This window comes from Phoxinus phoxinus (genome assembly GCF_949152265.1).
Source record: "Phoxinus phoxinus genome assembly, chromosome: 1".
In the NCBI taxonomy this organism is placed as follows: Eukaryota; Metazoa; Chordata; class Actinopteri; order Cypriniformes; family Leuciscidae; genus Phoxinus; species Phoxinus phoxinus.
This window is the reverse complement of record NC_136876.1, coordinates 6,230,343-6,302,431: the sequence shown is the minus strand read 5'-3', so window position 1 is coordinate 6,302,431 and position 72,089 is coordinate 6,230,343. Positions and strand designations below refer to the sequence as shown.

At 39.7% G+C, this 72,089-nt stretch overlaps 3 protein-coding genes across 4 annotated transcripts in view; 1 reads left to right on the top strand and 2 right to left on the bottom strand.

Annotated features, from left to right (window-relative positions):
• LOC306999871 (uncharacterized protein) overlaps window positions 1–9,654 on the top strand; it is a 10,489-nt gene extending 835 nt beyond the window's left edge. Inside the window, exons 2-3 of the mRNA XM_079614961.1 lie at window positions 1–191; window positions 6,820–9,654. The exon at window positions 1–191 is cut by the window's left edge and continues 64 nt beyond it. Of these exons, the coding sequence (XP_079471087.1) occupies window positions 158–191; window positions 6,820–7,955 (1,170 nt within the window). The 5' untranslated portion in view covers window positions 1–157 and the 3' untranslated portion in view covers window positions 7,956–9,654. The remainder of the gene's footprint in view (window positions 192–6,819) is intronic.
• Window positions 9,655–17,418: 7,764 nt separating this feature from the next.
• Window positions 17,419–28,340, bottom strand: LOC306999851 (GTPase IMAP family member 6-like). Of its 2 annotated transcripts, none has more exons than XM_079614906.1 (3): window positions 28,151–28,340; window positions 23,412–24,155; window positions 17,419–21,406 (listed from the first exon to the last, which is right to left on the bottom strand). In XM_079614906.1, exons 1-3 carry the CDS (start codon window positions 28,269–28,271, stop codon window positions 20,652–20,654), a joined length of 1,620 nt encoding a protein of 539 aa, XP_079471032.1. In that variant the 5' UTR covers window positions 28,272–28,340; the 3' UTR covers window positions 17,419–20,651. The 2 variants fall into 2 exon arrangements, with proteins under 2 accessions (XP_079471032.1, XP_079471033.1); XM_079614907.1 differs by lacking the exon at window positions 28,151–28,340 and adding an exon at window positions 26,907–26,921.
• Window positions 28,341–42,500: 14,160 nt separating this feature from the next.
• Window positions 42,501–53,059, bottom strand: LOC306997185 (putative serine protease 45). The gene is made up of 7 exons (XM_079610338.1): window positions 52,949–53,059; window positions 49,512–49,532; window positions 49,358–49,413; window positions 49,059–49,308; window positions 48,703–48,983; window positions 48,452–48,582; window positions 42,501–42,927 (listed from the first exon to the last, which is right to left on the bottom strand). Exons 4-7 carry the CDS (start codon window positions 49,061–49,063, stop codon window positions 42,628–42,630), a joined length of 717 nt encoding a protein of 238 aa, XP_079466464.1. The 5' UTR covers window positions 49,064–49,308; window positions 49,358–49,413; window positions 49,512–49,532; window positions 52,949–53,059; the 3' UTR covers window positions 42,501–42,627.
• Window positions 53,060–72,089: the final 19,030 nt, after the last annotated feature.

Here is a 72,089-nt window from a genome sequence, read left to right as displayed (position 1 = left end):
TGAAGCTCCTCCAACAGTAATTCTCCAGTAAATACTGTAAATTCCCATCAGCTGCAAGTGAAGACGAGCATGAAAGCATCAGGAAGAGCTGAAATCTGCAGAGACTGAGTTTATTAAAGAGGACAGTGAGAACACGAGTGATCCAGAACCCTGCAGAATGAAACACACTGAAGATCCTGAAGAACAAAGAGGTTGGTGTTTATTCTTCATTCATTCATGATGCTGGAGAACATTCATGTTAGAAACATTCAAGCACTTCATCACTTTTAGATAAACAGTTCAACTATAAAACGGTGCAGCATGTTCTGGGTTTTCTTCAACAAATGGTCAGTAAAGGGAGATTTCCTTACTGCACGTTCCGATCAGCTGTTGATAGTAGGGAATAGGGATGGGCAAGAGCGATCGAGTACTCGATGCTCGTTCGTGACAGCGACGATTGATCATGAAAACAATGATCGCCCTGACTTTAAAAAAAGATATTCTTCTTTTTTCTGATTGGTTATTGCGGCATTTGTGCAGGTTCCTGAGGTCTGATTGGTTACCGTTAGAGAGCACGCCTTCAGACCGGCGAAATAAAGTGAAACTGGATTTAAAAAAATGCACTGCAGTGATGCCAAGAATTATTTTGATCATGAAATAAAGTTAAGTGCAAGATGTGCAGCGCCAATCTATATTACATAACATTATACTGAGAACACAATTGTAATATAATTTTGTAAATTCTCTGAGCTTTAGTTTTCAGCGCTGTTAAAGGAAGCTCGCTCACGTTACACATCAGACTCGCACGGTCAAGTTTATGTGCGCATTCGCGTCCTTTTGTGCAGATGTAAGTTGCAAGATTACTTTTATGTTGTCTATATCTGATTAATCACAAATACAAGACGTGTTTAATTTAGTTTAATAACCAGCTAGAAAAAAACTGCAGTTTACCGACCGTCAGTGTTGGGCAAGTTACTTTTAAAAAGTAATAAGTTACAGTTACTAGTTACTTCTTCCAAAAAGTAACTAAATTAGTTACTCAGTTACAAATTTTAAAAGTAACTAGTTACTTAATTCATTACATATTTAAAATAGCAATATCCTATACTATACCTAAACTAATACTGACAAACTATATATCATTTGAAAGCTTACAATCTCTAGTTTTCATATTTGGTGACTGATTTTCAAAATAAATTACAGAGGATCTGTAATTTATCAATTTGCAACAATAATATTTTCATACTCCTAAGGTGTTCAGTCCTTTATTTTGAAATAGTGATGAACATGAAAAATTATGAAAAAAATGGTAGAAACCTCAGTTTGTTTTCATGCCAAGAGTTCAAAAGATAGCATTTGTTCAATTATTTTAGAAAAAAAGGTCTGAAAATGTTTTAGAAATAAAGAAAAACCATATATGGAAATGGAGGCGCCCTTATATGGGCAGTAATGTCAACTAGTGAAAAAGTGTGGTACTGCGCCCAAACAAAATCTTACTGAAAGCTCATTTTTTGAGATATCAACCTAAAATTTAAAACACAACTTGTTCAGATTTTTGGCTTTGATTTTTGTGCAGTTTTAGAGTCACCAGGGCTTTGAAAAAATATATTTTATATAAAATATGAATAATTAAATTTTTTTATTTTTTTATTTTCTTAAACTCAAACTTCTATAACTTTTTTTCTGTTACACTTTCTCAGTTTATTTCACTTCTACAAAAATCTGCAAATTTTCTTCTTTAAAACAAGACCAATCTTACATCCATATTCCAAAGCATTCTTGAGTTACAAACATTTAAGTTCGGAAAGTGCATTTTCATGTATATTCAAAAAAAAGGGGCGTGACACTTAAAGGGTTAAGAAAGTAACTATTGCGTTACTTTCAAGTACAATTCAAGTACAATTCATTTTTAAATGCTCAAATGTGACCCCACCTCTACCCCTCTTTAACGGAACTTAAAATACATGTGCATGTTAAATTATTTATGATAAATCTGAATATTATAATGAAATGGACACTTAATACAATACATTATTAACAGAAACATGAAACATTGTACACACATAAAAAAAAAATGTTGCTGTGGGACAAAGTAAGACTAGCCTCAAAGTGAATCAAATGCCATGTAGGCTATGTAGATATTATGTTTATATAGTGGATCAATGCAAATAACACAATAGATGTTTTGGAACTTTTGATATTTATTGCCCCTCAACAGGCCACAACTGGGCAAAATTACTATACTTCCATTTAGAGAAGGCTACTTTTGGATTATTTGGGCTCGTCGCCATACCTGTCTCTCGTCGACTGACTGGCTTGTGTGTCCTGTCCTGTCCTGTCCGGCTATGCGTTATGATGGGTCGTTCGCAATTCATGAGCGTTAGTGATGATGGGTCGTTCGCGAATGAGCGTTAGTGATGATGGATTGACTCGTTCGTGAATGAGCTTTTGATGGGTCGTTCGCGATTCGTAAATTTATATTATAGTCAAAGTCATTTAAAGAGCCGCTTGTGAGCCAAAAGAGCTGGCTCTTTTTAGTGAGCTGAGTCAAAAGAGCCGAATGCCCATCACTACTATGCGTGCTTTCGAACACCCGCCCAACTCTACCTCTGATTGGCTTACAATGAAATTGACCAGGAAACTAACCAGGACTACTTTCTTGAAAAACTTCCAGCGGCCAGAACTCTGACCATGGAGGTTACCACAGAGTGGGTCAGTGTGTATGCACTATAGTGCTGGTAAGGATTGCATACAACTTCATGTCTTAAATGGGCGAACTAACCCTTTAACGCGCTCCGGCCGCCCATCCACACAAAACAGTGCCTGGTGTCTCGAGAACGCACTCCCTGAATTAGGTTCGAAGGTGCAAACGATTCCCCATTTTCTCTGCGTAAACCCATGAAAACGCAGACGACATGCACATGCGCATCACGTGTTCGGTCGTTAGGTCACGTCACGTGTTTGAATATATATGTGCGCTGGTATGTGGTCCTTCACAAATCAACTCTCAACAAACTACTTTTTATGCCTTAAAAATGTATAATACAGAAATTGTTGTCGCGTCTGCATAGCCACACGAACCGGAATTATCCCGACAACTTTTTATCTGTATAGATATAAAGGGAAGGAGGCCTTCACAAGGAAGAGACTAGTGGACACTTCAGGACTGCGGTGTCGTCGTGTCCAGGTGCTGGTCCTTCGTCAGATCTGGATACGGCCTGGATCCGGCGGACTGCGGTAAACCTCGGGATAAACAGAGAGACTAATATGAGCATAGAAGCCATCCTTCTTATAATGTACCAAGTACATCAGGATTTGCGGGAAGTGTTCCCGGTCCGGCTGATCTAAACTATGCAGCCTAACATTATAAGTCTATAATGTGTTATGTGAATGCTAGGCCGAAGAGATAGATTTGAACTGACAGAGTGTGTCTGCTTTCCGGACAATGTTAGGAAGACTGTTCCAGAGTTTTGGTGCTAAATAGGAAAAGGATCTACCGCCAGCAGTCGATTTTGATATTCTAGGTATTATTAACTGGCCGGAATTTTGAGATCTCAATAGACGTGAAGGACTATAATGCGTTAAGAGCTCGCTCAAGTACTGCGGAGCTGAAGGGTTCCTCAATAGGCGGCCCGCGGGCCAAATCTGGCCCGTGGGAGGAAAATGTTTGGCCCGCGCTTATTTCAAGATTGTCATGGTAAAATCGAAAATATGCCAAGTGTTAAGAAAAGAAAAGTGGACACAGAAAATAGACAATTCAAATCTGAATGGACTGAACAATTCTGTTTTATGACGGAAGGTAAATGCTGCAAGTTAAGTTGTAAGTTAGGCTAAAGCGCGTTTATGACACGCGTGGGTTATTTTTAGTTTCACTTTCTCTAGCAGCGCAATATCAAACATAGCCTAAATGTCCCTGTGGAGGATCAAATTCGCTCTTAAGACCATTTTACATCAAGTAGAAAACATGAAGATATCAGAAAAGAGATCGATGGTCTCTTTCCTGCTTGTGTCCCACATCCATCCCTCTCAAAGCTCTCACATGATAGGCTATATCACGCGTCTTTGTGTGGTAATATAAAACAAGTTTTTTTTTTTAAACAACCCCCCAACCACCGCCGGTAGTTGGCCCATTAACACCGAGGTGGTAAAAAAGACTGCCACCGTCACAGCCCTAAATATAATAAGATAACCTTGTTTGAAATACTATATTGACTGGGTTGCATTACTTAAAAGAGACTAAAATACAATTTTCAATTACTAAAACTAGACTAAATGTCATCAGTTTTCGTCAACTAAAACTTGACTAGACTAAAAAAAAGGAGTATGAACGTGACTAAAACTAACAAAAACTAAAATGACAGCTTGACACAAAGACTAAAACTAAAACTAAAACAGGCCGCCTCTCGCTGTCACTTCTTTCATTGAATGGTGAGTAGGCCTACATGCCAGTTAATACTTTTAGTTTGATCCAAGTAAGAACAATAAAATATTAATGCAGATAGGTCTAATAATTGAATCTGCTATTAGGGAAATTGATGAGAAGAGATCCAGTGTGGTGATGATCAGGATCAGTCGACTCATTCAGACATGGAGATCCAGAGTTGTTGTTTGTTCATTTGTTTTTAATATCCACAATGCAAAGTTCTTTTGTTTTCTGTATCTGAAAAATGCTCATAATTGCTTGAATAAAAAAGGCTAATGAGAAAAAGAAAATAATTAATAAACATAAATAAAATCAGAATAATTATATTGTGATTTGTGACTCTTTTAACAAAACAACAACAATAATAGCAGAGCAAACATTGAGGCCATAACATTGTGGTCGGTGGCCCTTGGCTTTTGTCGGCAGAATTTGGCCCTTGGTAAAAACTAATTTAGAAATCCTGAACTAAACCATTTAGTGCTTTGTAAGTAATTAGCAATATTAAAAAATGTATACCATGTTTAATAGGGAGCCAATGCAGTGACGGAACCGGGCTAATATGGTCATACTTCCTGGTTCTGGTAAGAACTCGAGCTGCTGCGTTTTGGACCAGCTGTAGTTTGTTTATTAAGCGTGCAGGGCAACCACCCAGTAGAGCATTACAATAATCTAGCCTTGAGGTCATGAACGCATTAACTAATTGTTCTGCATTATTCATTGAGAGCATATGGCGTAATTTAGATATATTTTTTAGAGGAAAAAATGCAGTTTTACAGATACTAGACACGTGACTTAGGGGTGGGCGATATCTCTATTTAAAATATATCGAGATTTTTTTTAAACACTAAATGGATTTTGACATATCGTATATATCGATATATTGATTATATTTAATTCTGATTTCGCCACTTTGCTTGTTTGCCTTCTCTGTGCTGTGCTAAAGGCGGCATGAAGAGGTAAAAAAACATATATAAGTCGCACTGGACTATAAATCGCATTTATTTAGAAATTTATTTCACAAAATCCAAGACCAAGAACAGACATTTAATCTAGAAAGGCAAGTTATTCAGCTCCACAATAGCACACAGACCAACAGGCTGAAGGTGTCCGGTGTGTTAATGTAACACAGGGTTTCCCACAGCACTTTGGAACTAAGGCGGCCGCCTAATAACACACGCCTGCCGCCTTAACTACGTCGTCAAAAACATGTATATGAGCGATATCCGCCGCGTTACTCTGTCCTGTTTAGAGCTTAGATTCTCTGATCTAGATTTGATGGCAGAGTGCCGAGTGCGGTAGCCTAATGCACTCACTATGTGTGTGTGGGCTGCGGGAGAATAAAACGATTAAATAGAAATATCTATGAATAAAACATAAAAACTAACGAATTGTTATTTGTCTGTTGCAGAAAAGCAACAAGAACAACTAAAACAAAAAGGAAACGATTTACAGGCCAGAGTTTCTATTTGTAACATGTTTGCAGCGTTAAGCGATGTAGCCAATCACAGACATGTGTTGATTTATTGAATGCAATGGCCAATCAGAAGCATTTAAGATAGAAACTCCTCACCGCTCAAAACTGACTTTTTGTTCCGTGCTGAATTCTGCATGCTGGCAAAATTAAATCCTCTGATTATAACAAACAAAGCGTAGACATTATGAAATATTCATTGTGCAGTCATCAATGATATTAACAGAGATGTGTGAGATCGCGATGTCAGCTTTTAGGAATTATTAATGGAGCGCACTTTGCTCGCATTCAGTCATGGCAAACCATGCACGCAGCCTGCTTGCTTTTATGTTAAATTAACACTGGTTTGTGAATGTTAATGCTTTAATAACAAATTTATTATTTTGTTTATTTAAAAAAATGTATCAGGAGCATTTATGCTGATGTGTATGGTGGCGACACGTAGGCTAACTGGAAGGTATTTCATGGAGGTACAGAAGAAAAAAAAAAACATTTCTGACAAACCCCACCACCTTAACTAACACATTTTCTGCGGGAAACCCTACACTGCCTACCTTGAGTTGAGTTGTTTTATTTTTGAATGAAAAGGCAATATGTATTATTTCTTCCTTTATTTTAGTTAAATTATTATTTTTGTATACAGGGATTTTTTTTTTTTTAATGTCGCAGAAGCACTTTGTTCCTACATGAGCTGCCTAACACTTTGCACTTCAATAAAAAAAAGACTTTGTGTATTTGGCATATTTGTTTTTGCAGTAGTTTTTGGGGGGTTATTTTTCCTGTAAAGATATCGAGATATATATTGTATATCGAGATATATTTTTTTTCTCCATATCGCCCAGCCCTAAGTTGTCTACTTTCTACCATTACATCAGGGGTCACTTTCATGTCCTTTCACTTTATATTTCTCTGAAAATGTAATTAATAATTTTTTCTTTCATGTCAGACCCGATGGAAGAGAGTGAGGAGAGTGAAGAACTGAGTGAAGTGGAGGAGGAGAGTGAAGAACTGAGAGAAGTGGAGGAGGAGAGTGAAGAACTGAGAGAAGTGAAGGAGGAGAGTGAAGAACTGAGAGAAGTGAAGGAGGAGAGTGAAGAACTGAGAGAAGTGAAGGAGGAGAGTGAAGAACTGAGTGAAGTGGAGGAGGAACATCATGTCAAACCTGGAGGAAAACCTTTGAGTCGCTCAAAGCCAAAAAAGACGATTTTAAAGAAAAGAAGAGCCAAGAAATCTTTGACCTGCACTCAGTGTGGAAACAGTTTCAGATCCAAAAAAAATATTAATGTTCACATGAGAGTTCATACTGGAGAGAAGCCATTCTCATGTGATCAATGTGGGAAGAGTTTCACACAAATATCACATCGTAATCAACACATGATGATCCACACCGGAGAGAAGCCGTTCTCATGTGATCAATGCGGCAAAACATTTCTTAGTTCATCACACCTGAAGAGACACCTGAGAGTTCACACGAAGGAGAAGCCACATTCATGTTCTGTGTGTGGAAAGAGTTTTTCACTGCTGCACACTTTACATAGACATGAGAAAATGCACACTGGTGTGAGAGAGTACATGTGCTTTGAGTGTGAGAAGACTTTTATTACAGCGAACAGTTTAAAACTGCACCAGAGAATTCACACTGGAGAAAAACCTTACAAGTGTTCACACTGTGACGAGAGATTCAGTCGGTCATCACATCTGAAAACACATGAGAGGATCCACACTGGAGAAAAACCTTACAAGTGTTCACACTGTGACAAGAGATTCAGTGTGTCATCACATCTGAAAAGACATGAGAGGATCCACACCGGAGAGAAGCCGTTCACATGTGATCAATGCGGCAAAACATTCTCTAGTTCATCAGACCTGAAGACACACCTCAGAGTTCATACTGGAGAGAAGCCATTCTCATGTGATCAATGTGGGAAGAGTTTCACACAAATAACACATCGTAATCAACATATGATGATCCACACCGGAGAGAAGCCGTTCTCATGTGATCAATGTGGCAAAACATTTCTTAGTGCATCACACCTGAAGATTCACCAGAGAATTCACACTGGAGAAAAACCTTACAAGTAGGGGTGTGCGATATCACGATTTTTGATCGTGGACGGTTAAATTGTCTCTAATGTCTCCAAATGTTTTTGAAGAAATATCGTAGTATCGTGTATTCTATCAGTTGCAGTTCTGGCGCCTCCGTCTCAACATACTGTACAGCGCGACGTATATTCACATCAAATGTTAACGCAGAGGAACGGGACACTGCAGTTCATTATTTGCATGGGCTTTAAAGCCTTGCCGGTTACACATTTCATTCGCTGCTGATGCGCTGTTCTAACATGCGCTAAAAGCCTGTCTAACAGCACCTGGTTACTGGACTGTTATCTTTTGAGTTTTATTGCGCTAATACTGTCAAATACACACACACACACAGTTTACATAAAGAAAACTGGTTATGTCTAAAGAAAATCTGCTTTTCAAATGCGTGTATATTAGACATGTTGCGTGCTGGTCTTAAAGAGACAGTAGCCTAATAGTAAACATGCTGCCGCTTGTCCTTAAAGGGATAGTTACCCAAAAATAAAAATGCTGTCATTATTTATTCACTCTCTAATGTCATTCCAAACCTGTATTAATTTATTTATTGTGCTGAACACAAAAGAAGATATTTTGAAGAATGTTTGTAACCAGACAGTTGCTGGTCCCCATTGACTTCCATAGTAGGAAAGAAAAATATATTATGGAAGTCACTGGGGACCAGCAACTGTTTGGTTAGCCACATTCTTCCAAATAACTTTTATTTTCAACAGAAGAAAGAAACTTATTTGGATTTAAAACAATTTGAGAGAGTAAATGATGACAATTTAAATGTTTGGGAGAACTATCCCTTTATCCCTCCTAGATCAGGGGGTGGGACTCACTCACGCTACAGGCCTATTACAGATCAGTGGGTGGGACTTCACTTTCTGAAACTAAAAGCAATATCCTCCATCTTGTTTGGAAGCTAAGCTAACAGGCGCTGTGGAGCCAGATGTGAAGTTACGACAATGGCGGAAGGTACTCAATATGAGGCTGATGGAGGATCAGGAGGCGCCGGCGGCTTCTGGAGCCGAGGGAGGAGCCCGGACTGGCTCGAGCTGGGGCGGACTAGTGGTGCCGGTGCGCATACGGACACAGAGATAGAGTCTGTCTGCTGCAAAGAATTTCAACGATGCTAATTTCTCCTGGACGATATCTCTGAATCAGACGAGGACACGGACATTTGTGTAGTGAACATCCTAGTTCCGCATCTGCTCTGACTGAACATCCCGGTACCATGCAATAATTCACCATTTCGGAAGAAATGCAAACGAGGAGTAATTCACTAATGAGTTCGCCAACTAACTAGAAATTTTGTCTGAAATGAATTTCAAGCCCTGGTTGTAGCTAGCCTTGTAGGCGGCAGAGTGATTTCTCTGATAGGCAGATACCTCAAAGGCGCTGTTCTGGATTAGTGGGAGTTGTCTTTCATACAAATGCGCCCTAAAGTTACTTTCTCTCTTTCCTCGGTCAAGGCGGCACCAAATTCGAAATTTATTTTACATTTCGACTACATATATGACCCATTTTCAATAAAGATTAATGTTTCCACGGGGGAAATGCTCCTTTAATAAGAATCAATGTATAATTTATACAGTGAAGTCTACATTGTTTTATTTTTATATTTGTTCATTTAATTACTTTCTTCAATGCTAAATACACTGAAAAAATAAAGCACTGTATATTTTATTTGTATATTAAGTTGTGTATGTGTAATTTTTCTTTTTTTCTTAATTTTTAATAACAAAGAAAAAAATGACAAAGATTTTTATCTCAACCACTTTGGCCTAAATGTCTGCCATTCTTTTTTATTTTATTACCTAAGGCTCTGTTTTTTAAATAGGGACATTAGTTTGGCTGTAATGCTCAGTCACTTGCAAAATAGTAAAACCAACATGAAAAAGAATTGTGATAAAATCGTGAATCGTTCGTGATATGATATTCTTGCCATATCGCCCACCCCTACTTACAAGTGTTCACACTGTGACAAGAGATTCAATCGTTAAAAATGTACCTTTTTTTTTCTGCCGGTGCGAGAGAGCTGCCTTTTTTAAGAGAGAGCTGCCATTTCTGTCGCATACGAGGAACATCACACGGCAAACGAAAGCAGAATGAAACCACGCTACTCGTTTGATCTGCGCAGCGCAAACAGTTTATCCGCTCGGAGCAATACTAGACAGCGGTTTACTCGTGAGCCGATCTCGATCACGCAACAACATTACTACACCGCGCTGGGAGATCCATCGAGAAAGCATTTTAAAGGGATAGTTCACCCAAAAAGGAAAATTAGCCCATGATTTACTCTCCCTCAACTCATCCTAGGTGTGTATGACATTCTTCTTTCAGTCGAAAGGAACACCCTAGCATATAGCAACGAGGACAGACAAGAAACGGAACACCCTAGCATATAGCAACGAGGACAGACAAGAAACAGAACAACCTAGCATATAGCAACGACGACAGACAAGAAACAGAACAACCTAGCATATAGCAACGAGGACAGACAAGAAACAGAACACCCTAGCATATAGCAACGAGGACAGACAAGAAACAGAACACCCTAGCATATAGCAACGAGGACAGACAAGAAACGGAACACCCTAGAATATAGCAACGATGACAGACAAGAAACAGAACAACCTAGCATATAGCAACGACGACAGACAAGAAACAGAACAACCTAGCATATAGCAACGAGGACAGACAAGAAACAGAACACCCTAGCATATAGCAACGAGGACAGACAAGAAACAGAACAACCTAGCATATAGCAACGAGGACAGACAAGAAACGGAACACCCTAGAATATAGCAACGATGACAGACAAGAAACAGAACAACCTAGCATATAGCAACGACGACAGACAAGAAACAGAACAACCTAGCATATAGCAACGACGACAGACAAGAAACAGAACAACCTAGCATATAGCAACGAGGACAGACAAGAAACGGAACACCCTAGAATATAGCAACGATGACAGACAAGAAACAGAACAACCTAGCATATAGCAACGACGACAGACAAGAAACCGAACAACCTAGTATATAGCAGCGACGACAGACAAGAAACAGAACATCCTAGCATATAGCAACGAGGACAGACAAGAAACAGAACAACCTAGCATATAGCAATGACGACAGACAAGAAACCGAACAACCTAGCATATAGCAGCGACGACAGACAAGAAACGGAACACCCTAGCATATAGCAGCGACGACAGACAAGAAACAGAACAACCTAGCATATAGCAACGAGGACAGACAAGAAACAGAACAACCTAGCATATAGCAACGACGACAGACAAGAAACCGAACAACCTAGCATATAGCAGCGATGACAGACAAGAAACAGAACAACCTAGCATATAGCAACGAGGACAGACAAGAAACAGAACAACCTAGCATATAGCAACGAGGACAGACAAGAAACAGAACACCCTAGCATATAGCAACAACGACAGACAAGTCAACACAGTAGTCACCAGGGGCCCGTTCTTCGTACGTTGCTTAAAACATCCGAGATCAAATGAGACATCCAAGATGATATGACCGGCCTAATCATGATCTGGCTAATTGGGTTCTTCGAACACACCTGCCGGTTATGATTAGTATAGCTGGATAGAGTTATCTGAGATAATTGCGCGTGCATGCGCTGGTTTAAAAGGGGATATGTATCGATAGTAGAAACATTGATCCGCAACGCTGCTATTGGCTGCTCACCGTGGCCAAAGAGCACGCACAGTTTTTCTCCGCAGTAGAGCAAAAGCTAGTCGAAGTTTATGCGGAATTTTAATGTTTAATGAAAACGCCAGGGAAGACATCAAAGTCTGTAAAAGCCAGGAGATGGGGCTGGCAAATAGTAGCAAACAAATTAAATTAAATAGTGGGGATCAGGTTAAATGTTTCTATCACTTGTTACAGTTTAATTTAATTTCATAATTACTTTGTTCATTGTAATGTTAGAGCCACCACCCACAAGAACATTGGAACAAGTAAAAGTGAAAATGGTAATCTTTACTAAGCTACTTATACTGTTCCTGGTCTCTTTTAAAAATACACCGTTAAATGATGTGCATGTGTTGTTCATGTGCAGCAACCAAGAAAAAGGCTATAAAAATTAATAAAAAACAGGTGGTCACTTACTCCCCGACAGAAGGGCTGGCCCTTGGGTTGAATGTGAATTGACCCTATTGTGGGGGGCATCTCTGGGGGACGCTCTTCCTTAGACCCACGGCAGGGACCAGTAGCAGCAACAGCTTCATTACTGGTAAATGAGCTTTTAATTATCTTAGTACACTGTAAAATAATTTGTTGCTGCATTAAATTAAGTAGACCTATTATCCAAATGGCTGGTCTAAAGCCTGAATTGCTTTACTTTATGAAAGTGATCACTGCATGTAGGCTAATGTAAAAATATCTCTCTAAAAGAACACACGGAGTACTATTGCTGACCTGCATAATATCTCTTATTGCAGGCAAAAGATGGCTTGATCACTGGCTTTTCTTTACAAAGAATAATTGAAATAAAAAAGGAACTAAGCATATTTGTCTTGTCTTTTATTAAACATTTAGTGAATTTAAAAAATGGTGTCCCACAATTCTGTCCCGTGCCGCTCTGCCACTAGGTCCGTCCAAGTGCACTGGTGGAGGTCATCATTAGGCTGGAGGTCATCATCAGGCTGCACCTCCACCACAGGGATCCTCTCCTTTCTGATGTGTAATGATGTGACACATGTAACAATAATGTCACAGTCCCTGTCAGGTGCAACCCTCAGACTTTTCAGACACTGAAATTTGCCCTTTAGTTGCCCATGGTCAATTTAAAACTGTGCCCTTGTCCTGGCTAGAGCTCCATTGTCCGGGTTGTGGGTCAGGGAATGGGGTCATAAAATACTGCCTGCAGGTATAGCCCCTGTGTCTCCAAGCATGTTGTAATCACCTACATAATGAAAAAAAATATAGTTATGTTAGGCTCAGAATACGTGTAGCCTATGTAATACAGTGTGCTTGATTTTTATATTTTCTGTTTCCATGTTCAAATAATGTGCTACATGTGACTATGTGACTGATATGGTATAGTGTCACACACCGCCAAGACATTTTAGTCAGTCAACTGCATACTTTTTGATTCCATTCCTTTTTTTAAATTTAATATAATAATATTACTAATATATGATATATTTAGAATTGTAATAGTAACTTACCTGCACATTTACACTGTTCACAAAATCCTCTTCATTGAGGCCTTGATGGGAACGTGTGTACAGTCTCTGGCACCATTCACGTTAGTGAAGCCTGACACAAAGGCTACTGTAAATCATACTTATTGGCTAAGTCATGATTGCATGATATTCATTAAAAAATATAATGTACCTGCATTGGCAAAAAATAAAATAAAAAATAAACAAATCTGCTTTACAACCTTGGGTCTGGAAAAACCATAAAACCCCCGAAAAAAAAGCTTGAGCACGAGGTAAACTTTGTGAATGGCACGACAGGCAGCACATTTTTACCAAGTTCACCGTATCACTCGCAAAGAATCTCAGGGAAATGCACACAGTTTGTGTTGTTGTTAAAGCCCGACTCCGACATTAAATGTGTTGTTACAACAAATTAATGATACAAATGACACTCACGAGTCACGAGAAAAACTATATCTCTCTAAAAGTACGCTATCGCGCTGCGCTAAAGGACTTCCCGGATCACCTCCGCTTATAAAGCCGGGATCTAATCCTGTTAACATGAAATAAGCCTGCTCGCGAGCAGGTTTAAGATTGCGCACCTGTTGCTATGACAGCAAGTCCAGGATGAGCGTCAAAGAACCAAACAATCCAAGATCATGCCAAATCGCCAACAATCAAATCCAGCTAAGTGAGTTAGCGACGTACGAAGAACGGACCCCCGGTTCAGAGAGGTTAAGAAACATGAGGAGGCGTTTGTTCAGTTCCTTCCTCGCTGCACTCAAGGGGAGGGGCCATCGGCCACCCAACCTCTTCCCGGTCCTTCAAGACCTAGGGAGGTGAAAAAGCAGAGTGTGGCGAGCCGCGCTACCCCTAGTAAAAATTGGAGCCAGGCTCGTCAAGCTCAGCAACCTCCCAACCAGACCTCAGGACAATCATCAACAGAAAGAAGAAGTCCTGATGGTCTGGCGCCCTGTGTGGTGGGGGTAGCCCCCCGCGGGACGGGTGCGTATTATACGGGTGCGCCCCTCCTCATTACCCCCACAAAACCTCTCCATCCCCGCCACCTCTGGTGCTTCGGGGGGCAGTGGTTTCCAGCGAAATGGTAGATGTTCCATTGCTTCCTGCTTTCATCCAGGACACGGAATATCTAACATCCCCTCAAATGGAAGTATTAAAGTTGATACCACTATCAGAAAGTCTGGCAGTATTAAGCAGAGTACAAATAGGATACAGAATCCAATTTATTCATCGTCCTCCGCGTTTCAACGACGTGGTCTCCACTTCCGTGAGACCGGAGCTGATGCATGTACTGTCACAAGAGCTACAAACTCTTCTTAGCAAAGAGGCCATAGAACATGTTCCTCTTCCAGAGAGGGAGTCGGGCTATTACAGCAGATACTTCCTGGTCCCCATGAAGGACGGGGGGTTGCGTCTGATCTTATAAGCCATACAGTCAAAGCACTCAAGTTCAAGATGTTAACCGTCAAGACGGTCGTGTCACAAATTCAACATCACGATTGGTTCGTCACGATCGATCTGAAGGACGCATATTTTCACATACAAATATTGCCCCCGAAAGGTTCGCTTTCGGGGGCGAAGCATACCAGTTTTGGGTTCTTCCATTGGGCCTAGCCTTATCACCCCGCACATACACAAAATTCATGGATGCAGGCTCTGGCTCCATTACAACTCCAGGGCATTCGCATTTTAAATTACATAGACGATTGGTTAATACTAGCACAATCGCAAGAGATGGCGCTTCAACACAGAGACATCGTATTAGCTCATCTAGTTTCTCTAGGGTTGAGACTCAACACCAAGAAAAGTGTTCTTTCTCCTTCCCAGAGAACGGGATCTCGGGATCGTTTGGGATTCGATCACGATGCGGGCACAATTGTCTCCCGCTCGAATCGAGATCATTCGGCTAACAATGAGCAAAGTCAGGCTAGGCCAAGATCTCACTGTTTGTCAGTACCAAAAAATGTTAGGTTTCATGGCCTCGGTCTGTGACGTTGTGACGCAAGCTATAAATAGATGAGCCGCAGGTGCATCGTCAGGATATTTTGTCTAAAGAGCAGTCCTGGGACATCATCAGCACGGCAATGCAGTGCTGCAATGCAGTGCAACGCGCGGCCAAGCTTCGCCAACGGGTCTAAGGGCTCACTCCACCAGAGTCGCCGCCTCCTCTGTCCCCTTGCAATTTGTTTGTGATGTGGCAGGCTGGTCCTCTCCGCTCACATTCATAAAATTTTATAGCTTGGATTTTCATGCCACTCTGGGCTCTCACGTCCTTGAGTCGACATCACAAGCTGATGTCTAGGGCTTTCTTGCGTTCTTGTGAGCACACCTACACAGCCGTAAGGAGTCCAGACACCTTCAAGCATGGCGGCGTGGGCATTCTCATTCCCAATGCGCTAAGCAGCGCAGCATCGATTGTAGCTTTTGAAAGGGAACGTTCTGGGTTACTTGACTGTAACCCTGTTCCCCGTAAAAGCGGAACGAGATGCTACGCTGCATTGCCGTGCTGATGATGTCGCAGGACTAGTCTTTAGACAAAATATCCTGACGATGCACCTGCGGCTCATCTATTTATAGCTTGCGTCACAACGTCACAGACCGAGGCTATATTACTTCCGGTCAATTCCATCGTGTTTACACACTATATTCACAGCAGGTCACGATTAAAGATGTTCCCAATGCACTAAGCAGCGCAGCATCTCGTTCCGCTTTTTCATGGAACAGGGTTACAGTCAAGTAACCTGGAACGCTTTAGTAGTGTGATCAGGGAGTGCTGGATGGGCAACAATTCATGACAAATCTTATAACATCACCTCATCAATATGGGTCTGTGATTCCACACCGCTTGCACTGATCTCCAATAAAAAAATATTAACTGATCCTGCTAAATGAATGTATAACTCCAGATAAGCACAAAAACATTACCTCACAATATTTTAACTGAAAAGCTCACTCTTCAAATGCAATAAGAAAAGAAACAAATTCATAAGAAACATTAGTTCTAGAGGTGGGTGATACATTGGATATTACTGGTGGTTATAATACTGATTATATTAATTAAATGTAAAGAAATTTCTTAGTGTTACAAGATCGGATCTTTGAATTTCATTCAGGAAATGTAATTTTAAGTAAGTAATTGATTTAGTTTAAAATTATTAAAAAAAATCTGAGCTCAATATAAGGTATACACGCCACCATTGGCCGGAGTGACTGCGGTCACACCCACTGAGTGGCAAAAAGACTAAACGGCAGTATTGGTTTTCAGTGTATATGCTGTGAAAAACACACAAAACATATCTAAACTGGGAAAGAGCTTTAAGGTTGACTGTACAACTGGATTTAACAATAAATCTGAGGTATATTTTTACAGACTGCAGAAAAATACAGAACAGAGAAGAAAATGGATCACTGCAAATGGATTGCTGCAATTCATAAAAATCCAGCTAACAGGTTTTTATTATAAGAATGTTCTCCATATATTCAGTGTTGGTTCTGGGAACGCGAAAAATTTCCAGTTTTCTAGATGTTATTTTCAGGTGAAACTCAAAGTTAGAATATCGTGAAATTGATTTCAGTCATTCAACTTAAAAGGTGAAGCTAATATATTATATGGACTCATTGCATGCAAAGTGAGATATTTAAAGCCTTAATTTGATATAATTTTGATGATTATGGCTTACAGCTTATGAAAACCTTTTCACAATATTCTAATTTTGAATTTGGGGTTTTCATAAGCTTTAAGTCATATTCATCATAATTATAACAAATAAAGACTTGAAATATCTCACTTAGCATGTATTGAGTCTATATAATATATTAGTTTCACCTTTTAATTGGAATTACTGAAATTAACTTTTGCACGGTATTCAAATTTTTCGAGTTTCATCTGTAAAATTCTATATTCTAGGAAAGTTGATTTGTAACATTCCAAGAACAAAAAAATTTCCAGGTTCCTTAATGTTACTAGAATGTTATTTAAAGGTTAGTGTGATGTTCCTGATCATTCAAACACCTGCTGCGAACAAGCACTGAAAGAAAGAGAAATAAGAACACAAACTACAACTGACTTCAGCCACAGCCTTAGATGAAATCAACTGAAGATAAAATAATACATCAAATCTCTGAAGATCTCAGCAGAGGAGGGTTAAACAAAAAGAGTTAAACCTCTGTTAATTCTCAATAAGAGTGTCTGTAGACGTCTGACAGAAATAAAGTAAATCTGGTTAGTAATAAGTGAAGCTGGTAATGCTGTTTGTGGAGTGTAATATAAGTTTTATCCTTTATTGTGTAAATATATTGCACATACATGTTCCCATATAAATGCGAATGTATGTTCAATTTCAATTTATTTATAAAGCACAAATAAACACAACTTCCATTGACCAAAGTGCTGTACAGAGAATAAAAAAAATAAATAAAACAGCAACAGGACAATTGTTTCAACATTTCAATTTACATACGACAGATCAAATAAAAATGTCTTTAACCTCACTTTAAAGATGCGCAGGGTTGGTGCAGCTCTGATTTCTGGAGGGAGGCTGTTCCAGAGTCTAGGAGCGGCACTAGAAAAAGCCCTGTCTCCTCTGGTCTTAAGTTTTGTTCTCGGAACCACCAGAAGGCCTAGGTTGGCAGACCTAAGAGCTCTTGATGGTTGGTGAACAGTCAATAGGTCCGTGAGGTATGATGGAGCCATCCCATTTAGTGACTTAAAACGAATAATAACACTTTAAAAGTGATTCTATGGCGCACTGGCAACCAGTGTAGTGCCTTAAGGACAGGAGTTATATGATCTCGTTTCCGAGTTCCTGTCAGTACTCTTGCAGCGGCATTCTGGACTATTTGAAGGCGGTTAATGGATGATTCACTGATCTCCACATAGAGCGAATTACAATAGTCTAGCCTTGTAGAGATAAAAGCATGTATAACTTTTTTGAAATTAAACACTGAGAGTATAGACTTAAGTTTTACCAGGGTTCGTAGCTGGTAGAAGCTTGTTTTTACCACTTGATTGACCTGTCTATCCAGCTTCAGGGCACTGTCCTGTACCACTCCCAGGTTTTTGACATGTGGCTTCACATATGGTGTCAAGGTACCAAAGTTCATATTTGTTGTATCATATAGACTGGAAGGTGTAAACACTATAACCTCAGTCTTTTCCTCATTCAAACTTAAAAAAATTTGCGACATCCATGCTTTCACATCCTCAAGGCAATCAGCCATCTCTCCTAGATTCTTTCCATGATTAAGAGGAAAATACATTTGTGTGTCGTCTGCATAGCAATGATAACTCAGGTCATATTTTTTGAAAATAGTACTCAAAGGAAGCATGTATAGAGAAAACAACATCGGAGCCAATGTGGAGCCTTGAGGAATTCCACATGTTAACTTTACTGATGTAGATCGGTAGTTACTAATGTTAACTGAAAAACTCATTTTAGTAAGATAAGACTGGAACCACTGTAAGACTGGGCCTCTAATGCCCACTATGTGTTCTAAACGAGATAGTAGGACATTGTGGTCAACCGTGTCAAATGTAGCACTTAAATCCAAGAGTATCAATACTACCGAATCTCCAGAATCAGTAGCCAGAAAAATGTCATTGAGCACTTTAACAAGCGCCGTTTCTGTCGAGTGAAATTTTTTAAAACCAGATTGAAATATATTTAAAAAATTGTTTTCGTTCAAAAAAGTTTCAAGTTGACATAGAACTACTTTATCTAAAATTTTTGTTAAAAATGGGAGATGTGAAATAGGTCTAAAATTTGATAGATTAGATGAGTCTAAATTTGGCTTCTTTAGTATGGGTTGCACTGACGCATGTTTTAAACGCTCAGGGACAACTCCCAGCTCAAGGCATTTATTTACAAAGTGTAGGAGTGTCGTACTCACTACATTGAACACTTTTTTCAATAGTCGTGCTGGGATAGTGTCTAGTGGTGATCCTGTAGGTTTTAGCTGCTTCACCGTGTCATTTAAAAAAGTCATAGTGATTGGTGTAAATTTACTGAGTCTGCCGGTGTAGTTTAACTGACCTGCAGGGTTACCAGTGGTCAATTGTGTATTATTTCTAATTCCAGCTATCTTGTCTGTGAAAAACTTACAGAACGGTTCACACATAGCTACTGACTCATTCGGGTAGATGGACACAACTGGATTTGTAACAGTATTGATAATATTAAAAAAAGCTCTTGGGTTATTATGGTTCTTATCTATAAGGGTAGATAAATAATTTGCTTTGGTCACTTTCAACTCTTTTTGATATTTTAAAAGAGAGTCTGTAAGCATCTCATAAGAGATCTGTAGTTTGTCTTTTTTCCATTTCCTCTCGGCCCTTCTGCATATCTGTCTCAGGGCTCAGAGGTGGATTTTTGGTGTTTTATTCTCAGTGGCGCTATATGGTCTAAAATAGTACTGCAGATAGAATCAAATTTATCAAGTAGTTCATCCGGATTCAGTTCTGGTGAAGCAAATTCAGGATAATTAAAGAGCTCCTCAAAAGCTTCAGCAAAGGTAATAGAGGTGGCATCAGTGATTCTCCGTGTCTTCAAGCCAGTTTTACAAAGATTTATAGTGTTAAGTGCTAGAGGCATACTGAATGTGATGGGATTATGATCAGAGAAACTATGCTCGCATATCTCAATTTCACTCAGCAATATCCCATAAGACAGAATAAGATCAAGGGTGTGCCCCTTTATATGTGTAGGTCTTGTAACCAACTGCACCAAGTCAAAATCTTCTATTAAATTTATAAAATCTTTGACAAATAAGTTTTGGGGGCAACATATATGAATATTAAAATCTCCCATAATTAAAAATCTCTCAAAATTTGACATAATACCTCCTAAAAAGTCAGCAAAATCACTCAAAAAGTCTTTATGTGGTTTTGGGGGCCAATGGACCACAGCAACAGCAATAGGAGAATTAGAGTCCAGCGTAAGCAGCTGTAATTCGAAGCTGTTGTAAGCAGTTCTTTGTATAGCCCGACATTGAAAACAGTCTTTAAAAATTGTAGCCAAGCCGCCCCCCCTCTTCACAGAGCGGGGTGAATTTCGGTATTTACAATTGGGCGGTAGCAGCTCCGAAAACGGAGTTAAGTCTCCATTTGAAAGCCATGTTTCAGTGATAAATAGAAAATAGTTCACACACTCACAATTCACGGAATGAGTTACAACAGATTTCTTATTCCCAGCATACTTTGCTTCTGAATGTTAAGGGAGAGCAAATGTTAAAAATGAAGTGTTATTTAATGTGTTTTGCTCACTATTAATATAGGGGGGAGATTTGTTAGTTTTTAATGCTCTTATTTTTTTTATTTAAGATGTTTTCTGGTATGTGTGAGTTTTTGGGGTCATTGTGCCAGAACAGCTGATGCCGGAGCGAGGTGAGCGGCTGCTTATATGCTCCGGCAGTCAATTGAAAGATTAGATGGGTTCACTCCTCCTAAAATTACGTTGTGAACTTCACTATATTTTCTTTTCATGAGGGTATGGCCCTTATTTTCCTTTTGCTATTGCTATTGCTGCTAGTGCTACTGCTCCTAACCCTCCTACTACCGCCCCTACTCCTACCACCCCTCCTCCTATCACTGTTAGTGCTGTTTGCCCATAGTCTCTCAGTTTTTGGTTAAAAGCCTCTTGTTCAATCTTTCTCTGGGCTTCTTTAAATATATCATTAGTGTAGTGCTGTCCTCCATTGATCCTCACCATTTTATCAATCTTCTGCAGCAGTTCTGTGACCTGAGAGCGATTACTCATGTCTTCATTGTTGAATGAGTGAAATCTGCCACCGCACTCATCAACAAGAGCCTTGAGATCATTACTTTCACTGATATATTCATCTAATGAAAGCCCCTTCAGAAGATCAGTGTGAGTGAACAGAATGATGGTGTGATGAGAAGCTTTTTCTCCAAAGTTTTTCTGGATCCATTTAACTGTTTTCTTCTCTTCATCTGTGAATCTCACACCCAGTCTGATGACCAGCAGAAACACGTGAGGACCGGGAGCAGACATGTAGATGCACTTCACAATCTCTTTCTTCAGCTCTTCTTCACTCACTGACGTATCATATAGTCCTGGAGTGTCGATCACTGAGATGGTTTTATCCTCCTCCACTGCAGTCACATGTCTTTGACAGTGTCTCGTAACAGACTTAGGGGAAATGCCTTGATTAAACACAGATTTGCCGATGATGGTGTTTCCCGTTGAACTCTTTCCTGATCCAGTTTTACCCAACAGCACAATCCTCAGATCTGATAAAGAGAGAGGAATTTAAAATGTAATTTACACTTTAAGAATTACAATAACTTGCTCATTAGGGGCCCTTTACTCAGTGGGCCTCAAAATTAGATAAAATGACTAAAGTTTATTTTGTGTCCAAGATTTTAGAGAAGGCAGTCCTAGTGCAGTTACAAGCCTAGTTAGATCTGTATGGTATTCTCGAGGTGTTCCAGTCTGGTTTTAAAGCATTTCATAGCACAGAGACTGCACTTATAAAAGTTTTTAACAACCTTTTAATTTCAGCAGATTCTGGAGATTCTACAATTCTGATGCTTTTAGATCTCACGGCAGCATTTGATCCGGTTGACCACAGTGCTCTTATCTCGCGTCTCGAGTACAGTGTGGGGATTAAAGGCACTGCATTAGAATGGTTTAGATCATATCTCTCAGAGAGAGTGTTTAAAGTTGGGTATGGGGGCTCTACTTCACCCGCAGCACCAGTCACATGTGGAGTACCGCAGGGCTCTATTTTGGGACCGATTCTCTTCTCCCTTTACTTGCTTCCTTTAGGATCCATCTTAAAAAAGCATAACATTAGTTTCCATCTGTATGCAGATGATTTACAAATCTACCTGCCTATAAAAAGTAAGGGTGAGGATTCGATAAAAAGGCTGTTAGATTGTTTTTATGACATTAAAGCATGGATGGCTTTAAACGTTTTACATTTTAATGAAAGTAAAACCGAAATTATGATTTTTAGACCTAGCAGTTCTACTAGCATCTCCAAATTGGACCTGGGACCCCTGACGCCCTACGTCAAGTCTATGGTAACGAACCTTGGTGTAAAGATGGATAGTGATCTTCACCTAGAGAAACAGATAAACTCTGTTGTAAAAACTAGCTTCTTTCAACTTAGGCTACTTACCAAATTGAAGCCATTTTTATCTTTTAAAGATTTGGAGAGGGTTATACATGCTTTTAATCACCACTCGCCTGGATTATTGTAATGCTTTATATATAGGAGTTAACCAGGCCTCTCTCTCTAGATTGCAAATAGTTCAGAATGCTGCCGCTCGACTCCTTACAGGAACACGTAAACGAGAGCACATTATGCCTGTTCTTGCCTCTCTTCATTGGCTGCCAGTTTGTTTTAGAATACAGGTTAAGATTTTATTGTTTGTTTTTAAATCCTTTTATGGTCAAGCCCCAGCTTACATAGATGATCTACTGAAGATACATGCTCTTCTGAGGTCATTGAGGTCCGCTGACCAACTACTCTTATCTGTTCCTAGAACATGACTTAAAAATAAGGGAGATCGAGCATTTCCAGTCGTGGCCCCTAGGCTGTGGAATGATCTGCCTATGTGTGTCAGAGTAGCTCCCAGCCTTGACATTTTTAAATCACGACTTAAAACTCACTTTTATTCATTGGCTTTTAAATCAGTCTGAGAGTTATTTTCTGTATTTTATTTTTCTAGTTTGTCACTTGTTTAACTGTGTTTTTTGCTCTCATGTCATGTGTTTAAAATGTGTCTGAAATGATGTCAGTGTCCAGCACTTTGGCTAACCTCGGTTGTTTTAAATGTGCTTTACAAATAAAATCGTATTGTATAAAGATAAGAAAGAACTAGTATATAAAATAAGTTAATTAACATTATTTTAATTGACCAATTATTTTCCCATCAAAGAACCAGGGTTTCAATTGCTTAGAAAAGATATATTGTACGAGGTCAGCTAATTTAAAAAGTGTGATTTACGTCATAGTAATGGTACACCATTAGGATAATTCATGGCCAGGTGGTGGTGGTTCTTTGCCTCGATATCGTATATTTTAGATATATTATATCTTATAATCTTAAGATTATATATATATATATATATATATATATATATATATATATATATATATATATATATATAATATACAATATTTAGCCATAGATTATCACTTACATATATATAATTTACCTTTTTTTTTTTTACGTGAAAATCTCTCAGAATTAAAATAAATAAAACCACAAATGGCTAAATATTTACCCAATTTTATGAGCGAACTTTCTCTAGCAATCTTCTGTATCAGTCCTTCCATCTCTTTCTGACTTTCCACCTGTTTCCTGAGATCTCGCTGGTCTGCAGAATCCTTCTCTCTCAGATTCAGTTTCACTTCTTCTTTCATTTCCTCCTTCTTCGGGTAGATCTGATGGCTGTAGTTCTGTCCTCCATAGTTCTTCACCACTTCATCAATACTCTTTAAGAGCGTTGAGATCTGGTAGGGATCACATTCACTTCTGCTGTTTATCACGTGATATCTTCCCCCAAAGTAGTTCAGCAGCTCTTTAATATTTTCACTCTCAATGATTTGAATCCATTCTTTCCTGGATATTTTGTCTCTTCCAATAAACAGCACCATAGTGAACCGCATAGCTTGAGCGCCGAAGTTCTCCAGGATTTGCTCCACAACGTTCCTCTGCTCCTCTCTGCAAGTCTCCAGGTTTATGATGAGCAGGAACACGTGAGGAGCGGGATCGGAGAGATCCAGGCTCTTCATCATCTGCTTCTGCAGCTCTTCATCAGTCAGTTGAGGGTTGAAGATTCCTGGAGTGTCGATGATGGAGATGTTTCTGTCTTCTACTCTTCCTCTCTGTATCTCACTCTCTCTGGTTCTGCTTTCTTTAAATGCCTCTCGACCCAGTATTGCATTTGCTGTTGGACTCTTTCCAGCACCAGAGACTCCCAGAAGCACAATCCTCAGATCATTTACATCATGTTGTTCATCAGGCTCTGTGAAAGAGAACGTCACATTAATTCGCTTTTTTTTAACATTATTTAGACCCACCTGAGACTCTGTAGGCAAGGGCTGGTGAGCTAGTGCCCTCTTATGTCACAGGGCCCCACAACGTCCAATAGGAAAATTCAACTGCAGTAGCCACCCCTAAAACAACTTTTTAGGTAATGATTTGTAAGCAGGCCCGGATTGGCTAATCGGGAGCACCGGGACAATACCCGGTGGGCCGGTCTGTTTTATTGGCCAGGAGGGCCGGTGTTGTCATGGCACTGGGTTGAATGCTTTCCCTATAGGCTCCAGTCACAGCGCAGCCCCACTATTTTATTATTATTTTCTCGCAGCCCCACAAAAAATAAAGTCAGTTGTTAGAGATGTGCGAACAAAAAATAAGAGATACAAAACATGGATAATAGGCGCAAAGGCGGCGCTGAAAAGGCCAGAATAATAAAAAATCTCTAGAAACTCAAGCGGCCAAATAGCCTATGAGTCAGAGCCGTACCCACCATTGAGTTCTCCGATTTTTCTGAGTGTATAACGTTCTGAAATAATTGCCTATTAACTCTAATTTAGTGCTGACATGATTTGCATATCGCAACGATAACCGACATTCTCATCTGAGCTGCTTCAGCGCTCAAACACCCGCTCGTCAAATGTTTGAGATGACCGATCAAAGCAAGTGGGATTTATGTTCACAGAAGCGCGAGCCGTGGCCGCGCGCGAATCCCAGCGCGACGCTTCACGAGATAAGATGCAAGTAAACTAAACAGCTGTTTTACAATAGAAGTTGTAAACAACCGACATAAATAATCAGTTTGCAAAGACTGTGTCAATCAAAGCTCAGCTTCGGGAAGGGGAGATTTACAGGTAGCCTAAAGATAAAGAGACTGAGATAAGAATGAGAGAAGGAGATGGAGATGGAGATGGAGATGACAGAGGAGAGCAGGTAGAGAAATAGCCTATTGCATACTGTGCCCAGAATGAGAATAACTTTATTACAATGGATTCCTATTTAACACAGATATAGCCTACATAGCCTATGTTCTTTGACAATGCCAGTGGAAAAATAATTTGCCCCTGAACCCCCTAGCCAGATCACTTTTGGGACCTTTGTATTTATAAAACCCTGTGTACGGCTATTGCACTGAATATAAAATTATATTTTTGAAAAATACAATGAATTACAAGGCTGTACAAAACAGTGCACTATTGCAGACTTATATACTGAGGGTTTAATTACATTATTTTATTATAGTCAGTCGGAAACTAAAGTGGGCCGGTCTCAGGCATGAAACTCCAGGGCTGAAAATGAGTCCCACTCCGGCCCTGTTTGTAAGACTGGGGCTTTATTAATGCTGCACAGTTTTTGACATTTGGGTATTAAGTGTTTTAATTCTACAATATATGGTGTAAAAGCGTCTGAGTGCTGCCCTCTTCAGGTTTCCTTTCAAGGAAGATAAGTTCAGCTAGTTCCTTGTTCCTGTTTGTGATCGTCAAGCACACTTAATTTTACTATTTATTATTTTTCTTGAGAAATGCATACTAATTTTAAGCTTATTTAATGTTATTGCATCTACATAGGTATGCTATGCATTTACTTCGTGTTATGGCGATTTTAACATGATGTAAGAAGAAAATACACAATCATTTTCAAGTAAAATTGAGTTTCTGCCTACTAATAAATTAAAATAATATTACATTTAATAACAAATCTTTCAAAAAAATGGAGACATACAGTATTTCATTCCTTTCAGGAACAGCTGGTAAACACTAAACTAGTGTGATAATATAATTTCAAGTATATTTGTGCCTTACACGTCCTTATACTGAGGTGATGTAGTGTGTCTTCTGCTAGTCCTTCATCGTTCCAGTGAAAATTGAAATTAACTTAAATAAACAGGTTATTAAACAGTAGGGGTCATGTGAATATGAGTATGATATGAGATAAGTCGTTGCCAGACTGAATTCACTCATAGGCTACTGGTCTTTTTTAGCTGAGTTGAAGATTACCAGACTAACATGTGTGTTTGGAAGGGATGTAAGTTATAACTCAGCCTGGATGTAATACACTATATTTGCTACAAGATGTTGATCTGACAGTATCAGGTTGAACAGTGTTTACAGTCAGCACGATGTATACTTGCAGTGAACTTTAGCAGGACTTCCATCTACTGGACATAGTAAGTAACGCTTTCAAATTGACTATATAGTTATAGTTATAGTATAACTTATTGAGGGCCTTTTTCACACTATGCGTCACTAATAATAAGTTCATCCATTTTCTCCTTTACATGAATGTGACTGATGCTTGTTTGTTTATCTCTATTTACTGTTTTTTTAACTGATCATGTTTGTTTTCATGTTGTTCTCTGTGTTGAAGCTTAAAATATTTTTTTTTTTGCATAAGAAAATGTAATTTATGATAAATATTAGAACTTATCCTGCATAATATACAGCATTAAATACTTACTATATATAATCAATTACATTATCACATCATTTGGAGCATCAGTTACCGCATCAAAACAATGGAACTTTTTCTGCATTTTACTTCTGCATTAGCATAATAATTTTTTTATGGCCTCATATATCACATACTAACATACAAGACAAACAGAAAACCTTTTTTTTTTTAGATTCCTCATGTGAGAAGAGAAAAATCAAACATTGAAATGCTCATTTAATATCCTAAAACATCAGTAAACTAACTGATAAATGTTTCACAGAGTCAAATCATTTAATGGATTTACTGTTGAGGAGATGAAAATCTGACTTCTGCCTACCACACACACACACACACACACACACACACGCTTTTTCACTGATGGATTACACAGAAAATAACACAAACATCCCAAAATCTATTTAAAGCTGCAGACTTCTTGATCTTCTATTATTCATATGTGCCTATTTGTGTTTGCATTTATTTAATGTTATTTAGTGCATGGGTTTGATCTCATTTTAAATGAATGTTTAAGAGGAAAAGAGCAACTTGATTGTCAGAATCATAAAGAACATATTAGATGTTACTGAATATTTCATCTATTTAATACAAGGCCTGATATATATCTGTGCCCTTTTTTGAGGCAAACAATGATTTTAATCGTGTTAAAGGCAGCGATATTACAAAAACACTTATGTTTGCTTCCAATTTATGCTAAAAAGTCAGTAAATTTAAACTTTAATGAAACCTGCGTGTGTATCAGTCAGTTTGTGGGACTCTCAGTTCTTAAACGCTCCTTGAAATGCATAATTCATAAATAAATCATTGCTTAATTTGCTTAAGCAGGAAGAGATTTGATTCTGATATGTCATACACGTTGAACATGTTAATATTTTACATAGGATATGCAGATATTTTGTTGTTAAATCCAACATTACCAGCACTCTTCGCTATTTTGCGTTCAAGGACCATTTTGTCGTTCTGCGACACGGACACGGAAACCGAAACCGAAAGTAAAAAAACGAGCACGTGACGAAACTCATCCGCGAAACTTACGGTCATCATGACAGTCCGAGGACATCAGCGCCATAACAGTCTCAAACACATTTATCCTCGTACACACTGATCCATTTGGAGCGTTTCAACGTTTAAAACCAGGTTAATTTCCAATAGATAGATAGATAGATAGATAGATAGATAGATAGATAGATAGATAGATAGATAGATAGATAGATGATAGATAGATAGATAGATAGATAGATAGATAGATAGATAGATAGATAGATGATAGATAGATAGATAGATAGATAGATAGATAGATAGATAGATAGATAGATAGATAGATAGATAGAAGCTACCTATGACTAGCCATTTGCATGTTTCAAATTAGGCTATTATGGTGTGTTGTATGCAAACAACAGCATTGTAGTGTACACTTTATTTATTTAGCCTTTACCTCAGATTACATGTATAACCAAATGATCATCTGCAAGTGTGTGTTCTGCTCTTGCAATGGGTTGTCTCAGATTTCGCGATCTAGTTTGTGCTCACCTTTCTTTGAAAAGAAGTCAGTTACCAATTGTTTCTCCTCATTTTGTTTTCTTTCCTTCTCCTGTCTTTCCTTTTCCTTTCTTTTTTGGTGGGTTGATTTTGCTTTCTTTGAGAAAGACATTTCCACAGCAGAAGTTTGCGCTCCACCAGATGCTCAACTAACAGTAACTGACAGAAACAAAGTGCGTGCAGATGGACGAAACCATTTGCGCATTAGCAAGGGGTGGGACCGTGAAACCTTCTTAGATAGTCTTTACTTTTTTTGTATACAAAATGTGGTCAGTCAGTCAAAGTTATTCCGCCAATACACTAACTTTACATTTCATCTGACATTCATTATGAAATTTAATTAGGAAATGAATATTTCCAGGTAAAATAAAATATATTGCAGGCCATCTCTCCCACTTGGGGCCCTGGTAATCAGTACTGGTTTTACCACGCCCCTGGATAGAAAGAATAGGCTTGTTTGATGCGCCTCGCCTGAAGTGTAGTCGAGAGTAGCGGCTGCAGTGATGGGAGGAGTGAAAAAAGCACAGTTCTCTCTTCTCGGAGTGTATCAGACACCAACGAGATCAAAGGCGGATATCGCGGGATTCACGCTCGTGCACGGTGTTGCTAACAAACTGGATGTAATTTAATTAACTGTCACCCCCCTTTTTGAGAATGGACATTAAAATGCTAAATTCAAGCTTAAATGGTTGTAATTCAAGAATGCTTTGGAGCATAGACCTAACAACAGGTCTTGTTTTAAAGGGAAAAAATAGCAGATTATTGCTGAAGTGAAAGCACTTCAAAAAATTTAAGTAGCCTATATGAAAAAGTTATGGTACATAAAAAGTACATTAAATCAAATATAATTTATTTAATATTTTTCTTTTATATAAAATATATATTTTACAAAATAGTTTTTACTATAAAATTACTATAAAATCAAAGCCATATATCTAACCAAGTTGATATCACAAAAATTGAAGTTCCCATGAGATTTTGTTTAGGCGTATTACCAAAAATAGCCTCCGGGTGTCCTTGAATTCCATTGAATTTAACTGTATGCATTCTGCCATAAAAAATGAATACATTTCTGTCCAAATATCACTTCTGTCACAAAATATGGAACCTTGAGACTCCCTTTCTGACAATATGTGTTTTGTCAAGATTAGAAAATATTTTGATCATAAATTATGAAACATAATGATGCCCAAAAGGGAAGGAGCCTGATAAAATAATTTAGAGTACTGTTTCTATGGTAACACAATGTTCAATTTCAAAACAGTTTTCACAGGATGAGTTCTGAGATCGTAAGCTTTCAAATGATACCTAATTTATGATAACTACTAAAATATGTAATGTAATAAAAAAAAGGAGATAAAAAAAGATAATATTATATTTTAGAGGATAATGTATATATTATACTTTTTAGAAGATAATATAATTTTATAATTTTTTATTGACAAATACTAGATTATGTGTTTTCTTATGAAATTTTAGCATGAAAACCAACATTTCAATTATTAAAAGTGTGTGTGTCGACTTTTTGTGACAAAAGTCAGAACTCCTGTTATGATGTAGATTTTTTTGAGATGCGCTTTTGTCATAAATTCATCTATTACTGTTCCTGCATAATTTGTAACAAAAAACAGTGCATACCAAAGACGTGTTTATCAATAATTTCTTACTTTAATTACATATGTTTTATAAATATTTTTTAATAAATATGACAACAATCAAATAACCCATATAGAGATCACACTGTCAGAGAGTTTGGGAATACTCACACATAATTTATACAAGTAAAAACACGAAATCAAAATCATTTTAAAAGAGAAAAATACATCACGGTTGTTTAAACCAATGAGCATTAAGCTGTGTCGTCAGCAAGTCGTTTCCCAGCGTACTTTTGATCAGCGCAGTCGGTGGAGAGCAACTGCGTGCAACTGCAGAATCCGACACGTATGGCTTGCGCTCGCGAGAGTTTTTTGACATACGTTAGCATGACATCAGAGCCAGGCGGACGCACTCGGACACATTTCTAACCGACATGCATCTCGCGGTGATCACCGGTGATCGGTTTTGCGCAGATTTTGCTCATCTCAAACAAGCCTATAGATAGACTCTGACTTTTTGTTAATATGACAGCTTAATCTTAAATATATAAGCACATTTTAATCACAATAACGATAGCCTCTCTCGATTAATTTTAAATAATCGTTGTGATAATTGCCCGCTAGTTATTTATCCTGACACGGCTTTTTTAAATTTGATATTTGCATTATCTTGCATTGGGAACAAGTCCCTACAAGCAGAGATGGTCTTACGTACATGAGGGAGACGAGAGGGTCTGTATCTCTAACCATAGGAGAAAGCATAACGGCTAACTTGATCATGTGACGCAGCTCAGCCTATCGTGTAATGGCAGTGACGTCAGCGTCATAGGCGTCACTAGGCCCTTTTAACAGTGCCGAGCAGAGCGCACGTCAGAAACAGAGGACAGGGTGTGTGCGTGTGTGTGTTCATCTGAGCCTCATTGGTCTGTCACTGCTCGTCAATATCAGAATATTTGAGATGACCAATCAAACTAGGCGGGCTTTATGTTCACAGAAGCTGCTGAGCGCGAATTTTAGCAGAGCGACTCGACGCGCTTCAGTTTATGGTCGAGTGCGAGATAAGATGTAAGTAGCTAAACTAAAGATTTCATATTTGACCGTTTTTAGGTCATAAATGTTAAACAAATCACAAAAATGATCAGGCAACCTAATAAACTTTTGTCTATTTTCGCCATTTTGAACTGAAAATAGGCCTATGTAACGACTTATGTAATGTACTTAGTTTACTGTCATTGTGAGGGGACAAGACACATTAACAAAGCCGTTTTCATCATGTTAGGCACAAGATTAATAATGAATGTGTACATATTGAGAATTATTTTAATTTGTAGCCTTCAGTAAATTAAAAAACCTCAGCTTTAGGAGGGGAAGAGACAGGGCAAGATGAGGAGACTGAGAGAATAAGAAAGGGTGATGGAGAGAGCAGGTATTGACAAATAATCTACTGCCCGCTAACATGGTTTTAAAACTATTTCTTATCCTTTTTTTGGCCTTTAAACGTCTTGAAATACACATATCAGAGAGAAAAAAAAATTGAACCCTCTAACAACCTCAAATGTAGGACCTATTTGATTATAAAGCCCTGTATTAGGCATAAGATCAATCATGCTTGTGTAGCCTATATTGTGAATTAATTTAATAGTTATTTACCTAGCTTTCCTAGTCGCTTTCAGTAAATGAAACTTTTTACGCTTTCAGTAAAAAGTCTGAGAATATGATTCTTAGGCATCAGTTGACCCATATGTTTACTTTCTTCACTGACAGACAAAAATGAAAAGCCTATATCAGTCAAAGCTCAGCTTTAGGAAGGGAAGAGACAGGGCAAGATACTGTCACACAAGATAGTGTGATGTTGATGAGGAGAGAGAAATATCAACTGCCCACTGACATGGTTTTAAAGCTGTTGTTATCCAATTTGTTTGGCCTTCAAAACATCTTAAAATACACATTATGCAGATATATGGAAATCAAAATGTTCTCGGGGGAAACCCCCCCCAAACCCCCTAAACTAGTCTACCTCACATTCAGGACCATTTTACCTCGCATTCGTCTACCTCGCATTTATGATTATAAAACCCTGCCATATGCATGTTAATGAAACTAGGTAATAGTGAGCAGAAAGTGTTACTTTTTTTAAAAGTTGGGGGCTTAGCCCCCCTAAAATGAAAATCCTAGAATCGTCCCTGGTCAGCGTTATTACAGTCAGTTACAGCTTACGTTAATCAGTTTCATGTGGATTATTAGCGTGTTGGTCTTGTGAATAAATGTTCTATATTTGGTGTGTTATCGCTAGTTTAGGTACAGTAGGACTGCATTGTTTGTGGAATGTGCAAAAAAGCGCGAATATATCTATATGCTGCAAAGTAGGCCTACTAGTCACTGCAAGGTGCAAAAAAAAATAACATTTAAGGTTACACTAAAAACTTAATTGTAATTTACTACATATTTAAGTAATTAAAATTATGTTTACCATCATTCATTAAAAAGTGACACTTGATCCTAAAGAATTAGTCAATTACAGGCCAATCTCGAATCTGCCTTTTTAGTCAAAGATACTAGAAAAAGCAGTATCCTCACAACTGTGTTCCTTTCTAGAAATAAATTATATCTGCGAGGATTTTCAGTCCGGATTTAGACCGTACCATAGTACCGAGACAGCTCTCGTTAGAGTCACAAATGATTTGCTCTTATCATCCGATCGTGGTTGTATCTCTTTATCAGTGTTACTTGATCTTAGGGCTGCATTTGACACTATTGACCACAACATTCTTTTAAATAGACTCGAACATTATGTTGGCATTAGTGGAATTGCACTAGCATGGTTTAAATCATACTTATCTGACCGTTATCAGTTTGTAGCAGTAAATTAAGAGATGTCTTATCTATCACAAGTTCAGAATGGCGTACCACAAGGCTCAGTACTAGGACCGCTGCTGTTCACTCTGTACATGCTACCATTAGGAGATATCATTAGGAAACATGGAATTAGCTTTCACTGTTATGCGGACGATACTCAGCTGTATATTTCTTCAAAACCTAACGAAACCTACCAATTCACAAAATTAACGGAATGCATAGCTGATATAAAAAATTGGATGACTAGTAATTTTCTACTACTTAATTCAGAAAAAACAGAGATTCTAATTATTGGACAAAAAACTTCCACACGTAATAACCTAGAGTACTGTCTAACACTTGATGGCTGCTCTGTTAAGTCTTCGTCGTCGGTTAGGAACCTGGGTGTGCTCTTTGATACCAATCTTTCATTTGAAAGTCACGTGTCTAGTATCTGTAAAACCGCATTTTTCCATCTTAATATATCTAAATTACGTCATATGCTTTCAATGAATAATGCAGAACAATTAGTTCATGCGTTCATGACCTCAAGGCTATTATTGTAATGCTCTACTGGGTGGTTGCCCTGCACGCTTAACAAACAAACAACAGCTAGTCCAAAACGCAGCAGCTCGAGTTCTTACCAGAACCAGGAAGTATGACCATATCAGCCCCATTCTGTCAACTCTGCATTGGCTCCCTTTAAAATATCGTATACATTTAAAAATGTTGCTGATTACTTATAAAGCACTAAATGGTTTAGCTCCGCAGTACTTGAGCGAGCTCTTACCGCATTATAGTCCTTCACGTCTACTGCAATCTAAAAATTCTGGCCAGTTGATAATACCTAATATCAAAATCGACAGCTGGCGGTAGATCCTTTTCCTATTTAGCACCAAAACTCTGGAACAGTCTTCCTAACATTGTCCGGGAAGCAGACACACTCTTCAAGTCTAGACTAAAAACAGACTAACAGACTAAAATCTCTTTGGCCTAGCATACACATAACACATTATAGACTTCTATAACTCAATGTTAGGCTGCATAGATTCGATCAGCCGGGACCGGGAACACTTCTGTAGTAACACTGACTTTGAGTATAAATTGGGGAAATTAGCACTCAAATGGGAAATTAAATAATCATGGTTTTGATGAATATTATTTGCATACGCTCTAAAATGGTTCTAAATATGGGCTTGTATCGCCTTGAACCTATATGAATATGTATCCGATTTACTCGTGATACTAATTCATAAAGGGAAGGGGAGTGATTTTAATCAGTCGTACTTGAAAATACCACTTTAACCACTAAGGCGTATACATATAATATTTACCTCAACACTTCGATCCGTCTAGCTCTTGGCAAGCAAAATCACATCCATCTGGCCATAATGGAGATGATTTACCTCCCACGTGATCGGATCGGCAATATTTAAACTATGCAATGTTTAAAAATGTGGTAGAGCGTTTTTAAGAAGGTAGCATAGAAAATCGGATTTTCAGGTGAGTGAGGTATGAGAGAGAGTACACAGTTTAAGGAAAACTTTCAATAATCAAGGGACCAGAGGATGCTCAGACAACCTTAACTAGCGTTGTTTCAAAGATCAGATCAGACTTAGCCTACTGTGTTGTCGTGTGGATAGTCGTCTGGTACTCGTGTTGTTTCTTTTTGGAACCTCGCGGGCTTCCGGGTTGCGTGCGTCCGTGGTTGGTTTGACGCAGGGTGGAGGCGCTAAGCTTTCGTTCGTTAAAACGCTGGATCAAGGAAGTAACTTTAAACTTGTATAAAAATAAAGACTTAGTCTTAGAAACGGAAAGTAAACGGAGAGCAAGGCTCTCTGAAGCTAAGTTAAAGCTATGAGTTAGCGAACCTAGCCGTTAGACTAGAGTTTGGAGACTAGAGTGGAAAACTAGAATTGAAGAGCGGAAGTGAAGAACTAGAGAAAGAACTAACTAACTTTGGCTCGTCTCCAAAATATGAATGAACCCGGAGCACGCCCATTCTGAGTCTGGGAGCCAATCACGAGTGGGAATTTTGTGGCGCCAAGATTTCCTTTGTCTGAACGTCACGCCTATTCAGCGCGTGGGGAGGCCCGGAGTTTTATTCTGACATTATTCTACACTTCAATAAATGTTTCATAATGCATAATAACTTGTTTCTCAAAACAGATTCGAATTCGTCTAATTTCCTGATTTGCGACCATACCAAATATGCTAGAGTTTAGATAATGAAAAAGGGAACTATAATGATTTTTAGGTATTATGCGTTTCTATTGGTTGTTTTAATCCGGCAAAAGCGCATTCTACGTCAGATTCTGCATGCTTGTTAATCGCCGTTTCAAACAGAATGTTGCATTCTCACAAAACAACGTTTTTCTCACTATTAGAATTCTGTGCGTGTGTGTGTCTGCTGTTGCCCCCACCGGGCGTGTGTGTGTGGGACGGGCGAGATACGTGTGTGACCTGTTTGACCTCCTGGGGTGTAAAACATGTTTGCGTGTTCGGCTTATAACAATACATGAAAGGAAATCTCACTGCGGGCGTCCCTGTGAAATAAAACAGACGCGATAATTAAATTAAAGAACCCCGGGATGTATTCTCTTATCTACGCACAGAATCAGCTAAAAGCTTTCAGCAAACGTTAATGTGTTGAAAAAGAAGGGAAGACACTATGGAATGCAGTAAATCACAAAACCTGTTTCGTCTGAGTTTAGCAAAATGTCAAGAAACCTTTTAGTCCTGCAATAAGTCAACAAAATAGAACATGTATGCCTTATCTATCAACATCTGGCGATGGTGCTACACTTCCCATAAATCCTGATGTACTTGGTACATCATAAGAAGGATGGTGTCTTTGCTAATTTTAGTGTCTCTGTTTATCCCAAGGTTTACCGAAGTCCACCGGATCCAGGCCGTATCCAGATCTGATGAAGGACCAGCACCTGGACACGACGACACCGCAGTCCTGAGGTGTCCACTAGTCTCTCCCCTGTGAAGGCCTTCTTCCCTTCACCTCTGTACAGATAAAACATTGTCGGGATCATTCTGGTTCACGTGGCTATGCGGAATTGATAACAAATTCTGTATTGTACATTTTTCAAGGCATGTATCTTGGAACTTATTTCATGGTTTGCGTTCTCGAGACACCAGGCACTGTTTTGTGTAAATGAGCGGCCGGATCGCATTAAGGGTTTTCTGTTAGAACAGTGTCGTGTTAGCGGCCTCTAAGTTAATAACTAATGATCGTTGCGAGGAAGTGAATCAATCAAATCTAACTTTAGCTGGACAATAACTTTATTCTCGAGCTGCTGTAAAGCCAAACATAACTTCCCAACTAAGCACCACAAAACAACAAAAAGCCTGAAAGAGCAACTCTCTGAGAACGCCTGTCTCTAAACTAGCCGAGGTGCAGTTCCTTGTTTAGTAGTTCAGGTTGTGTAGAGTCTCTGTGTGCGTGACGTACAGTCAGTGTGTGTTTCACACTCTTAACACTCGTCTTCTGTGACATTACCACATGTGACAGTACATTGAGCTGAGGTGCTGGTTGCTGAAACCACGCCCCCAAGCTCGACGTTTTTCTGCTGTAAAGTTGGGCATTTTAACATGGGGGAGATACAGATTTGACTCACTTTAACATCCAGCCTCCAGTGGCCAGTCGATGAAGTGCAGTTTAACTCACTTCCGTGTTGGTTTCAAGAGAGAGACAGAGAGGTTGCCGCTTGAACATTACACAATCTTCCTGTTCAGAACGAGCACCTCTGGTTAGCGGTGTGTGTTTCCTCTGATCATCTGACTGCTTTCCTCTCCGGTATCAGTCGTGTAGAGATCCTGAGAGAGATCTGGATCTCAGCTTCACTGAACCGCTGTGGGAGGAACTTCAATGAAGAATGTGACTAGTAACTAGCAGTATTTTTACTTGTATGGATACAGATACAGATAGGCTACAGATATAGATATAGATATACAGATACAGATACAAATACAGATACGGATATGGATATAGATATAGATATATAGATACAGATAAAGACAGCTGCTACAGAACAGGTCATAATGTAAATAAGCTTGTGGGACAAAATAAGCAACTAATGTTCTCATTTGATATATTACTAAAGTAATAATAAATATGAAGACTGATATATCATTCCATTGTTTAATCAAACATTTATTGAATAAGTTTAAATCAATCAATATCTATCTATCATTATTATTATACATAATTATATGTCATTGTTGATATAGGCTATAAATTATAACTATATATATATATATATATATATATATATATATATATATATATATTATTTCTCTTTCTCAAATGACAATGAACTTGTACTTTATTTGGTCACAGTACAAAAGCCATATTCATAAAAATGTATGCCATGAGTTAAAATATTTTTTTCATATTTTATTTAACATTTTAATTTGTTCCTGTTCTGAACTGCATTTTTTAGTGTGTTGCATAATTTCTATTCAATTTAATTAAGAAAAAAAAAATTGTAGGCTACTGTGCAAATGATTAGGCTAAAATGATAATCATCCGAAAGTTGGAAAATGTGTAGGGAAATATTCAAAGAGGTTTATATTCAAAGATTTATATTCCTCTTACATAGATATTCTTGTTATACCATTAAAATAGCAAAATGATTTTGCAACAGAACATGGAGGATTTTTGTACAGCTCAGTCAAACTGATGGATAAAGGAGTATAGGCTACTATATAGTGGCTTTATGGTTTGAAATGATGGTCCAGTCTTTTTGAGTGGAACTTCCTCAAACCGAAAGTACTTCCCATAATGTAAACTCGTTATGAAAGAGCTGGATACTTTAAAGCTGTCCGGACACGGAAAATACTGTTGTGATGGATGGATGGGTGTGAAGTGAACAAAAGAAGAACCGTCATTAAAACAATCGGGAAACTAGACACTTTTACTTTCGGTTTTAAGTTCTGCACGACGGATTCCTCTTCAAGTTCTATAAAATAATCAAGAACAGCGAGTAAAACTCAGTTGCTCGGTTTAATGTGCGGCTCGGATTCCTCCTCCGCAAGATCGTGTTTATTAAAGCAGGGTTCGCGGAACTCGACGGCGAAATGAAGAAGATTGTTTTTCTCTGGGGGATCCTGGTAGTCTTGTACGGTGAGTGAGTGGTACGTATCTTAAACAGTTATGGTTTCACTTTATTGTCCCACAAGCACTCTCATGTTTTCTATTCTGTGAAGCTGTAAACCACATTAAAGAACACAGACAACCGCTTTTAGAGATTAACTGGTATAAAGTTTGCTTTGCGTTTGGCGGTCGGCATTCGCAAATATAGGGAGCGTCTAAAAAGTTACACACGATATTGGCTACATAACCTAGGCTACATAACCTAGGCTACATGTCTCTAACTGCAATAGCATTTGGAAATAATAACTTTTCAGTCATACAATCAAGTGTAAAGTGTGCATGTAGGTGTAGGATGCACTCCTTTTAGATTTTATGTATTTATATAACTGTAAAATCACATGTAAACATATAGGAGAGAGCGGGGCACAACCTAACACTTTTGGACTTTCTCAGTTTGTGTAAATTTACTTAGGGTTCAGAGTATTTATTTTGTCACATGAATTTCACTTGTCTAGTACAATTTGAATGAATTTGTTTCATTAATGCAATGTATAGGCCTAGCTACTTTATTCTTGATTTACTCTGAAAGAATGGAAGTCAACTGTGACAACATGCCCCCTAGGAGGAGTACATTATAACATGACCATATAACAGATTAAAATGCTATCTTATCTAATAAAAAATATATACCATAATAAAATATTTTCTCAATAAAATACAATTATCAACTTTTTCATCAAAATAATGGCATTTTTTAATAATTAAAAATAAATCATTTTTGAGTTTGACAAAAAACACTACAAAAATACTGCATTGTCAAAAAAATTATAATAATTCATAATTTCTGAACATTGACTCAGTCTTTATTCACCTTTTTCTCAATAGAATTCATAAAAGTATAGAATAGAATATCATAGTTCTAAATAGTAAACCAGTGTGACAACATGCCCCGTCTGCACAACTGAGGTTTAAACCCTGCGAGTGTCTTCTGCTAGTTCGCGAAGCATTAAATAACTATCTCAACTGGTCAGTAACAGATATAAGATTAAAATAATAATAATACTAGATAAAAAGTGATATCTCCAAATATATATATTTTTATTTTGCCGCATTTTTTCTCTCTCTATAGGCTTATAGTGTTGATATGATTCGTCATGCTGGCATGAGTGGAAAGATTTAAAGCATGTGTGTGACAACTAACCCCACGCTAGATTGTGCTCCGCTCACCCCTATTTCACTGTATGAATCATACAAAATATATGACATAGCTGACACCTATGAACACTTTACCGTTATAGTTTTATGTCTGAAAGACATTCTCTTCAAATGCTATTAAGCTTTAAATTGTTGTATATTTTGTGTATGATCCCATACGGTAGTGAAATACATGGCAATTTTTATATATGATTTGACTGTTTACTTTATTAAATAAAAAATCTAAAACGTGTGCATCATAACTGACACTAATACATGAACACAGATTATTTAATTACTGTAAGTCATTATCTTTAAATGCTACTGAAGTTAGAAACGTGAATATAACTTTAGTTTATAGACGCTTCTTAATTTTGCAAACATCAAACCAACTTTATGCCAGTTTTGGAACATGCAAATCCCACAAGAACTTGCATGAGAAAGCTAATATAGCATTAAGGTTATGAATAAGCTGGTGTGTTCCAAAACAATGACAAAATTCAGGAGATATATAAGCATTCAAAACTTACAGTCTTTCACTTCCGCTAAAATGGATCAGGGATTTTTATGACATCACCGCGGACTTCAGCTTCTCATCACATCTTCTGTCCAATCAAATGCTCTCTAGAATCTAAAGGCTAAATTACATATAACACTGCGAAATGAGAAATGTCTTGCCTTGTAAAAATATCTCAACGATTTATGATATAGAAATGTAAATCTTCATAAGGTATTAAACTTGTTATCTTAATAAGTAAAAAAAAATCTGCCAGTGCTGTAAGACAAAATACATTTAACTAAAGGCCCCCTGAAATCAAAACATAATTCTTTCAGCTATTGGTATGAATATGTTAGCATTAAGGTTATGAATAAGCTGTTGTGCTCCAAAACAATGGCAAAAATCGCTTTTATGAGATATAAAGATTCAAAACGTACAGTCTCTCACTTCCGCTAAAATGTATCAGCTAAAAAAATAGATTTTTATAACGTCACTGCAGACTTCAGCTTCTCATCACATCTTAAAATTTGTCGACTGTATATTCAGGTTTCAGCAGAACCGAACTTTCTTTCGGCCAACTGATGCTGTGCTGATACATGAGCACGGGTGAACCGAGGACTAAAATGAGGGGCCGAATTCGGCGAAATGTAAGTTTATTTAATAACAAAACCAAAAAAAATTTATTAAGACCAGTTTATTAACTTTATATCTTTAAGACATGTAAAACATCCGCGTTTGCACTGTAGGGTTCATTTGCAAAACGTAAATGTAAGAATCGTATCCAAGATGATTATAACGAAGTTATGATTACAAATGCCTTTATTTAAATGTATTTTTATCCGCCGGGATGATAGAATTGACGTCATTACGTGAGGACGTAAAAGAACAGGTGAACCGGTTTGTTGAACCGGTTCATTGAAACAAACTGTCCGAAAGAACCGGTTCGTGGAAAAGAACCGGACTTCCCATCACTACACTAAATTAATAATTTATTATAGTTTTGTGTGTGGTTCAGGGAGGACGGCATCCTAGCGCCCTCTAATGGCGGTCGTCTCGCTTCCCCCCTATCGCCTGTGAGCGGAAAAAACACACTTGCAACTTTGAGCCGGCGGCCCGCGTCAGGAAGTATCGCGTGATATCAGGTCTCGCGATGTAAAGAATTGCTATCTATTCACACTGAGAACAACTGAGGGACTCACACACACACAACTATTACAAAGTGTGAAAACATCCACTGATGCTCAAGAATGAAACATGATGCATTAAAAATCAAGCTGTGCCAACTTTTTTACAACAATGATAAGGGTAAATTGCACTTCAGGGAGACGCAGGTATATCATAGCTTCTGAAGGGCAGAGTGTGTGTCTGATTGATGGAGTGCAATAATCACGGTCCTGTCTTTGCAGTGTCCTTTACAAGTATATTCATTCTTGATTTTGGTTTTAATTAGTGTGTACAGTTTTTTTTTGATGGTTTCATCTTTATTCATGTTGTCTATTTAGTTTTGCTTAAAGTGTCTCATGTTTTTGCTAAATATTTTAAACCTTTTTCTTAATGTAATTTATCAGTTGAATGTTGCAATTCTGCTGCTTTTGTTGAACATATTTGAGGTCCTTAAAAATAAAAATGAGTTTTGTTGCTGCTTGCTGTGTTTGTGGCTTTATTGACAACTAGTTTTGATAAGCTAATATGACGCATTTCTATGTTGAAGGCCAGTAGCATTTAAAATGGTATGTGTACGCTTATTTATAGAGGTTTATTTAAATAATGAGCATAATATAAGTGAAATTTTGGACAGGTGGTGGCGCTAGAGGGAATGAGTTAGAGACACCAAAATTGGTGCAATTACTGTTGGGACTGTCCTCTATCAGAATGTCAAACCAAAATAAGTTTCCCGCAAACGGTTCTATAGGCTGCCATAGACGCCCAGTCGGAAGAAAAAGAAGAAGAAGAAGATCCGGAACAGATACAATAGGTGCCCGCACCTTCAGTGCTTGGCCCCTAAATATAGCTGCAAGCAGCAATCACCGGGGCCAAGCGCAAGCAAGACGACAAGATGTGCCAAAGTGGCTGGGAGTGTGAGACCAACTGCAGCAAGGAGCAAAAGTGGCTGGGAGTGTGAGACAAACTGCAGCAAGGAGCAATTAAAGACATTTAAATATGAATTTTGGCAAAATGGTTGAAAAAAAACATACAATAACTAAAAATATGATTATCACTTTCGACCAATAGGTGGCACAGTTACGAAACTGATGTGATGTGGTCAGAGTGAAGTGACAATGACACATACAAAGTTTGGTGTCAATATGTCAAGGCATTGCCGATATAAAGCCTGAATAGTCATTTTGGCATCATGCCTCAACTTTGCCACTACGGTATACGAAAACGGTTTCGTCTATCGACACGAAATCCATAACTTTTACTCGGCACGGTCTGGAGATTTTGGTGAAAATCGGACGTTCGGTCTAGGAGGAGTTAGAAAAAGTAGGTTTTAAAGTGATTTAACTGATTATTCCCTGGAATTTGTGAAGATTTGACATCGCGTGCACAAGAAGATACAGGGATTTACCGGTGAGGGAGTGAACATTTCCGTCCATGTTCGGGGGGTTATCACGTTGGTGTACGAACTGAGAAACTGTCTGTTTCTGGTCGGGTCAAGACACCAGATATGCAAGAGGACATATATACGGAAACTGCCGGAATTCGCAATTCTGACTTAAAAACACACAATTTTATAGTTTAAATCTTGCAATTCTGACACCTTTTATTAGAATTGTGAGAGATAAACTCGCAATTGCGAGTTATAAAGTCCAATTCAAATGAAACAAGCTTCAATAACAAACGCTCTATTAACCTTACTAGAAGAACGTTTGTTCATAACTTTGAGAGAAACTTGACAGAACATAGCTAAATTAATGAGAACTGTTAACGGGGTTTGCATGTGCTCGGCTTTTAGCATGCACTTGCCACGAGTTCTCTTCTCTTTCACCCTTCTTCGGCTCTTTGTGATGCTCTTCGTAACTTTCCGAATCCCAGAGGGCAGAAGCATGCTGCACTTCATTATTGATTGCTCTTATAATGTCAATAAGAGTTTTCAAGAATAGTATGTTTTTAAAAAGATAAAGAATAAAGGACAAAAATAACAATACAGCTGCTCTTTTCTCATATTTATGAAAACATGTACAGCACAAATGTTCTCTTCGTCAAAGAGCCATGATAATTACTGTTCATACAATCTTTAGGAAGGGAGATAGGCGGAGAAGGTGAAAGGAATGATGGAGAATGTGAGAGAAAGGGAAAATAAGAGGAGGTTGAGTACGCTTCTGAAGTTGGACTTGGATGTTGGCTTTTCAACGTTGAATTCAACAAATCCAGGTGGGTTGCTGCTCATGTAAGACTTGATCCAGTCCTGGTACTGAGAAACTCGGGTGTACACAACAGGATGTTTGGGGTCATCACATCTACTAATATAACTCGCAATGCCGGACTCAATCCACAGGGAGCCATTCCTACTGACCATTGGACCTCCAATGTTGATCTGTATTGACAAACATTCAGCATTTATATCTCTGACAACATACAGTGAACAACTGTTACAGACATAAGTATGCAATAGTGTAGCCTGCGTACAGAGAGGCCTTACAAGCTGCTTTATCTGCTTATTTTTCAACCCTATTATAAGAAAATAAACATAATCCTAGGTATTTATTTTAAACAGTGGCTAAACTAACGAAAAATAAAGCTTCAAAAATATTTATAGATATATTTATGAAATTTACCCATTTAAACTTGTTTTTATTATTTAGTTTGGGTGAAAGTATATGGTGTTTTATAAAACAAATATATATACAGAAAACAAATATTTGTGTGTGCTGTAAAGTGGTTCGAAAAATGAAATCGGAATCGGCTAAAATCTGTATCGGCAGGTCAAACTCAATGAAAAATTGTAATTGGTGCATCTCTTTTCTGATTGGCTGATATCAAACACCATCACATAATCTGATGTTCACAGATGTTTTATTTATTTATTTCTACATTTGCCGTAGTATTGTCGATGGGTTCAATAACACATCCTGCAACAGGGGGGCCTTGGCCAGAACCTCGTGGCATTTGGGGGGCCCTGTCATGGAAAAGTTTGGGAACCCCTGACCTAGAGTACTGTCTAACACTTGATGGCTGCTCTGTTAAGTCTTCGTCGTCGGTTAGGAACCTGGGTGTGCTCTTTGATACCAATCTCTCATTTGAAAGTCACGTGTCTAGTATCTGTAAATCCGCATTTTTCCATCTTAAAAATATATCTAAATTACATCATATGCTCTCATAGACAAATGCGAAGCAATTAGTTCATACGTTTATGACCTCAAGGCTAGATTATTGTAATGCTCTACTGGGTGGTTGCCCTGCACGCTTAATAAACAAACTACAGCTAGTCCAAAACGCAGCAGCTCGAGTTCTTACCAGAACCAGGAAGTACGACCATATTAGCCCCGTTCTGTCAACACTGCATTGGCTCACTATTAAACATCGTATACATTTTAAAATATTGCTGATCACTTACAAAGCACTAAATGGTTTAGCTCCGCAGTACTTGAGCGAGCTCTTAACGCATTATAGTCCTTCACGTCTACTGCGATCTCAAAATTCTGGCCAGTTAATAATACCTAGAATATCAAAATCGACTGCTGGCGGTAGATCAAATCTATTGTTTCAAATCTAGACTAAAAACACATCTCTTCGGCCTAGCATACACACAACACATTGTAGACTTATATAATTCAATGTTAGGCTGCATAGTTTAGATCAGCCGGACCGGGAACACTTCCCATAAATCTTGATGTACTCGTTACATCATAAGAAGGATGGCGTCTACGCTAATATTAGTGTCTCTCTTTATTCCGAGGTTTACAGCAGTCCGCATCCAGATCTGATGAAGGGCCTGTGCCTGGACACACTCACACACACACTCCAGATCTGATGAAGGACCTGCGCCTGGACACACTCACACACACACTCCAGATCTGATGAAGGACCTGCGCCTGGACACACTCACACACACACTCCAGATCTGATGAAGGACCTGCGCCTGGACACACTCACACACACACTCCGGATCTGATGAAGGACCTGCGCCTGGACACACTCACACACACACTCCAGATCTGATGAAGGACCTGCGCCTGGACACACTCACACACACACTCCGGATCTGATGAAGGACCTGCGCCTGGACACACTTTCACACACACACTCCAGATCTGATGAAGGACCTGCGCCTGGACACACTCACACAAACACTCCAGATCTGATGAAGCCATGAAGGGCCTGTGCCTGGACACACTCACACACACACTCCAGATCTGATGAAGGACCTGCGCCTGGACACACTCACACACACACTCCGGATCTGAAGAAGGACCTGCGCCTGGACACACTCACACACACACTCCGGATCTGATGAAGGACCTGCGCCTGGACACACTCACACACACACTCCAGATCTGATGAAGGACCTGCGCCTGGACACACTCACACACACACTCCAGATCTGATGAAGGACCTGCGCCTGGACACACTCACACACACACTCCGGATCTGAAGAAGGACCTGCGCCTGGACACACTCACACACACACTCCGGATCTGATGAAGGACCTGCGCCTGGACACACTCACACACACACTCCAGATCTGATGAAGGACCTGCGCCTGGACACACTCACACACACACTCCGGATCTGATGAAGGACCTGCGCCTGGACACACTCACACACACACTCCAGATCTGATGAAGGACCTGCGCCTGGACACACTCACACACACACTCCGGATCTGATGAAGGACCTGCGCCTGGACACACTCTCACACACACACTCCAGATCTGATGAAGGACCTGCGCCTGGACACACTCACACACACACTCCATTTCTGATGAAGGACCTGCGCCTGGACACACTCACACACACACTCCGGATCTGAAGAAGGACCTGCGCCTGGACACACTCACACACACACTCCGGATCTGATGAAGGACCTGCGCCTGGACACACTCACACACACACTCCAGATCTGATGAAGGACCTGCGCCTGGACACACTCACACACACACTCCGGATCTGATGAAGGACCTGCGCCTGGACACACTCTCACACACACACTCCAGATCTGATGAAGGACCTGCGCCTGGACACACTCACACACACACTCCAGATCTGATGAAGGACCTGCGCCTGGACACACTCATACACACACTCCGGATCTGATGAAGGACCTGCGCCTGGACACACTCTCACACACACACTCCAGATCTGATGAAGGACCTGCGCCTGGACACACTCACACACACACTCCATTTCTGATGAAGGACCTGCGCCTGGACACACTCACACACACACTCCGGATCTGAAGAAGGACCTGCGCCTGGACACACTCACACACACACTCCGGATCTGATGAAGGACCTGCGCCTGGACACACTCACACACACACTCCAGATCTGATGAAGGACCTGCGCCTGGACACACTCACACACACACTCCGGATCTGATGAAGGACCTGCGCCTGGACACACTCACACACACACTCCGGATCTGATGAAGGACCTGTGCCTGGACACACTCACACACACACTCCGTTTCTGATGAAGGACCTGCGCCTGGACACACTCTCACACACACACTCCAGATCTGATGAAGGGCCTGTGCCTGGACACACTCACACACACACACTCCAGATCTGATGAAGGGCCTGTGCCTGGACACACTCACACACACACACTCCAGATCTGATGAAGGGCCTGTGCCTGGACACACTCACACACACACACACTCCAGATCTGATGATAAATGTAAATGGTAAATGTAATCAGAAATTAGGCATAATTATTGCGCTCCTATTTGTCATGCATACATTGCTCGTTCAATGTGAAGTTTAGCAGCAAAATGGAAATATGTGCACGACTTTCTAACATTTACAGATGGAGAATATACCTGTGAAATGTAAGTTTTGCACTGAGGAAAACACCATGTCTCAAACGCATGAAACAGCAGAAAATATACGCTGTGTGATGGTGGATTGATTTGATCCATGATCGACCTCTAGCATTGCTTAAGAAAAGCATGCACACGCAATTATCCAGACTAGATAAACCTGGATCAAATTAGTAGGATTGTGGACTTCAATTACCTTTTATGAAACTGTTAGGTTCATTCAAGTCAAGTTTTAGAGTTGAATCCCCTATTTTCTTTTATGAAACAGCCCTCAGGTCTTAGCTTAACTTGCCACAACAAATGTGAAATTAAAAGACTTTTCTTTTATGAAACCCTGCTAAATGTATGTAATCGTGATGTTTTTGCCTATTTGAACTTCCTTTGGCTTAGGGGAATAGTTTACTGAGCTGCTCGCCTGGGTTTTAGTATTAAGAGTCTATTGTTATCCTCGATGGAGTGAACAAATTTGTGAAGGCTACTTTTCTTTATCACTGTTGTTGTAGATTTATCTCAAGTGTGGGGTTTTATGTGAAGTGATTGCACCTGTATATTTTTATACCTTTGCTGTGTGAATTTCACGTGTGATTGTGTGCAGAGTTAGATAGCCTACAACTTAGTGAGGTAATAAGTGTGGTAGCCTCTTACTATATATTCCCTGACCACTAGGGGGCGCTGGATTGTAATATTCCTCCCAGCCATTGAACGGACGCCGCAAATTAAATCTATGTTTTTTTTTTTTTTTGTCTTCATGCATATGATTGCATAGTTTTTAAATTATTGTATAAATAAATTTTGTACTTTTTTCTAAGATTGTGTACGTCTGTTACTTGTGTATCACAAGGATAAAAGTCCTGCGTGTTTCTAAGTTGATACGGCTACATTTTATTTTATTTTATTATTATGTTCCCTTAGGTGCAATTATAGTATTACTATAATTTATAGTAATACTATATTTAAAATTTAGTGATTTATGACCTTTTCCCACCCTGTTTCTCATCCTCTGATTCAAACAGTCTTTTTGGGGGTGTTTCCCCTTTAAGAGTTCAGTGTTAACGCCCACTGTTATGATTGGCTAACGTCAGTGCCTATGCATCAATTATTAACGCCCCCAGCCAGAACATTTGCGGATTCATTCAGCGTATTTAAAAAGTTTTAAATACATTACTTACAGTTTGCGTCGTCGTGGTTGAGCCCACAATAGTCGGCACGGACTTATCTTTGAGCAAAAGTTTTCTGGCAAAGCCAGCATCATTTTGGGATTTGTTCTCAAAACAGTCATCCTTCAAATGGACTGGGACGTCCGCAAAAAAATAAAGTGCATCCATTTTCCCCTGACGACTGGATCTTTCGGCAGCGTATTCAAAGATGTTGTTTGTCCACAGCCAGGAACAGCACATCTGCATCTGGCATCGTAATTTCCCTGTACACAGACCCACTCGCTGTCCGGCGACTGAACACTTGTGAGGCGCGCGGGCGCGACAATGATACGAAATGAGCGTAGTTGTCTTGTGCCGGAGGCGGTCATTATGTAAACGCTGGTACGTCACTTCGTACCGTGACGTCACTTCTTACCATGGATCCAGAACGAGCTGTATTTAGAGCTTGATTAAATAAATGATTCGTTTATAATCGGGAGGACGTCTTAAGCTATGAAACTTGCAGGACGTTTTAATGACACAAAGACCTCTTATATACCAAAAGATCAAGGCAAATTTGGTTTCTCATGTCATGACCCCTTTAAGTCATCAGCACAAGATGACAACGGCCAGCTGGGCATTTTGAAATAAGCAAATTAACAACTAATGTTCATTTTTGGGTGAATTATCACTTTAAGTTGTATATTCAAAACTATTTACACTAAATATTATAGTCTGCCTTGCAGCTCCATGCTTTCCACTGTAGATCTGGTGAAGTAAAAAGCAGTAGTAGTGTACGAGTTCATGATCAGAGGAGTGAACTGGGCTTAATTAAGCAACTAGGTTGACAGGTAAGGTTTACAGGTGACCAAAAACTGGCGAGTAGTGTTTTGTAAATTGCTTTGGATTAAAAACGATTGAAATGAATGACTGGTATCTTACCGGACATATATTTTTCGCTCGCTGATTTCCAGCACAAATCTTATTGCTTGTGATAATCGGTCCATAAGAATTATAACAGTCACTGTAGCTCACAATTGATAACTTCACCTCCTGCAGTGTGTCAGTGACATCTGTGACACAGATCAGAGGACACATTTTATGGCTTTTAAAAAACATTTCTAGGTAAATTGTTGAGGTTTACAGTATTTTTGTAGTCAGTTAACTGGCAAGCTTCACATTTGTTCACTCACTGTTGCCCCATCCGGTGCCCAGTCCAGTGGCCCATCCAGTGGCCCAGCTCTCTGTACCAGTAGAAAATACTATACCAGCCGCCGGCAGACACACAGGCTTAATGTAATCAGAGAAAGTCACAGAAGAGGAGAGCTGGACCAGTGCTATGTCGTTGTTAACCATGGAAAAGTTATAGTTAGGATGGATGATGATTCGACTCGCTGTCCTGGATATCTCATTAGGGTTTAAACCGGACTGGCTCAGACGCCCGAAGTACATCACAATGTGAGATTCATTCAATCTGTAAATAGAGAAAGTATGCTTTAATACCACTATTATCAATCTACAAATGTATCTAAAGCGTTAAACATCATACCCCATGAAGCAGTAAGCTGCAGATAAAACCCAGTCTTTGGTGATTAGAGTCCCGCTGCAGATATGAAAGCGGATGAAATGAATGCTGACTTGCCACGGCCAAGCCCCCGCTGCCGCATTCTCCCCTCCAACCGCCGTCGCATTCTCGCCTCCAACCGCCGTCGCATTCGCCCCTCCAACCGCCGTCGCATTCGCCCCTCCAACCGCCGTCGCATTCGCCCCTCCAACCGCCGTCGCATTCGCCCCTCCAACTGCCGTCGCATTTGCCCCTCCAACCGCCGTCGCATTCGCTCCTCCAACCGCCGTCGCATTCGCCCCTCCAACCACCCTGTTATTGAGGGGGGCTCGACCACATACTGAAGAGAGAGAGCAAGATATGAGATTTCCTTGATAAAATGCCTCACAGACATTGAAGACACATTCTGTGAGTTTTATGGTCATTATTATTACTTACCATCTAACTGGCAGAGGGAACCTGTGTGGGTAGATAAAGACAAAGTAAGTATAAAACCATTTGGACGGAACTGATAAACTGGTTTTTGTAGCCCACAAACACTATTTCTGTTATGGAAATAACGGGATCCAGAAGCAAATGCAATCAATGAGAGATTATTAAAAATACAAAATAAACTCAGAAACACTGTAGAGAGACGGTCAGATGCTGAGACTGCTGGTGGTATCTCTGACAGGCTTTGGTAGCGAGGAACGGACTGCAATCCAACATGAACGAGAGGCAAAATAAAACTGGAACAGCAACTACACAGCAAGAGAAAGTGGCAGACATGAACCAATCAACGGAGCCACTCCTGCTTAATGAGGAAAAATAATATGATTCACCCCTGGAAGACAAGCTCTCTTGGAACAATGATGACATCGGACCGTAAACTCTCAGGCACAAACAAACAACCAGGTGCGAGACAAAGCATCAGACCTGACGGTAAGAAATGGAAAAATTAAAACGACTGAAAAACAGAGCTCACCGGACCTGCCTAGAGTTTAAATGATTGGCAGATTAGATGTACTCAAGGTTCTTGTGATTGGTCCAGCATTTCTTCACCTTGACAAAAAAAAGCCCATTCTCTAGCAGCCTCTGAAACACTCATCTGCCATGCTGAATGTGTTCTTGGAGAACAATATGTCATCCAGGGAGACATAAATTAACTGATCGACCATGTCTCTCAACACTGTGGGAGCATAGGAGAGCCCGAACGGCATGACCAAATATTCAAAATACCCCCTGGGGGTAATAGAAGCAGACCTCCACTCATCCCCCTCCCAAATGCGGACCAAATGATATGAGTTGTGAAGGTCCAACTTTGTGAAAAAGGAGGCATCCTTTTTCTTGTGTATACATCTTATATTTGTAAATGTATTGTATTTTATTTATTTTTAAAGGAAATTTTGTAGATTATATGTAAGTTTATGTAATATGTCTGGTCTGTATTCTGTGTCAATTTTGCTGCCGCAACACTGCAATTTCCCCTTGGGTATCAATAAAGTTTTTCTATTCGTTCTATTCTATTCTATTCTATTCTAAAGACACTCCAAAGCTGAAGACTTCAAAGGATAAGTATTCTTAACATTGATGTTGTTCAGTCCTGATAGTCAATGCAAGGACCCAATGAATCATCCTTCTTTTCCACGAAGAAGATCCCCGCACCTGCAAGAGAAGAGGAAGGGCGGAGAGCCAAATCGGTTTTCCTTGACATAACTCTGCCAACACTCGCGCCGCTGCCCTGCCAGTGACAGCAAGGTCAAACACTTTCCAGTGTTCCTCAGAGAAGGCTTGGTACGAGGAGCAGCACTGATGTTTCTGTTCCCAAACCACCATTTCCCATAGCGTCGCATCTTGGTGTCTCAAACTGATGATCGGTAATTCCAGCAGGCAATCCAACGTGAACGAGAGGCAAAACAGACAGGAACCACACACACACTCCAGATCTGATGAAGGTAGCATCAGTACATCAGTAGCTATGTTTCGATCCACACGTTTTTATCCGATTTAAGTGATATCGAATGAAAAATGCCTTATGGAAACAGTAAAATTTGATTGAATTTCATGAATATCGAATCAAATGAAATGCGTTCGGTCCCATCGGATTTTATCTTGATCGATATACGGCTTATGCAATAAACGCTGATGGAAACGAATAAATAATGAATTGCATTTTGTCTAGCAAAACTTTGTTCGCAAATGTTGGCTTTAATGTTGTGCGATTCAGTGCGAAAAATGAATGGAAACACCTTAAAATGTCTCAAATAAATTCGATATAGCAATTTGATCGCAAAACAGCATGTGACATCATTACACACAGGTTTTTATGCGCTTCAAAGCCGTTGGATGGAAACACACTTTCACCAGCTTTATTCGCATGAGTTTGTACCGAACTTCAGATAATTCGATTGACAAGTGGACGGAAACTTAGCTAGTGTCATTCAAATGCATAGATGCTAATCCAGTCTGCCTAACTATTCAAAGACTGGGCCAGGGGCTCCAAGAGCCATTACAGACAAAGGGTGAGAGTCTCAGTATTTGGACTCATTTACAGTTTTTCTCAATTGCTAAAACTCTAAAACCCATTGGCTGAACGAAGTTCTTACATTTCATTTGTACAGAGAGTCTGGCCTCTCTCCATCGACAAGCGTTAACTTCCTTGAAGGCAGGTACTCTGTTGAAGTTTAAAACTATTGGATCTGCCCAGAGCCACTCTGGATCTGCCATAACCAATCGCTAACGTTTGGTTGTGACGTATGACGACTCAAACTAGCGCACGACCTCAACGTCATCGTTCTCAGCCACTCCCTCTGTTCACTGATTGGACCGGTAAAACATTGACTGGAGAAAACCCAAGAATACACCACAATCCCAGACGTAGTTCTGAAGGAAAATGAAAATTGAGCGGAAGCACGTAGGAGGGCGGAGCCAGGCTACATGTTATCCATACTGGTAAACACAATTGGCAACAATCAAATACAAATAGAAAACACATGTCATTGATTGAACAACCACTCAAAATTTATTTAACCTGTTTCAAATGATGTGACACAACCAATATTTGAATTTTGTCCCTTTTATTATTGTATACTGTAGTACAGTCAATTGTTTGTTGATACTGTACAATGAAGAACTTGTATGGCTCTGAACATTGTGCTTTCCATTTGCTCAATAGATTTTGACTGGTTGCAGGTTCATATCAAGAATTACAGTATCACAGAGACAAAGGACAAGTTTGTGAGATGCAGGGTACATTGCTGTAAAAATAGGGGTACAAGGAGGAGGAAGAACACAAAAATTGCAAATATTATTTATGATAAATTTTAAGCTACTATGATAGAACATGTTTCGTTCATCAAAAGACAATGACGGAAAAATATTACATTTGTTTTGAGATTAAAAAAATTACTGAGAACTATATGTTTTGAACAATGTGTTTTCTATTTTTTGGTGTATTGTTTACTGACTGCTTAATAGTGTATATCATTTTGATCACTTTGTTTATGATTTGAGAGCAGTGTTTGATTCTGAACACAGTAATGCTTGAAGATGAATGTTTTCAGAAAATGGAGCAAGGTTTCAGAAATTGTGTTTTAGCAATTGAGAAAAACTGTAACTTACAATAGAGAAAACATGACTGGCAGGAATCTCTTGCTGGAAACTCTGCATAACCGCTGATATAACTTTCATAAACTTAAATGCTAAATTCAATGTACTCAACTTTCTCAATTTATATACTATTGTATTGGAACCGAGATGTAACATTTTATAAATTTGTAATACAACAGATCCAAAGGTTTTTACAATCATGAGAAACATAAATTGGCAAGTGAGTTTCTCAGGAATTAGTAAACAATTGAAAAAAACATTTAAATTTTTTTTTTGTAAGATATTACCTGCTATGTAGAGAAGTATGATTCCAGCAACACTCAACGCTGTGTTCAACTTCATACTTCTGTTCTGGTGTGTGATCTGACTGCTGTTTCCTCCACTGTCAGCTTTCTAATGAAATGTAAAGCAAATGTCACCGCATTTATAAAGAGTTCTCTGCCACACCCCAGCTCTAACTCATATTGTTTCTGAGCTTTTCTTAGGCGGCTTTAGAGATGTGGGTGAAACCTGACTATAGAAGAACAGTCAAACATTATTCCTCAGGCCTGGAGGTATACAGAGCCATAAGAGACACTGACAATGACATTATGACCCTTTAAAATAAAAATTTAAGTATGAAACTGGAATTTTTACACGCAACAGGTAAAACCAGACGACCTTCTGAACCAGGCGTTTCCACCAAGTCACATTATGCTCCACTCCTTCCACAGTGCTAACTAAGTGAAATTGAAATTGTTCTAAATCCCAAGATAATTGAACATTAAATGCACTCAAGTCAAAATCACATAGCCTACCTGTAAAATAATACTCAATCTCAACATTTTATACTCTCCCCATTAAGTCCAATGCAAAGCACAATGGTAACTACAATTTCAATTATGTCAACAGCAAACAACCAAAAATAATTTTCAAGTGCTGTTTAACAGACTTAATTAGTTCATATTCACCCTATATAATTTAATCTAGTACACTGTACATTTTAGATTTACAGTAATTAAAAAGGAAATACATTTTTGAAGAGAAACACAGTTTTGTTGTGTAGATGACAAATAATACGAGTAAATCAGACAATCTGTGTTTTCCTTTTATTTCCTTTTTTTTCAGTGTGCATTTATGAAGAGCAGATCATATATTTATAGCCTACAAGGTATAGTTCACCCCGGTATAATGTGACATACTGGACACTTCTGTTATTGTATAAAGCAGTCTGTTTGTGTGACTGTCATCCACCTTCAAATTCCTATTTCATTCTTCAAATTCTCTCAAAGGGTCATAAATATTTAGATGGCTCAACACACCTTCGGGCCCAGAAACCTGTTAACACAAGTGTCACAGGTCGGGGGGTCGACTCGGTCTACACCCTCCCTTTACCCAGTACCACTGAGGAGCAGACCAGAAACCAAGCAGACAACAGGGTAAAATTTGAGCAGGTGTCACATTGTTAATGTGTTTTGTTCTGTGTTGTGATCTTGTTTCCCCCTGTCTTTGTGATTTTTGGTTTAGTCATGTTAGTTTTTCCCTGTCTGTTTAATTAGAAATTCCCGACACCTGTGTCTTGTTAATTTTCCCATTAACCCCAGTTCTTTTAAGCCCTGTGTTTTCCCTCAGTGTTTGTTGGTCGTCGTTGTAAGGTTGTGTGTGTTGAAGTTCTTGAGTGTTTCCCTTTGTTCCTGAGAGTTAAGTTAAGTAATAAACTAAACTGCATTCAAGTACCCGTGTCCTCGTCTTCAGCATCCTGCACCAAACCTGACAGCAGGCTTTATTTACTTAAACCAATTTGAAAATCCTAATTTAAAAACTTCTTCTTCCTCCTCGATATCCAATGGGCGGTGGGGGAATACCACCAACCCCACGGCGTGCGTGCCTCAAGTGCTGAGGGGGGCGTTCGCTGGACAGCAGGTAAGTACTCCAGGTACAGTTGGCTTCCTCCCAGTATAACAGGTGCATAAGGCTTACGGCTGTGGAAAGGACCGTCGACTGGACAGCAAGTAAGTACTCCAGGTACGGTTGGCTTCCTCCCAGTATAACAGGTGCAGAAGGCTTACGGCCGTGAAGAGGCGTCGACTGGACAGCAAGTAAGTACTCCAGGTACGGTTGGCTCTTCCCGGTATAACAGGTACAGAAGGCTTACGGCCGTGAAGAGGCATCGACTGGACAGCAAGTAAGGACTCCAGGTACGGTTGCCTCTTCCCAGTATAACAGGCGCAAATTCGGAGGGACGGCGGAAACATTGACGGGTTGGCAGATGGGCAAGTCCAGACAGTCTTCCAGCTCCTAAAGTCGGACGGGCTTAGAATTCGCAGCTACTTAATTACTTCCTCGGAAACTCCAGACTGTAACACAAGGCAGGACTGATGCCTCTGATGCCAGGACTGGTGCTGTCTCTCAGGCTGTGGCACACACACACGTATCAAGATGGAGATGCAAGATGCAAAATGCAAGATGGAGTATCGCATCTTGGCAGGTGCTGCGACTCCCACGATATTCCAACTAGCCGGCCGTTTTCTTTATTTTAATGTATACTTGTCAGAGGCCGTGTTAAATTTTCTAAGGAAAGCTAAAGGAATGTGTAATGAGACGCTGGAATCTACGTTTTGTAGTGTGTTTTTTACACTGCTACTCTTTTCCACCATTGCACTACCGGTGCGTGTGGTGTCCAGAAGCGTTTACGCTGATCAGCTGTGCTTCAAGAAGAACTCAAGCAACTATTTCGGGGATCAGGGAAAAAACTGTCTTCATCTCGATCCTCTCCCGGTATCTATCCGTGCGGCAAGTTTTCATCAAAACTTACTCGGCTATCATGCAATTTATTCATCTGTTTTGAGCCATGGACGCGCTGTGATATGTAAACAGATCGTTAGACAACGGAGATCCGTTGCGTCTAATCGAAAGACTCATGGTTTCTTGCTTATATTACTACTGCTTTCCGGGGATGTTCAATTGAATCCGGGACCAGTTTACCAACAAATACAACAGGACTCTGGAGCTGAGCATCACCTTGCAACAACCATGGCTGCGGCGTCTCAAAACGAAGGGAGTGTCTGGGGATTTCCTGTAGATCTACCTGGCCTTCAAAACAGTGAAGTGAGTTTAATTAAACAACGCACTCAATGCTCCAAGGTAGATATCTCTACACTGCTTCCCAGTCATTCTACAAGATTAAAACAAACGTCAGTGTATACTACTGCAAACGCTTCTTTGTGCCGAAATCCTGCAGTAAGAAGGCAGTCATTATGTAAGATCTTTCAGACTGCTAATCATGCGAAAGTCCTATGGGATCCTAAAGTGAAACCGAGAGGACTTTTTGGTGGGCATCTGAATATAAGAAGCATGGTTGCAAAGAGCGAACAGTTGTCACATTTATTATCCAACTCAAATTTGGACTTCCTGTGTATCTCTGAAACATGGTTGCAACAATCATCATCTTCTAGTGTATTTATTATGCCTGGATATCAATGTTTTAGACGGGATAGATCTTCTGGAAGGGGAGGGGGAGTGTTAATATATGTTAAAGACAACATTAAGTGTGAACGCCTCAATTTTAACACTGTTAATGATTTAGAATTTGTGGGGTTGAAAATGATTTTATCTCCTCAAATGTCATTTACTGTTTTATGTGTATACAGACCCCCTTCTGCTAGCAACACATTCTATGATCAACTTACAGGAATTTTAAAAGAATGTAATCATAACAAAGAAATAATTCTTATGGGTGATTTTAATTTGAATTGGGAGGATAAATTAAAGAGGAAAATGTTTAAAAGTATTGCAGATAAATTTAATCTGAATCAGTTAATTAAAGGACCAACAAGAATTGCTAAATCTTCAAAAACACAGTTAGATTTAATATTTTCCAATAGACCTGAAAGGATAATCAAGAGTTATAATTTGATCACCGGGTTATCTGACCACAATTTAACTTTAGTGGCACGGAAACTAACAAAAAACAGATTTAAAAATAACATAACTCCTACTAATGTTTTTAATTGTATACCTAAAGGAAAATTAGCAGCATTTGATGAGGAAATAGCTGATCTAAAGTGGAATGATATTTTATCTTCCAAGGATATAGATTACGGTTGTAATACATTTTATAATATGATTAATTATGTAAGAGATAAATTTACTGTTAGTGTTCAGAAAAAAATCAAGCATAAGAATGTTTTACCGTGGTTCAATGAGAAGCTATGGAATTTGATGAAGAATAGGGATTCTGCATTAAAAAAAGCGATTAAGACTGGAAGAGACATTGATAGGCTTTGTTATAAAAGCTTGCGAAACAAAGTTATTCGAGAGCTGAGAGTAGCCAAATCCAGTTATTATCTTCATCTAATGAATGAGGCTAAAGGTAATAGTAAGCTTATCTGGAAAAACATAAATACTCTATTACGGAAGGAATCAAATTTTATAGGAGATATTAAGCTTAAAGTTAAAGGAAATCTAATTGAAGATGATTGTGCCATTGCTACTACTTTTAATAGTTTTTTTATTAACTCTGTTAAAGAATTAGGGGAGACATTTCCAAGAAGGAAAATAAATATTAGTCTGAGTAAGGATGGCTTTAATCTAATCAAGACAAATGAAATGCAAGTTAATAAAGTTATTAGCTCATTGAAAAATTCGAAATGTAGAGATGCACATAATTTTGACACTATATTTATTAAAACTCACAAAGATATTTTAACCCCTGTCATCACTCATTTAATTAATTTGTCATTTGAAGGTAGTGTTTTTCCTACTGCGTGGAAAAAAGCCATTGTTACTCCTATTTTTAAATCAGGAGACCAGCATGAAGTTAGCAACTACAGACCCATAAGCATACTGCCAGTTCTTTCAAAGGTTGCAGAGAAAATAGTTTTTGAACAGCTGACATCTCATCTTAACACCATTGAGTCTGGCTTACATTGTATGCAGTTTGGTTTCAGAGTAAATCATTCTACCGAAACAGCTACTTTACATTTAATAGAGCAAATAAAATCTAAAGTTGATAAAGGAGGATTTGTGGGGGCTATATTTTTAGATCTACGTAAAGCCTTTGATACGGTTAATCATGCAGTGCTCATATCTAAATTGGCTACATTTCAACTGTCACCTGAAACATTAGCATGGGTATCCTCATATTTATTAAATAGAGAACAATGTGTAAAAATCAAAGGGGTTAAGTCCAGCAACTTACATTATACAATGGGTGTACCCCAAGGATCAGTACTAGGTCCCTTACTATTTAGTTTATATATTAATGATCTACCACAACAGTGTGAAGGTATACAAGTACAAATGTATGCTGATGATACTGTGATTTTTACACATGCGAAAACAGTAGAATTAGCAGCTGAGAAGTTAAAATTTGCTACTGAAAGAGTTACACAGTGGCTGGAACAGTCATGTCTTAGCTTGAATATTAGTAAAACGAAAGGAATCTTTTTCTCAAAAACAAACGTTAAATCTCCTGATGTTGATATAGTTATTAATGGTGAAAAGATAGAAATAGTTAATGAGCTCAATTATCTTGGCATAATATTGGACTCAAATCTTAGTTTTAAAAAACATGTAAAGAAAATGATGAGGAATATTAAACATAATATAGCAAACTTTAGACAAATTAGACATTGTCTTTCTTTTGATGTAGCTAAGGCTCTTATGCATGCTACAATCTTTTCTCACATGTCTTATTGTTTGACATGTTGGGGTCAAGCCGGTGAAACGGTTCTTAAACCTTTGAAATCGCTATATAAACAGACGTTAAAAATTTTAGATAAAAAACCTAACCATTTTCACTCTTGTAAGATCATAGAGAAATATAATTTTTTAAACTTTGACAATTTTAGACTTTATTCTAGCTTGTGTATGGTTCATAAAATCTTAAACGGTCTGGCTCCTTCTGTGCTACGAGACTTTATTCAACTTCGCTGTGAAACAGCTGTGAGATCAACCAGACTATCGCTTAAGACTAATTGTCTCGTTCCCTTTCGTCGTTCTGCATTTGGACTATCCTCTTTCACAGTGAAAGCCACTAATCAGTGGAATGCCCTTCCTGAGGACATAAAAGGGTGTACAATTCATGGTCTTTTTAAATTGAAGTTAAAATCTTTTTTTAAATTGAACCAATTCTGTAACCATTAAGATTGTTGTAGTTAATTTGATTGACTGATTTATTTATTTATAGTCTTCTATGGCCCTGACAGTATGTGTATGTATTTATTGTATGTGATCATATATGTATTTTCTTTGATGTGTAAGTGTTGACCTGCCTGGGGACTACGGACGAAAAATAGCCTGTGGCTAAATCCGGTGCAATGCATGAAATACGAATTTTATGTTAAAAATTGTACATTGTCCCTTTATAAATAAATAATAAAAATAATAATAATGGGCGTGTGACGGAACTCTGTACATTAGGCATGCAGCAACTTCACTTCAAACACACACGGTGGGACACAGCATTTCCACACGTCACTCTCACCCACTCCGTGAAATTAAGGCCACGGCCCACCTCCTTTTGTATGTCTTGAAAGCGTGGGGACCGATGAGGCTCCCGAGGGGGAATCCCGCCGATAAACAGCTGGCTAGAGGAGAAAGTTTACTGCCTCACTCTGAACAGTGGGGACTGTAAGAAGAGAGAATTTGTCTACAATGATCACAGATCACAACAACTGTCTTCACATTCAGGCGTCTGGACTCCTCTTCTATTCAACTCTTCTCATATACAATATATTGGGGTGTAAGTCAACATTCAAATACAGCCAGTGAAAGGTTGGTACTTATCTTCACCCAGGTGGGTAGACTCAGTGCTACTTTGTATATGTATCGCCCTCGACTTCTCTGTTCTTCGCCACCCAATTCTTCGTAGCAGGACCCCAGCCTCGCCAGCCGCTTCGACCCACAGAAAATCTCCCAGCCCACCTCGACAGGAACAAGACAATGCGCAGCCAGGACCCAACACGAGAGAGAACGAACCCCCTTCTCTTCTCCCCGCTCTGCTTTTATCTGTCTCTCAAAGCTACGTATCCCAATCATCGAACAGCCGCTTAATCCGCCGCACCTGCTGTCACTTTGCCATCAGCGGCTGCTGTTACCATGGTAGCGACGCACCCGAGGCTGGCTTGGTGTTCGGTTAAAGTCGCTCCGGGTGGGATTGTCCCTCCGCGAACTTTTTAGTTTACTAGACACCTTGTGACACAAGAATCTTTAAAGATGATTAACTGTGTCATGGAAATAGTTTTTATTCATTGTTTTATTCAATGTTTTATTCAGACTAATGTATTTCCCTATAAGAAATCATGTATTTTCCTAATAAGGTAGAGAAAGGTTCAATTGCTGATGAGTCTGGCATATGACCCTATGTTGTCTGTGTTATGAGTATCAGAGATATAAACAGAGAGAGAGAGCCTCGCCTCGGCACACACACTCTCACCTTCTGCTGACTGACTGTGCAAGAAATAAAGCATTGTAATCACTGATTGAACCTGTGTCTCCTAATAAGAATTGTTATACTGTTTTCATATATTTTAGCCATACACTGTAAAAATAAAATAAAATAAAAAGTGTAAACACAACAGTGAAATGCATGACAGCACAGGGTGCCAAACATGTACCATTATTGGAAACAACAGTCAAAGACCATCAACTGATAACATGTTCAGACTGCAACAAACAGGAAAAAGACACGCTGACCATAAACTACAATAACACGCTTAAAATGCAAATGAACAGTGAAATACTCCCAACACTTTAATCTCAGCATGTGGTCACAACGTCATCAATGTGAGTCACAGAGAGCTAAAAGTGTAACTCACAGCACACACACACTATGGCCACAATATGAGCTCATCCCAGATAGACATGTCACATGTTATTGTTTTATCAATGTTTTGAGAGCATTATGCTATGTTCTTGTAATGCTTTCTGTAGCTAATGTTAATTTTGTTACCAGAATGTTCTCCTAAAAGGAAGGATAACATGTGTTATCCCATGTTTAGTGATAACACTGATAGAAAATGATCCCCTCACATTCTTATACAGTTTTAGATGAAGTTTCCCAGCACACACAGGACTGATGCTCTTCAAAGAGGTTTAGATGTCAAAGTTTGTTTGAAAGTAATGGTTTGTTATGGTGATCAGTGTGTGCTTTAGTTGAGCTCTTTGACCTTGACTTTTAGATGTTAGTTTTTATCTGGCTGCTAGAAGTGTTTATTACAACAAGATAAAATGTATAAGTGAACAATATGTAAAGTTTGAGGAATAAAGGGGTAACAGACAGGAAAATGAACAAATTATTTATACTGTAAGTATTTCTAGTGGTGGCTGGTGGGTTTTAAATTAGAGGAGGTGTCACAGGTCGAGGTGGGCCAAGCCAGACTGCACCCACCCCTAGACCAGGATCACCCTGAGGAGCGTATCAAAGGAGGAGGCAGGAGACCGGAATAAAAAGAATGACAGGCTTTATTAAATATAAAAACAATTTGAAAATCCTAAACTAAAATTCCTCTTCCTTCCTCTTCCCAGGAATCCAAGGCAAGTGGGGGGTCAGGCTCACTTCCTTCTGGCGCTGGTGCCAACTCGCAGTGGTAGGTACTGAACAGGAGGGTATCACAGGTGAGTAAATGAGTCAGGCTTACTTCTTTCTGGCTCTGGTGCCAACTCGCTGAACAGGTGAGTATCACAGGTGAGTATCGCAGGGGAGTAGGTGGATCAGGGCTCACAGGAGTTGTAAAGGGTGGGCACTTCGCACCATACAGGTGGGTTTCAGGGCTACAGCAGACTCAAGTCGCCAGCGGAGCGGGGCTTTGGCTGGCACAGACAGAATCAACACTTCAAATAGAGGTGAACAGCTCTCACATGGGTGGCAGGAGACAGAGTCAATAGCTGAACAGGGCTTTCACTGGGACAGACAGCATTCAAACTTCAAGCAGAGGTAAACAGTTCTCACGTGTGTTGCAGGGGACAAAGTCACAAGCTGAGCGACGTTCGCTGGAACAGACGGAATCAACACTTCAAATAGAGGTGAACAGCTCTCACATTGGTGGAAGGAGACAGAGTCAATAGCTGAACAGGGCTTTCACTGGGGCAGACAGCATTCAAACTTCAAGCAGAGGTAAACAGTTCTCACGTGTGTTGTAGGGGACAGAGTCACAAGCTGAGCGACGTTCACTGGAACAGACGGAATCAACACTTCGAATAGAGGTGAACAGCTCTCACAGGGGTGGCAGGAGACAAAGTCATAAGCTGAGCAGGGCTCTCACTGGGACAGCACACAAACTTCAAGCAGAGGTAAACAGTTCTCACGTGTGTTGCAGGGGACAGAGTCACAAGCTGAGCGACGTTCACTGGAACAGACGGAATCAACACTTCGAATAGAGGTGAACAGCTCTCACAGGGGTGGCAGGAGACAAAGTCATAAGCTGAGCAGGGCTCTCACTGGGACAGGCAGCATAAACTTCAAACAGAGGTAAACAGTTCTCACGTGTGTGGCAGGGGACAAAGTCACAAGCTGAGCAGGGTTCTCACTGGGACAGACAGCATAAACTTCAAGCAGAGGAAAACAGTTCTCACGTGTAGTGTGCGCACGGGGGCTTTTCCTTCTGACATCCAACAGGTGACTGCAATCGATCTTGCTAGACTCTTATGATGGACGGTAGACCAGCATAACACATGGGGAGTGCACGGCGATAAAAGGTAAATCTTCCACACACACACGACAGTCCAATTCCAAACATGCAACGTGATGGGAAACGTCAATTTCAGCACTACAAATCCACTCTTCAAGTGCAAAGTAAGGCCAACACTCACCCAGAGGTCTCGATCTGAAGAGCCGATGATAGTCAGAGTTGGGACAGATGCGGTGAATAATTTCCTCACCACTACAAGCGGCTTCACTTCGCTGGTTTCAATGGACGAGGGGGAGGCTAGAGATCGACAAGGAATCAGTCTATTTCACTCAGTGCGATGTATACAACGTGATCCAAGCACTTCAAACCAGTATCCAATTTAGTGTAGAAAACATGCGTTTATGAGATTCAATTTGTCAATCACCCATCTCACTCTTTCCCAGTCCAGACGACGAATTCCACTCTTCAAAACTGCCCTCAGATCCCACAAGCAACACTCCGCTTCTTTCACGATGGTCCTTCAGCTGCAACACTCCACAAACATTCCCCAACAGGAGAGAACCACACCAGATCGCCGGGGGAAGACAAAGAACAACCACACAACGCGGAGGGAGAACTCACAGGAAGAATCGACAACCTTGCTATGGCCTCTGTACTTCCTTTTTATAGGGTTGCCCCGCCTCCATAATCCTCTCACAGATCGCCACATCAGATCCTCCGCACCAGATGTCAATCGGCCAATCAGTGCCGTTATGGAAACATACCGCGCAACCCGGAAGTGGGCCGGTGTTACAGTAACACCGTTCCGGGCGGAACACAATTCCAGCGGGAACTCAGTTCCGCTTTGCTTTCGTCACCTCGTGACAGAGGCACACACAATTTTAGCTGTCTGATCTTTTAATTGCTTTAAAAATGGCTTTTTTTGGTCAGAATATTTGTAGAAAACGACACATACATCAAGACAACACAAATATAAGTTCACTCACCTAGTCCTGCAGATAAGGTCCAGTTGTGGTTTATTTATTTGCTCTTGGCTGACATGTGGCATTGCTATGGCCTGCTTGTGGGCCAGATCTGGCAAACAGGAGCGGTCCGCCCAAGTGCCGTCATTCCAGATCATCACATGTGCCAGATGTGGACCAGATCATCTTTACACATGTGCCAGATGTGGGCCAGGTCATCTTTACACATGTGCCAGATGTGGACCAGATCATCTTTACACATGTGCCAGATGTGGGCCAGGTCATCTTTACACATGTGCCAGATTTTGCCACACAAAGAGTGTCTTTTTAACACATAGCGGTGTTTCATAACTGAATGAATCACCTTTCGAACAAACCGGTTGAATGAATGATTCAATGACTTGAATTTAATTTTAATCATTTAGCAGAAACTTTTATGCGAAGCGACTTACAACTGAGCAGAACAATAGAAGCAATCAAACCAACAATAGGGCGACAATATGTACTGTAAGTACTGTGTTAGTTCATGTTAGCTAATGCATTAACTGACAGATGTTGCGTGTTGTAAATTGTGAGTGAAAATTTTATGATTCACCGTCAGTTTCATGTCTCAAAAAGCGCGTAAAATCATTAAAATGTTCCTCATCAGAACCAGATCCACAATTATCTGTAAAACGCCTCTCAAACCTACAAATCCAGTTGCACTAAATCTTAAATTTAAAGTAAAACTGCATCCAACATCAAATAATGAAAAGACAAAGATTCTGAAGTTTGGATTTAATGTAGTAATACTACTACTAATAATAACAAAAGAGTTATGATGGTCAATACAGGTCAGGTACAAATCCAGTTTGTACTGCTGTGAAAATAATACAAATAAAAAAACATGAAAACATGAGCAATCCTCCAAGACTTAAACCAAATAAATAAAAAAGCCCTTGGGTTTCAAGGTTTGGATACATCTGTGCATTTACCAGAATGATCAGAACTAAATCTGAAAATAAAGTTGCAAATAAAACACCAAGGGCTTCATTTATAAAACGTTTGTGCACAGATTTGATCTTAAAGTGTGCATACGCTAAAATCCACGCCAACGATCATATTTATAAAAGAAACGGATGTCTTTGGCATGGGAAAGTTCTCATCTTCACGTCAGGGTCTGAGCAGACGTACACAGTTTCCCTGTGGCAGAGAGTCGGAGAACTGCAGGTGTGTGGAAATCTGAGTCATTCTCGGCGCTCGTCATTCATGGGCCCGCAGTGTGTGTGTGTGTGTGGCCCTCAGTATCTGAACACGTGGTACGTGCTGATCCATGAGGACGGGAACACCCAGGCTGGGAATCTCTTCAGGAACGCCTCCAGCTGCTCGGAGCGCCGGCCTGAGCCGGAGAAGTAATGAGCGGAGACGGCCAGCGAGATCAAGCCCTCGGCAGGAGACGGCTGAAGACGAGAAACACACATCAACACACACAATACACACCTCCACGCTCCTCATGTTACATCTGTGGTTCTGTAGCTCAAGTCCACCTGAATCTCAAACCAGAAGGTCCAGACAGGAGCGTCGAGGCCGTGAGAGTAATCTATGAAGCACACTCCGCTGTAGCCGTAATGCAGCATCCCGTCGCCCAATGCCCGGGCCATCAGAGACGCGCCGGCGCCAGGCCGGACCAGCAGAGACATGTGACTCGGACCTGAGCGAGAACATGTGGAGATTAGTCATCATTAATAAACACAACTGAACATGTGGAGATTATTCATCATTAATAAACACAACTGAACATGTGGAGATTATTCATCATTAATAAACACAACTGAACATGTGGAGATTATTCATCATTAATAAACACAACTGAACATGTGGAGATTATTCATCATTAATAAACACAACTGAACATGTGGAGATTAGTCATCATTAATAAACACAACTGAACATGTGGAGATTAGTCATCATTAATAAAAACAACTGAACCAGTCCAACACACTCACTGGAGTATTGAACACTGCTGATTATTTCATTTTACTCTCTAAAATCAAGGCAAAGATAGATAGATAGATAGATAGATAGATAGATAGATAGATAGATAGATAGATAGATAGATAGATAGATAGATAGATAGATAGACAAAATGCAACAAATTAAAAAATATGCTATATATACACAAACATTTGTCATATATTTTAAAAAGCAGCTTTAAATATTAAAAACAGTTTTTGAAGAATAGTCATCAACAGTTAAGCATCATTAGTAGAGATATCAGCAGTATAACATATACAAATAATACTGCAAATATCCTCTTATTTGAATGTTCATAAACTGTTAATAGTTCAACATTACAGCATGTTTTAATATTTTCCCGTCTAATCTAGGGATGCATTGAATCCAGATTTTTGGGGTTCGGCCGAATAGCGAATTCACTGGTTAAAGTCCGCGTGAACCGGAAGTTGCAACCGATTTTATCTCAGTGTTGTGACGTATTTCAGAGAGAAACGGAATACTAAATGAGGAAAAATAGTGGGCTTTTTCCAACTTGGATCTAGAAAAGTAGGTGTTTCATTCGGCCTGTCTACTGTCAGTTGGAGGGGCGTGGTTACGGATGTTAAGCAGACACCAAAACCGTCATCAGGGAAGGTCCCCCAATGCAGAGGGGAGGGGCATTTTCAGATTTTAATTAAAGATTACGAAGCCAAACATTTTTCTTGTGTGGATTGACTTGCATGGATGAATTGTTCACCACAAAACAATCAATTTAGGCAAACAAAGTAAATATGGTCAATTTTGATATAATTATATCAAATCCGAATACCGAATCCTACTCCCATCCTCAGTCCATTAACACAGTAAACACATTCATGAAGTAAACAACGCCCACAGCAGTGTAGCCTATTTTTAATTTAATTTAATTTTAACTGTAAAAAAAAAAAAGAAGAAGAAAAAGACTAATGGTCGCCTTGTTAACACAGGTGTTTAGCTGTGAACCCTCCTTTGCCGTAGGCTACCTGAAGTTGCTGCATTTTGGCGGCTGTCTGTAGATTCCTTCATGCACAACTTTATACTTTCGGTTTCATACGCAAATGTTTTAACAGCGGCGATGTTGTGTATTGTTTAGGGTCCTTGCCACCACGAGGCAAATCGGCATTGCAAATTGAACATAATTCAGGCATTGAATTAGATACCATTTTTTTTTATTAAAGTTATGCTTAAAACGAAAATGAAAGTATATGGTAATCATACTAGCCACTAAGGCACCCGATATATGCTGTAGTATGGTCAAGTGTACCTGGCCCGAGTGGCGTTGAAGTGTCCTGTGCTTCTGCTGCTGATGATGAGCTGCTGGACTGAGATCAGAACCAGAACCTGTGAATTTTATTGGATTCACGTTTAGAATGATACACTGAGACACAGGTTTCATGCGACTGGTATCTTTACTGAACTTTGTTATTCTCCCCTTTTACAGGTTACAACCCACCATGTCTTTAGACGGAGAGCGCCATCCTCAGGTAAGGAATAATAATACAATTCCCATATATCACATCTCCCCTCTTAAGAAATAAATCCCCTTAAAGAAAAGTTTAAACAACACATTTACCATTATAATTATTTTCTCAATTACACGCTATAACTTAAATCAGTCTTGATGTCATAACCCATTAACTATAAACATCTCTTTCTTCTTTAACTTCTCTTTAACTGCACCCACACACCGGACGCGAATAGCGCGTCAGGCCCGAGTGATTTCAATGTTAAGTCAATGCAAAGACGCGTTACACGCGTTTTACGCGCGTAACGCGTCTTTGCATTGACTTAACATTGAAATGACTCGCGCCTGACGCGCTATTCGCGTCCGGTGTGAACGCACCATAATGCTTTCATGGAGAATAGAGCTTTGGTGGTCTAATCAGTCTTCCCCATCTCGACCTTTTGACCTGTTCTTCTTTGTCCCTAATTGGTGTTACAGGGCTTTTTACTGGTGACAGTGCAGGTGATTGCACTGGAGTAATACTCTCTGCAAGCTCTTTGTTTGCTGAAGAACATTTATCCAACTCTATAGAGCTTGGTTGTGGAAATGTCATTTCTCTGGTTTTCAGCAGGTGTCGTCGATTTCTTCTGAAGATGTTTCCGTCAGGCCTTTGAATCACATATGATCTCGATTTTTCATGACTCTTTACCACAGTTGCTGGTTGCCAGTTGTTTTTGACTTTCACTCTCACGTTCTCTCCATCTGCTATAGGTGGTAACTGTTTTGCTCCACAGTCAAAGTATCTTTTCTGTTTGAGCTGTCTGTCCTTGATGTCTTTATGTACATTTCTGTACAGTTGTGGTCTCAACAGCTTTGTTGATGTGGGCAACTTTGTTTTCAGTCTCAGACCCATAAGCATCTGTGCAGGAGAAAGTTTCACACCATCCATAGGAGCATTTCTGTACTCCAATAGTGCAGTGTAAGGATCTCTCTGGCTCTCTTGTGCTTTCTTTAACAGGTTCTTGACTGTCTGGATTGCTCTTTCACTTTGCCCATTAGCCTGTGGAAATCCAGGACTCGAGGTGGTATGTCCAAACTCCCAGCTTTCTGCAAATGCTCTGAATTCTGCACTCGAGAATTGTGGACCATTATCTGACACCACTTCATCCGGGATCCCATGTCTTGCAAAGATGGATTTAAGAGCTGTCACCACATGTTTGCTTGTTGTCTGTGTGAGTTTAGCAATCTCTGGAAACTTTGAAAAGTAATCCACACACATCAAGTATTCACTTTGGTCGAAGTGGAACAAGTCTACTCCTACTTTCGCCCATGCTCTGTCTGGAATGTCATGGCAGATGAGTGGCTCTTTGGTGTTTCCTCCGTCTGAAAGTATTACAGATAGCACACTTTAACACGACATCCTCAATTTGCTTTGCCATGCTGGGCCAAAACATCACATCTCTTGCCCTCTCTTTACATTTGACAATTCCAATATGTGATTCATGAACTCTTTTAAGCATGTCTGCTCTCAAGCTTTGTGGAACTACTATTCTCCAGTTCTTGAAGAGTAACCCATCGGAACAGGTAAGTTCTTCTCTGTAAGTCCAGTACTTCCTTATGTCTGCTGGAACTTGTCTTATGTCGGCAGGCCATCCTGACTGAACTGCTTCCACGACTTTTTGCAACTCTTCATCTTCTGCTGTTGCATGTTCTGAATGTATTCTGCTTTTCCTTTGAGATTGGCAGACAAACAGACAAAGTGGGAACTTGTAACTCATCTTCCAGTAATTGTTCCATTTGTTCTTTTAGGTAGGCTCAACTCAGAGTGTCTGCAATGTACAATTCCTTTCCAGGCTTGTAGCTGACACGGAGATCATATAGCTGCAATCTCATCAGCATTCTCTGCAGTCTCGGAGGAGCTTTTTGGAGAGATTTTTTGAAAACTGTCTCCAAGGGCTTATGATCCGTCTCCACTTGTACTGTTTTTCCATAGACATACTGTTGGAACTTCTCGCAGCCATAGACAATCACTAGGAGCTCTTTTTCTATTTGGGCGTATCTTTTCTGACACTCCGTAAGAGACCTTGAGCCGAATGCCACCGGATGTCCTTCTTGCAGTAACACTGCTCCAAGACCTTCCGCGCTTGCGTCCACTGACAGCATTATCTCTTTGTTGACATCAAAGTACTTTAACACTGGGGCGTTGCTCACAAGTGACTTCAGTCTTTCAAAGCTCTTTTGTTGTTCTGTCTCCCAATGCCATGCTACATCTCCCTCTAGCAGTTTCCTCAACTGATGTCTGACATGTTTGGAACAAACTTGGACAGATACTGAAGCAGACCTAAGATTCTCATTAGTGCAGCTTTGTCCTCTGGTTCTGGCATGTTCTGTATCGCTCTGACTTTCTCTTTGTCTGGCTTCAAACCTAGAATGTGTCCAACATAGCTGACTTCAGTCATCCTGATCTTGCACTTATTTTTGTTCAACTTTAGGTTGATGTCTCTGATTCTGTCCAACAGCTGTCTTAGTCTCTTGTCGTGTTGTTCCATGTCTTCACCCCACACCAAAATATCATCCACTATGTTCACAACTCCATCTAAGCCTTCCAGTCTTTGTGCAATGCACTTTTGAAACACTTCTGGAGCTGACACTATGCCAAATGGAAGTCTCAAAAACCGGTATCTTCCAAAAGGAGTGTTAAAAGTACATCGTTTGGAGCTCTCATCATCCAAAGGTACTTGCCAGAATCCATGATTCGCATCAAGCACTGAGAAAACTTTAGCATTCGGCATCTCAGCTTCTCTTAAAGGCTTTGTTAAGATCTTGTGGATCGTTGCAAATCCTGAGTTTCTCCGGCTTCACTACAGTAACCATACTATTAACCCAATCAGTGGGCTCGGTTTGTTTCACAATGACTCCAAGATCTTCCATTCTTTTCAGTTCCATTTTGACCCGGTCCTTTAACGCAATGGGTACTTTTCGTGGTGCGTGAATGACTGGAGCAACATCTGGATTTAGCTGTATGTGATGCAGTCCTGGTACACATCCTAAACCAGTAAACACGTCTTGATATTCACTCAGAATGTCAGTTTTGTCTTCGTTCTCTACTTTGTACACTCTTTTAATCAGTCCAAGTTTTGAACATGCTTCTCTTCCCAGAATCGCTGGTGAATCTTCATCTACAACTTGAAATTCTAGCTCAAACTCAGTGTCTTTGTAACCACATTTAAGCTTTACTTTACCCTTTGTCTCCATCGTGTGGCCAGAATACGTAACTAACGTGCAGTTTGACTTTTTTAAAGTTGTCTTGTTAGAAGTTTTCTCAAAATCTTTAAATGACAACACGTTGCACTCTGCTCCTGTATCAAGCTTAAAGGTAAGTATACAGTTGTTTATGCTGAATTCTTGTGTCCATTTCTTGGTTTCACTTTCCATTGTAGTGACTGTATTCATTGGTGTCAGCCATTTACTAGCTGTTTGCTCACTTCGTTCAATTTCAATGGTACCTATAAATAATTCAGCATCTTGTTGTTCTATCTCATGGACTTTTTTCTCAAATCTTCTTGGTTTGCCTTTTTGCTGTGGTGTTTTGCACATGCGGCTAAAATGATTCTTCCTTGAGCACTCATTACAAATTTTGCCATATGCTGGACACTTCCTTGGCTCATGTACATACCCACATCTCATGCACTCATCCTTCTCTTTCCCTGTGTGCTTGAAATTCGCTTGTCTGGTCGACTTTGTCTTCGTGATTTTGTTCACAGCCACTTCTGCTTCTTCATGCAGCACTTTCAGATGGCTTTGTGTTATTTCGTTTGCACGACAGATATCCACAGCCTTTGCTAGGTTCAAATCTGTTTCTCTGAGAAGCCTAGCTCTCACGGTGTCATTGTTAACACCACAGACAATGCGATCTTTAATCAAGTCATCATTTAATCTTCCGAATTCACAATCTTTTGCCTTATTTTTCAAGTCAGTCACGTATGCATCAATGGTTTCGTTCGGTCCCTGTGCTCTCGTGAAAAACATATCCCTCAGATATGTAAAACATTTTCGGCTCACAGTATTCTCTAAACTTGTCTTTGAGCACTTCAAAATCATCCACATCATCATCAAAGTCCATGGTATTAAATACCTTTATGGCATCATCTCCCGCCACGTGAAAAAATGTCGCAGATTTTCCCTTGTCACTCTTTTCTGCAATGCCAGTTGCAATGAGATACAGATCAAACTTTTGAATCCACGTTCGCCAATTTTCCGACAGATTTCCCTCAAAATCCAAACTGTTAGGAGGCTTTAACTGATCCATAGCTTTCTTCTGACACCATGTGATGTTTATTGGATTCACGTTTAGAATGATACACGGAGACACAGGTTTCATGCGACTGGTATCTTTACTGAACTTTGTTATTCTCCCCTTTTACAGGTTACAACCCACCATGTCTTTAGACGGAGAGCGCTATCCTCAGGTAAGGAATAATAATACAATTCCCATATATCACAGAACCCACATCAGACTCAGGAACCCGAGCAGCAGAACCACCGCGCAACTCTCGCGCAGAAACTCTCTCTTCACTGCCGGTGGCTTGTGTTCGCGGCTCCGCGGCGCGTTCAGCGTGGCCTCCTCATCGCCACTGTCCGGCTCCTGGCTCTGCTGGTCCTGGCTCTGCTGGTTCTGGTTCTGCTGGTCCTGGCTCTGCTGGTCCTGGTTCTGCTTGTCCTGGCTCTGCTGGTCCTGGTTCTGCTGGTCCTGGCTCTGTTGGTTCTGGTTCTGCTGGTCCTGGCTCTGCTGGTCCTGGTTCTGCTGGTTCTGGTTCTGCTGGTCCTGGCTCTGCTGGTTCTGGTTCTGCTGGGCTCTGATTCTGAGGACTGGAGAGTCTCTCTCGCTCATCTGATGTCTGGATTGCTCAATATATTCTAAGATCTGCTGTATACAAAAGTATCATAAATCCTTATTGAAAGCTTTTTTCTTTATTCTCCACTTATCGCTATCTTTATTTATTTTGTCTGGACACAAAGAGTCAGTTTGACAGAAAAGATGCATAACAAGTGTTTTCCTGCTTAGTGTAGTTGCTCCCAAAAGGGTGGAGTTAACGATTACTTCCCACAAGTGATCATTACAGATTATTAACTCTTACACTGTGTTCAAACCATTTGTTTACAGTCTATGGTTCAAAACAGGACAGATGACACTATCAGGATTTCTTCTGGTTACATTTTACACAGACTTCTAGAAGTATAGGGGACAGCGGGCACAACCTAATGCGGGGCTAGTTGTCACACGAAACTATTTGCCATATCAACAAGTAATAATAAATATGAAGACTCTGATATATCATTCCATTGTTTAATCAAACATGTATTGAATAAGTTTTATCTATCTATCTATCTATCTATC

What these genes read in the sequence shown, in the direction of transcription:
- LOC306999851 (XM_079614906.1), bottom strand. Translation starts at nt 28,271, where the DNA reads ATGTCTTTCTCAAAGAAAGCAAAATCAACCCACCAAAAAAGAAAGGAA. An exon ending in TGACTTCTTTTCAAAGAAAG is followed by an intron (nt 24,156 to 28,150) that starts GTGAGCACAAAC and finishes TCTCTTTCACAG; the next exon opens with AGCCTGATGAACAACATGAT. An exon ending in AAGTTCGCTCATAAAATTGG is followed by an intron (nt 21,407 to 23,411) that starts GTAAATATTTAG and finishes TCTCTTTATCAG; the next exon opens with ATCTGAGGATTGTGCTGTTG.
- LOC306997185 (XM_079610338.1), bottom strand. An exon ending in GGGCACCGGATGGGGCAACA is followed by an intron (nt 48,583 to 48,702) that starts GTGAGTGAACAA and finishes TCTGTGTCACAG; the next exon opens with ATGTCACTGACACACTGCAG. An exon ending in GAGCGAAAAATATATGTCCG is followed by an intron (nt 42,928 to 48,451) that starts GTAAGATACCAG and finishes TTGTCAATACAG; the next exon opens with ATCAACATTGGAGGTCCAAT.